At 41.6% G+C, this 71,125-nt stretch overlaps 6 protein-coding genes and 2 pseudogenes across 17 annotated transcripts in view; 3 read left to right on the top strand and 5 right to left on the bottom strand.

The window, feature by feature from the left end:
* Positions 1–3,863: 3,863 nt before the first annotated feature.
* On the top strand, positions 3,864–6,592 carry LOC139820868 (uncharacterized; annotated as a pseudogene).
* A 222-nt stretch (positions 6,593–6,814) lies between these two features.
* Positions 6,815–8,079, bottom strand: LOC139820066 (uncharacterized; annotated as a pseudogene).
* A 10,207-nt stretch (positions 8,080–18,286) lies between these two features.
* On the top strand, positions 18,287–21,361 carry LOC139820419 (GTPase-activating protein and VPS9 domain-containing protein 1-like). 5 transcript variants are annotated; one of them, XR_011733956.1, is made up of 6 exons: positions 18,909–19,119; positions 19,217–19,421; positions 19,502–19,877; positions 20,001–20,485; positions 20,645–20,743; positions 20,954–21,361. XR_011733956.1 is itself a non-coding variant. In XM_071790691.1 (4 exons), exons 2-4 carry the CDS (start codon positions 19,397–19,399, stop codon positions 19,998–20,000), a joined length of 456 nt encoding a protein of 151 aa, XP_071646792.1. In that variant the 5' UTR covers positions 18,933–19,119; positions 19,217–19,396; the 3' UTR covers positions 20,001–20,356. The 5 variants fall into 5 exon arrangements, 3 of the variants coding, with proteins under 3 accessions (XP_071646792.1, XP_071646791.1, XP_071646790.1); XR_011733955.1 differs by lacking the exons at positions 20,645–20,743; positions 20,954–21,361 and having other exon boundaries at positions 18,287–19,119; positions 19,502–19,893; positions 19,962–20,356; XM_071790691.1 differs by lacking the exons at positions 20,645–20,743; positions 20,954–21,361 and having other exon boundaries at positions 18,933–19,119; positions 19,502–19,893; positions 19,962–20,356.
* Positions 21,362–21,446: 85 nt separating this feature from the next.
* LOC139820418 (uncharacterized) lies at positions 21,447–27,832 on the bottom strand. Of its 5 annotated transcripts, none has more exons than XM_071790684.1 (8): positions 27,705–27,832; positions 27,141–27,470; positions 25,190–25,399; positions 24,671–24,884; positions 24,243–24,402; positions 23,355–23,576; positions 22,932–23,228; positions 21,447–22,846 (listed from the first exon to the last, which is right to left on the bottom strand). In XM_071790684.1, exons 1-6 carry the CDS (start codon positions 27,824–27,826, stop codon positions 23,362–23,364), a joined length of 1,251 nt encoding a protein of 416 aa, XP_071646785.1. In that variant the 5' UTR covers positions 27,827–27,832; the 3' UTR covers positions 21,447–22,846; positions 22,932–23,228; positions 23,355–23,361. The 5 variants fall into 5 exon arrangements, with proteins under 5 accessions (XP_071646785.1, XP_071646788.1, XP_071646786.1 ...); XM_071790685.1 differs by lacking the exons at positions 21,447–22,846; positions 22,932–23,228; positions 23,355–23,576; positions 24,243–24,402; positions 24,671–24,884 and adding exons at positions 25,724–25,805; positions 25,882–25,981; positions 26,160–26,223; positions 26,314–26,389; positions 26,476–26,893 and having other exon boundaries at positions 25,261–25,399; XM_071790686.1 differs by lacking the exons at positions 21,447–22,846; positions 22,932–23,228; positions 23,355–23,576; positions 24,243–24,402; positions 24,671–24,884 and adding exons at positions 25,653–25,805; positions 25,882–25,981; positions 26,160–26,223; positions 26,314–26,389; positions 26,476–26,893 and having other exon boundaries at positions 25,279–25,399.
* A 1,456-nt stretch (positions 27,833–29,288) lies between these two features.
* LOC139820417 (uncharacterized) lies at positions 29,289–32,172 on the bottom strand. The gene has a single exon (XM_071790683.1). The coding sequence runs from the start codon at positions 30,556–30,558 to the stop codon at positions 29,296–29,298; it is 1,263 nt and encodes a 420-aa protein (XP_071646784.1). The 5' UTR covers positions 30,559–32,172; the 3' UTR covers positions 29,289–29,295.
* Positions 32,173–49,875: 17,703 nt separating this feature from the next.
* LOC139821093 (actin-related protein 2-like) lies at positions 49,876–52,859 on the bottom strand. Of its 3 annotated transcripts, none has more exons than XR_011734178.1 (5): positions 52,566–52,856; positions 51,488–52,486; positions 51,050–51,409; positions 50,678–50,956; positions 49,876–50,576 (listed from the first exon to the last, which is right to left on the bottom strand). XR_011734178.1 is itself a non-coding variant. In XM_071791861.1 (5 exons), the coding sequence occupies exons 2-4, from the start codon at positions 51,779–51,781 to the stop codon at positions 50,735–50,737; spliced, it is 876 nt and encodes a 291-aa protein (XP_071647962.1). In that variant the 5' UTR covers positions 51,782–52,486; positions 52,566–52,859; the 3' UTR covers positions 49,876–50,631; positions 50,723–50,734. The 3 variants fall into 3 exon arrangements, 2 of the variants coding, with proteins under 2 accessions (XP_071647962.1, XP_071647961.1); XM_071791861.1 differs by having other exon boundaries at positions 49,876–50,631; positions 50,723–50,956; positions 52,566–52,859; XM_071791860.1 differs by having other exon boundaries at positions 49,876–50,956; positions 52,566–52,857.
* A 1,127-nt stretch (positions 52,860–53,986) lies between these two features.
* LOC139820869 (uncharacterized) lies at positions 53,987–62,030 on the top strand. Its single transcript, XM_071791455.1, has 3 exons — positions 53,987–54,205; positions 54,385–55,004; positions 55,339–62,030. The coding sequence occupies exons 1-3, from the start codon at positions 53,987–53,989 to the stop codon at positions 55,856–55,858; spliced, it is 1,359 nt and encodes a 452-aa protein (XP_071647556.1). The 3' UTR covers positions 55,859–62,030.
* An 8,876-nt stretch (positions 62,031–70,906) lies between these two features.
* The window catches only part of LOC139821092 (uncharacterized), a 71,082-nt gene continuing 70,863 nt past the window's right edge, over positions 70,907–71,125 (bottom strand). For both annotated transcript variants that reach the window (XM_071791859.1, XM_071791858.1), the window contains one exon: positions 70,907–71,125. This exon is cut by the window's right edge and continues 7,787 nt beyond it. The gene's annotated coding sequence lies outside the window, so the exon portion shown is untranslated.

Here is a 71,125-nt window from a genome sequence, read left to right on the forward strand (position 1 = left end):
TTGTTGTTGATCGCCCCACATGGACCATGAATATTGTTTTTGGTAACGACTTCGAATAAGCCTGGATCATTTTGGACATCTGGTATTTCTGCTAAGATGACTTCATCAATTTTGTCTGGTGTAATTTTGTCGATCAACCAAATCAAAATATGTGCATGCGGTAATCCTCTTTTTTGCCATTTAATAGAATACATCCAACAGCGTGTCTCTCCAAAAACATGATGTTTAACAATAAAATCCATCATAGATTTCAATTTTTGTTTGAACACACGTGCGATGATGTCATGGCGATCCGCAGACGATTGTCCAGGCAACAAAAGTTCTTTAATTTCATCCCACGTACGATTGCATGTGAATGTGATGAATAAATCTTAAATCTGGACGGCCGTATGCACAAACATAAGTCATTGCATCTTGTGCGTTGTGACGTTGCGGCTCGCCGCATCGTCGCGGCGCCCCGCCGCCGTCACAAGACGCGGAATTTCGCGCCCAGGGACGGACCAGGGAGGCAACGGCGAGATCTCCAGGGGTCGTATTTAATCGCGTTTCCGCATTCTGATTACTTTCTTTTGTTTTTATGCAATGTAATACGCGCGGCACCTCACCCACACCACGGCAAACCTTCGAGGGAGTAATCGGCGAAGGAAATCAAGGACGATTGATAACCGAGGAGGGGTGGCAAACGCGGAAGCAGCAGAGATCGCGGGCTGGCGAGAGCAACGCGGCAGGCAGGCGGCACGTGCGGCAGCGACGGACGAGGTCGCCGATAGCGGGACCCCAAGCGCTTGGGTAAAAACCCGGCTTCAGCAAATGATCTCCACAAAACACCGACCCACGGGGTGGCTGGCCACCGCCCCAGGGTCAAACTGGAGGCACACCGGCACGAGCGAAGTTCCGTCCGCCGCTAAGGACAAAAATTTGAGGAGTCGCACGCCGCCGAGGGACCGTTGCCCGCCCCCGAAGGATCTCGTATCGACAGCACTGCGCCGGGACACCGCGGGCTTGCAAGCTCGCGCCCGATTGGCTCGCGCGCCCCTCAGGAAGGGGTACCGTATCGATTCCGCAATCGAGCGGGTTTAGCGTTTCACTCTCTGGTCGTCCGTCGGCGAGAAAATACGTTTTGATTAAGATACGCGATAGCCACCCCGAGTCGGGTATTTCGATCGTTATCTGGCGGATCGAGGATCGTTGGTGGAAGGCGACGGCGAGGAGCCCAGGAGGAGGCGTATCACCGGTGAGGTTGCCCGTAAATCGCGAAATGTAAAGCCACGACACCGCCCTCCGGTGCACGCTCTCGCTCGGGATAACGCATGTTAAGATCGAGTGTAATTTCGCGATCGATAACGAGAGCGAAGGGCCTCGGGATGGTATCGTGGCCGCGGAACCGTGGTACAAACGTTAGGGCGAATCCCTGGAGATCGTGATAGGCGCGTTAATGAGTTCGATATCGCGAGTATATTGCGTCGTCCTCGCGACCTTGATGTACGGCAGCATACGGGCCGGTACTTCGTAAATTGTGTTACCGTTTCTTCGCGTCGGAAAATTCTTGTGTTTTCGCGTCGGGTGTTAACGTATCGATTGTGTTCGGATCTCGTTATTACGGGTTGCTAATTGTGTCAAACTCCCATTGGTGTCGATGGAGTAGTTACGTTAGGTTTGCTCTCGCGTTGAGAAACTTTCGTTCACAAGCCCTTGCGTTCGGTATTCCTTGCGTTACGCCCTATGGCGTCCCGCCCTGCTCGCGATGACCTCGAATTTTGCGTTAGAAATAGTATTCCTTGTATTGTCACAAATCTCGACGCCTCCGACGCGCCCATTTAGAAAATTCTCGTGTAGATTAAGATAGCCTGGCGATGGAATTCTCGTACGGGCGTGGTGTTCACGCGCATCGAGCGTGGTACACTACCATTTCGCGACATTTTTCGTTACTTCTCGTATCTCACGTTAGTATTATTACTCTTAAGTGTTTGAGAACTGCGCCTTCCGTGCGCCTACAATAAGCTTTGCTTCGCGTATGTTTAATAGCCGCGTTAAAGATTGTTTCTGTGGAATAAATCCAGGCATCCCGCCACCGGCTATTCTTGATTTGTTATTGGCTTTATTTTGTGTTTGATCGAAGCCGGATGGATAAACGTTATTATTTTCTCGACAACCAGTACTCAATAAATGTTATTTTCTTTGTTATCAGACTGAGTTACAAAATTTACGTGTCACCCCGCCGGATATCGCGCTGCCCTTCATTAACCCCGCCCGTGATTAGGTCAAGCTAACCGATTCCACGCACCTCCACACACTTCGTTTTGCGTCTCGTTTAGGTTTTCGCGATTTCGTGGACGCGAATGTACGCGTCTGGCGCCCAACATTCGGAACATTTCGTGGAGTATCGGAGGTGCGAGGAAACCACTGGAGAGGCCTACTATCCCGCTCTCCTAAGTCCTTTTGATCCGGCACACGTCCCGGAGCGGTCCGGGAGTGCAAAAAGTCGTGACAGCGTATTCATGCATGTGCCGTGGGCTTCCTGTGAATGTACTCGGCAGTATGACCATCTTTCCCAATTCATTTGGATTGCTATCAATAGCAATTGCATCGCGTAAATGAATATATTGTTCTGAGCGCAGCTTGGTTTGATTCAATCGAATGAAGAGAATCGCTCGGTCTCGATTTTTGCATACATATCAACAATGTATTGATGAAACAATTGGCGACATTTCAAAATGTGATTGTCTGCGTTCTCACGAATCATTAATCGATATGAATAGTAATTCATGGCACTAACTTTCTTATTGGTCTCCTCATCTGTTTGTGAATTTATCATTTTAATGTTGAAATGATATCCATCTTCTCCTTGCCAGAATAAAATTGGATATTGCAATGCATCGTATGAGCGATGAGTTTCTGAGACTCGCTGAACATTACCATCTCTACGATGAAGAACTATATCACGCGAGTTAAATTCTTCACCAACTATCACGATCGCCACTTCATTAATTGTTGGTGCGTTGTATTGTCTTTCATGTTGGCCCGGTGGTGTTTTGTCAGCTCTAATGACAACTACGTAATCATCAGCTGGCATTCGCTCAAGTGCCGTCCTGAACATTTGAAGTAATTCGTTGTGTTGATCGAATAAATTTTGTAATGCAACAACAATTTCTGGATTTGTGCCGGAATTGAATCGACAACGTTGATGAACTTGTTCATCACTGGTCCCCATAAAATAAATCTGAAGAAATTTGTAATCTGCATCCGGCATTGGTAGAAGTGATCCAGCACGATGATAAATTTGCCCTTGCACTTTGAACGTTGGCATGTAATTGTCACATATAATTTCTGTTGCACCGAACGATGTCATTTGGAAACATGAATTATACTTACGTATGTTTGCAAAGAAATGTTTCGACTCGTTTGTGTCACCTGATACCAATGTTGATAATGGGTCGGGTGGTAAATGCAATTCTGGCAATTTCACTTTTCCACCTGCGCAGCACATTCCTGGATTTTCATTCTTAAATTTCAATGCACGGCAAAATTCGCATAACTTATCCATTTTTCCAAAAAAAATATTTTGATGGAGACTATAATCATAATCAGCATCGTAATTAAACGCAGCAAGATTCAAATCAGCATGCAGTGTCCCTCTGAATCGAACATTGCGTTCTCGATTGGTTGCCAGTCTTGATTCTCGTTGCTTTCCTGTTTCATTCGAGCGAGCTTCAGCATTTCGTAGTCGAAGAGCTTCCAGTCTTGATTCTCGTTGCTCTCCTGCTTCATTCGAGCGGGCTTCAGCATTTCGTAGTCGAAGAGTTTCGACGTCGACTCAGTCGACTGATATAATAAATAAAAGTGTAACAGAAAACAAGTTTCTGATGGATGGCCCTGTAAGTATTTGGATACTTTTTAGTACTTAATAAATATAACAGGTCTGTTATTTTAACAGAATACAAGTGATTAACATCTACTGAACAAAGTCATAACCTCACTTTAAGTGAAATATAGATAATTAAACAATTGTTTTTGTTCGCAGGCAACGAAGTGTGGCTATTGCGGCTTTATTTTAAAAGGGTCATGCGGAACAATATTAAACCATCACTGTTTCACCACATACGACGAAAATGTCGATGTCATCAATGTTGATGAAAATGCCGTGGTCACTATGAGTATGTTAAAAAATTATGTTTTTTTTTCTGAATAATTATAGCGACAGTTGCATGAAAAGTTATATTTATTTACTTACTTATGTAGTGTAATTCTTTAGAAAGGTCTTACCCGTTATAAATTTTATCCGTTAAAATTCCGGTAAACATTTAGGCCCAGTTTCACAAGTGTCGGTTAACTTTTAATCTTAGATTAACTTACTCTTCGTCTCTTTCTAAGGGGGACGCTAGAAGGAGACAAAGAGTGAGTTAATCTAAGGTTAAAAGTTAACCGACACTTGTGAAACTGGGCCTTATGCCATTACATTGTCGCCAAAACGTTACGCTAACATCTTGGCAACGTAATGGCTAAAATGTTCACCGTGTTTGTCAATTATTATGAATATAAATGATCGAGTAGTCTAATCCAAATTAATGATATTTTTTTTACAACGTTTCAGTGCTTGGTGCACACTTTTATTAACCCGTTCACTTGAAAATGTATAAAGAGTACAGTATAAAGTGTACAGTATACTGTACACTTCAAGTAAACGGGTTAATACATATTTATTAATACTTTGCAAAATAATGTCATAGTGAGTCGAGTGCTATTATTATTAATTACGATTACACATTAACAATTTTTGGTTTTAACAATGTATATTTTATAGATGATGAGATAGTGTTGTACCACTTGTTAGGTACACAGCAAGCACTGAAACGTCCTAAAAAATTAATGTCACTAATCCATCAGAACGGCTAATTGAGTCATTTTGCGCTAATTTGAGTAATTGTTTATTTATTTATCTTAAAGGAAAGAGACATGAAACTGAGGGTGTTGTGCAGCATTCGGAGGAAGGAGCTGTAGAGTCTACACAGCCTACAGTCACACAAGATGAGTTGCTCATTCAATTAGTTTGTGCCCGAAAAAAGTTTGTGGGACCATTCCATTCCAACCAGGGAAAGAACAAGATTAAAAAAAGATAGTCAATGGCAAGAAATTGTAAACGTATTTAATGGTAAGATCATTTTTTAATTACTTATATGAATTATGTTATCTGCGTGTAAAAGTAAATAATAAACGATTCTCTGTACAATTGTAGGATCCCTATCTATGGCGACAATAAAGCAGAGATGGAAACAACTTCGAGATTTGTACATAAAAGCGAGGAAGAAAATGCAAGGATACGTGCGTAGTGGATCGGGGGCGGAATCTGACCATCCATTACAAAGTTCTTTTGCTCATTACGAAGAAATGCGGTTTCTCGACGATACCGTAAAGACAGCACCGTAAGTATTTACATTGCTTATTTTTAACTGAGAGTTTGCAAACATTCAAATTGTGTGCAATTGGATTTTAGTTATTTGTGTAACAAGTGCGGGAAGTTGAGATTCTCAACCCGCACGTGTTACACACTTTATTTTATATTACAAAGTGCGTGGAAAGTGGCCTATTGCGCGCGCGTCATGGGCCACTTTCCACGCACGTGTGATATAATAGTTATTTGTGTAACAAGTGAGGGAGGATGGAACATTGCCTTCGGCTCGTGCGTCCATTCCGCACCCGTGAATTTTCAACTTCACGCACGTGTTACACACCCTATTTTATATTACAAGTGCGTGGAAAGTGGCCCATCACGAGCGCGTCGCGCGAGGAATGGGCCACTTTCCATGCATGTGTGACATAAAATAATTTGTAAAATTGTTTTGGTTTCAGGACTGTCAGCTCCATCCAGCATAATAGTTATTTGTGTAACAAGTGAGGGAGGATGGAACATTGCCTTCGGCTCGTGCGTCCACTCCGCACCCGTGAATTTTCAACTTCACGCACGTGTTACACACCCTATTTTATATTACAAGTGCGTGGAAAGTGGCCCATCACGAGCGCGTCGCGCGAGGAATGGGCCACTTTCCATGCATGTGTGACATAAAATAATTTGTAAAATTGTTTTGGTTTCAGGACTGTCAGCTCCATCCAGCACCTTTTGGAACCGAATTCATCTCATGGTGACGTGGATGATATGCAAGTGGACATGACTGGGGACAACTTGACCAATTGTGATGATTCCATACTACACTATATTACACGTCCTCTATCAGAATTGTCACGAAGATCGTCATGTTCATCGTCAGGGGAGAAAAAGAATAGTAAGTGGCAATTTTCTCTTGGTTTTGTGTTTTTTAGGCTCACCATGCATACGCATATATTATTAATTACAGTTGCGCAAAGACAAGCTGAGATCGAAAATAAATTCCTGAATATGGTTGAGGAAGTGTCGCAAAAGAAACGTGATATAGTAGATAGTTTTTTGGATCAGCTTGGCAACATTCTACGCCGACTACCCTATGTACGACGCAGAAACTTGCAAAGAAAACTCATGGATATTGCCATAGAAGAGGAGGATTCCGAGCTTGCAGGGAGAGAGAGAATGCCTAATAGAAATGTTTCTTTTTTAATATAATAAACTTTTTATTTTGTGTATTTTTTTTATAAAGAATAAAATATATTTTTCTATCAGTTCATTACATTGTTGTACGAAGTGCCCTGTATTATTAAACTGTAGGAATATTGTCAAAACAGACTACGTACGAATGTTGTGTCGTGAAAACTTTTTCGCATTATATACTTTAATGAAATATTTTATTTACAAGTACAGTGCGTTAAATTAAAAGTACATAATGTTTCAAAAGTTGTTAGTTAAAACTTTGTCCCACTGCCACGATAGAGGATTGCTCGAAATAATGAGCAAAGTTGTCTCGAATTTTTACTGCTGCAGACTTTTGCGAAGCATTTCTATAACTTACAGCTGTAAGTCCATTACTTGTAGACAGAAGATTGCGCTCTTCTTCTTGTATATTACAGTACCTTCTTTCTGCAAGTGGTAACTCCAATTCTTTATTAATAATGAAATTATGCAAGATAACCGTTGCTTGTACAGCTTTTACGGCAGTAGATGTACACGTAACAATAGGTTGACGATATATCCTCCATCTTGCAACCAAAATTCCGAAAGTACATTCAACTGTTCTCCTTGCTCGACTCAGGCGATAGTTGAAAATTTTTTTGCTGATATTTAGCCGTCCACTCCGAGGGTATGGTCGCATCATATATGTGCTCAGAGGAAAGGCCTCATCTCCCAACAAAACGTACGAAAAATCCAAGTCCATATTATTCAGACGCGTAGGTAGAGGGATATGGAGAGCATTCGTTTCAAGTAGACGCGGTAATCCGCTGCCTTCAAAAACACCTCCGTCGCTTTGCCTTCCTTCAGCTCCAATATCAACAATAATGAAGCGGTTCTTAGCATCACTTACTGCAAGCAGGTTTATGCTATGCCTTCCTTTGTAGTTGTAGTAGCACGAACCACTACGAGGCGGTGCAATTGGAAACCATCCTTGTGATGAACACATTACCCATTCCAAAGCATATCATGCATTGCATCATCAATGTGTAATATATTGAACCTGAATTATTATAAATAAGTTGATAATATACATTTTACCTGAATTTCGACATGCTTCCCATCGATAGCGCCTATGCAGTGTGGAAATTGGCATGTTGTCTCAAAGTCTCCTGCAATCATACTCCAATTTTCTTCAGTTGGATCAATCAGAACTTTCTCCTTTAGGGAGAGCCAAATTGCTTGACAAGTTTCCGGGATAATTCGTGATAGCGTACATTGGGCAATGCTATAAGCATACGAAGTGATGTCATGCTGTCGCCAGATGCCAACCATCGTACAGTCACCTCTAATCTCGTCCTGGCCGATATTGGTTTTCGAACTACATTTTGTTTTTCGATCAGTGGTTCAACAATATTAAGTAATTCGTTGAAAATTGTTGGTGACATTCTGAGGTAGTTGAAATATTTTTCTCGATTTGTCAATCGCATCTCCACAAGTAGATTGTCGCTGGCACCTTGCAGAAGTCTTCTTCTCTCGGCAAAAATAGGCCGTACTTACATTTTACGGTTGTTTTTGTCTTCTTGCAATTTCTTGTAACGCAAGTACAAAAAAAACATTGAAATAACTTTTTTCATAGTTATCTCTGCATATCTTATCGGTTCATCCCTTGCTTGCATAAGATACTTCATAATAATCATCAACATGATGTTTGGATCCATAATGTTATACTGCCACTTTTATACAATAATAAAGTAATCGAAGTATGTAAAAGCTTTCTTTTTCAATCAGCTCCGAAATTTGATGGAGTATACTGTATCCGCGTTGACAACGGATTTTGACGCGTTCGTTCCGCGAGTTTGTTTCTCCTTATATTACATGGAGCACAATTTGCGCGGAAAAGCGGAACAGTATAGTGACAAATAGACATTTGTATTTATTTCTTTTAATTGTGTTTACTTAATTCATTGCAATTTTTATTAATATGCTTATCTTTTCAGCTTATCTATTGAACACAAGCATTTTAATCAAGAAATACCGTTAAAAATTAATATTTTATAATTCTCCGTTCCGCTTTTCCGCTCAAAATGTGCTGCATGTAATACAAGGCATTCAAAACAGATGGAACGGATCGACGGAAATCTAGTAAATTTTATCTTCCGCGTTTCCGCGTTTCCGCGCTCCATGTAATGGCACCCTCAGAATGTAATTGTGACCCACGTTTGCGCGCGAATAGGGGCGCATCTCGACCACGTCGGCCTGCCACAGGTCGTCGTAACCGCGCACCACGACGCGGCGGCGAGGAAAGTTTTTTCGCGCCGGTGCGTGCAATTCTTCCACGAGTCTACGTTTTTCCACGCTCATTTCGTTTGAGAAGCTGTAAAACAGTTTTGATTGCGATGATTTCAACCTCGTGCCTATCCACGGTATTTTTCACAGTAACGAATTTTTTTTTTTAAATTTTTTTATCGTGTCACTTAAAGTCTTTCCGAGTTCCGCGATTGCTCCCTCGACGAAGCTTCTGTTGGCCGCGTCGGCGCCGACCTCCGGCGCGGCTACTCGCCATATCTTGCGCTCCCCCGCGTCGTAGGAATTCTCGCGTGCGAGAAGCGCGTTGTTTCGCAACGTCGCAATTCCGCCTCTCAATTCTTCAATCGCGTTGTTCTTCTTGATCTCTTCGATTAAAACTCTCTTGAGCCGCCCGATCACGCCATCTACATAAGTCTTGTTCGCCGCGTCGGTGCCGATCTTCGGCGCGGCTACGTGTCGTATCTTGTGCTGATCCGCTTCATAAGAGTTTAAACAAATGAGGAGCGCTGCGTCCCTCACCGACGCTATTTCACTTCTTAACTCTCTCGTCACATCGAACTTAGCATGCCCGATCCCAAGATCGACGTAACTCTTGTTCGTCGCGTCGGTGCTGTCTTCCAGTGCGGCTAACAGCCGTATCCTGCGCTCCCTCGCGTCGTAAGAGTTCCGATTCGAGAGGAGCGCGTTGTTCCTCATCGCCGCTATCTCGCCTTTCAATTCTTCGGTCGCGCTTTTCTTCGATCGTTTGATCGCGTTTTTGACGTAACTCCTGTTCGTCGCGTCGGTGTCGATCTCTGGCGCGGCTACTCTTCATATCTTGCGCCCCCTCGCGTCGTAAAAATCCTCGCTCATAAAGAGCGCGTTGTTGCGCGCGTAATTGCGCAGGGACTCGATCGAGGAACGTAATCTCACCGTGGACGCACCGTGGACGCACCGTCGACTTTGTCACCGTTGCCACGATTTGTCAGAGACATGCCGAATTTGTTTACGGACATTGCGCTGGCGGGCGCGCGATTCGTACTGCCGTCGCGACCGACGCGACCGATCAATTTATGACGAAACCGGCCTCGCGAAGTTCCTCGATTATATTATCGACAGGATTTCGTTGTCGTGAGCGTCGTTGCCGGCCCGACGAGAGGCGTCCAGCAGTCGAAGTCTATCGACCAGCTCGTTGGGATCGTCCCAGTGAACGTAATCGATAGCGTTGTCGGTCAGTCGCATGGCCGACGGTAGCCCGGCACCCTTCGTAGTTCCAACTCTGTGAGACAGGTTTACGAGCGGCGCTATTATATTTTTGTACTTCGGTCCCTTGTTGCCCTTGACGAGATTGTCGGCTTTGCTGCCGCGTTTGTGAGCGCTGGTGGAGAAAAGTATACTTTTGTACGTTAGTTTGTCCTTCTCCGTGTAGATTTTAACGTCGGGTTTTTCCATGAAGATCAACTCGTACAGGCCGCGCATGACTTTGTACCGTACACCGTCGATGACCATGGAGTCATCCGGGTTCACGTCGAATCGCTTGTTACCCAGCATCGTGCCTTTCTCGCCGAAATGCACTCCGTAAACGATGTCGATCTCTTTGTTTTTGTCGCCGCCCAGAAAAGCGCCCAAGTATTCCCGCCCTAACGGTCCTAGTTGGCTATTCAGAGCGTGGCGACCTTCCGCCGTACTCAAAGATTTCCTGACGGACTTCTCCAACGTGGGAGGTGGAGTCGTCATCTCCGAGACGATCTCGCGTTCTCTGGGTAAAAACTGGACCGAATCGGCGCGGATCGGCGTGGAACTCATCATGGTCGTCGTCGCGGGAGCCGAACTCAGCCGTGCCGGACGCGACTCTCTTTTTTCCGCTGTCGCGGTTGTCCTGATTGGCGTGAATACGTCGTCGTCCTCCCTGTAATCGCGCTCCAAGGTCGGCGCCAGCATCGTCGTCGTCGTCGTCGCCGTTCTCGCTGTCCTTTGCTCTCTTCGTCGCTTTCATCTTTCTCGCGAACGTAAAGCTACCGCCGTCGTCGTCGTCAATCTTGCCCGGTCCTTTACTCGTACGTTCCACAACATCGGCGAGCCGTTTCAGAGGTTTGACGATAGGCTCGTACCTCTTTTCCAGAGCGATCTCGCTCTCCATTTTCCCGGCCCTGAGCAGCGTACTTCCTGCGAATCGAGGCGCGCGTTTTGGCTATCTCTCGCGCGGTCCTCTCTTCCGCGATCGCGCTCATACTCGCGTCGTTCAGCGAAGCGCACTGATCGGCTCTACAGCACGGCGAAGTCGTGGAAGCCCCGTCTGTACCGTTCGCCTCGCAACGCGCTGTCCTTGTCTATCACGGCGAAACCGTAGGTGCGCCGCCAACACTCGCGACAGAAGGCGCGAAACTCGTCGTACGACATGTCGATGTTCACGTGATCGTCGTACACGTGTCGCAGATTGGTGCTGTCCTGCCTGAACAGGATCAGCAGATTTGCGTTATCGCGCACGAGATGTTTCGGTATTTTAGCATACGTCTGACAGAGATAGAAACAATCGATATTCGAATGTCGGCACATAGAAAAATACTCCCTCATTCTGTCCTGTTTGTCGCAGGCCACGTCGTCGAAGACGAAGACCAAATCGGGAAGCGCCTCGTCGGGCGGAACGACGTCGCGATTGTCGGAAAACGCGTGATAGCTGATCTCGTCCATAGGCTCGAACAATCGTTCGAGGTATCGATACTTCGGTTGTTGCAGAGATTTTGAGTACACGTATACGTTCTCAAAACGAAGACCGTGTGGTTGTTCCAACAAGCTCAGCAGAACGTTTGTTTTATCGCAATTGGAAGGACCGCAAATGATGCAACGGACGACGTTCGAAAGGAGAGGACCGTGCCTGCGCAATTCTCCGTTTCCTCTCTCGGTCGCGCCCGACCCCGCCAACGTTTTGCGATCCAGATTCGAGACTCCTATCGTCGCCGTCTGTCGCACGAATCGCATGTTTGCCCTCTCTCTTTCTCTCTTGGGTCTTTTCCGCGAGCGTGATTTCCGCTTGATTCGTTCGCGATGAGTCCCTCGATCGCCGGAAAAAGGGAGGGAAGCGCGGACGTCGTTTCATCGCGCGTGCGCAAACGCCTCGCGCGCGGGTATAAGTAGCGCGAGCGTGTCGCCGTATCCATACAAAAAAATTAATCTAAAAGCAACGAATCGTTTGCGCGCATCGGTGAGATGTTTCCCAACCGCAACCGTGTGTTTCCCATACTGGCGGACAGGCACGACATTCTCATACTAACGAGGAGTTGGAATTCGTTCCGAAGGTCATTCTGTTGCGTCATTTTGAGAAATACGTGCACCTGCTGTGGGACCGTTTGCCGGAACATATAAAAGCGGATCCCGAAGCGCAGAGATGTCGCCCGTGCATGGAACACTACAATCGTCCGTGGCAGCGAACGCACATAGACGGTCCGCCGCCGCTCATCAAGGACTGCTACGAGTGCAATCGAGCGCCCACTCTGAACGGTGAGTCATCGACTTCCCGTTCGAAGTAAGAAGAAACAAATCCTCCTCCCGCAACCGCGACCGAATGCGCGGCACCGGTCTACTCAATCGCGCGATAAACGCTCTTCCCTTCGAGCTGCACATACCCGGTTATCAGTTTTGCGGGTCCGGTACGCGTCTAGCAAAAAGACTAGCGCGCGGCGAAGAAGGCATCAATCCGTTGGACGCGGCGTGTCGAGAGCACGACGTCGCGTATTCGCGAAGCGGCGAGCTCGCCGAGCGACACGTCGCCGATCGACGGCTTGCCGAGAGGGCGCACGAGCGCGTCACCGCGAAGGATATTCCACGGCCGGTGAGAGACTCGCCGCGGCGGCCGTATGGGCTATGAAAACGAAGACGAAACTAGGCATGGGTATGGAACGCAAAAGGAAAACGAGGAAAGGAACGGGATTGAGAAGAAACGCGAAGACGAGAAGGAAGAGCGAGAGGAAGAAGCGGAGGATACTTCCGACAGCGAAACGCGGCGGCTTCTTGCCCTTTCTACCGATGTTGGGCGTTCTCGGTTCCTTGATCGGTAGCGCGGCCGGCGTGGCCAAAGCGGTGAGCGCCAACAAAGCGGCGCAAAAACAACTCGACGAATTGCAGCGACACAGTCGAGCGATGGAGGGACGCGGGTTGTACCTCGCGCCGTATAAGAAGCGCGGAAATGGCGCGAGGAGTCGTTAAAAAAAAATTTTTTTGCGGAGAAGGCACGTTAGCGCATCTACCTCCGTACGGCGTCACAACTAACGAGCAGCTCGATCGATCGGCGCGTCGCCTACGCATACCGTTCTTCCGTGGGGTGTTTATGCGCGATGCTCTGTCAACGAGGGTGCGACGCGCGAAGTGAATCTCGACGACGCGGTGGGCCCGGGCACGCATTGGGTCGCTTACGCGAAAAAAGAAAACTCGGCAATCTACTTCGACGCGTTTGGAAATCTCCGTCCGCCGAGGGATCTCGCGCGGTATCTCGACGACGGTGGCGGCGAGAGCGCGATCGTGACGTACACTCGTCGCGCGTTCCAGACATTCGATCAGAGAATCTGCGGACAGCTGTGCCTGCAATTTCTTCGCGAGATCGATTGGGAGAGCGGCGGACGATCGACGTTCTCCCGCGATGTCGCTGACGCTCACGTTGACCGGGACCAGCAGTGTTCTCACGGCGTGTCACTTTCCAGCTTTGGATCTAAGCGACGGCGAATACGAGCTGGGTTTGGCGACTTTTGAGACGTACAATTCGATACCAAACGTTACGTCCGCGAATAATTGCTTCTACTTCGGCGAGGACGACCGGAGAATCGTCGTTCCGGAAGGTTCGAACAAGCTGCGAGCTGTGAGCAGATATCTGCGCGCCGCTCTTCTCTATCGCGAACGTCGCGCCCGTGAGAGAGACAAAATTAAAGAGACAGAAGGAAAACCGCAGACCGATGACGTTGGACGGGTAAAAAAAAAACCGAACAGAGAATGAAGCCGACGACGAAATTTATCACATATACGAGGACGAAGACGACGATGATGGTGACGGTTATGACATATACGAGGACGACGACGGTGGTGATAGAGAGCTCGCTCTTCGCGCCAACGAGAATACCATGAGGAGCGAGATAAAGTGCGCCTACCGAGTGAATTTTACAAAACCGAACAACATCGGTTCTCTTTTGGGTTTCTCGAGCGTTCGTATCCTAAAACCAAACAAATGGTACGTTTCCGACGGACCCGTTGACGTCATGAGCGTGAACATAATTCGCATCGAGTGCAGCATCACCGCGGGAGCGTACAGCAACGGACGCTCGGTGCACGCGATACACGAATTCGCGCCGAAAGTTCCACCGGGATATAAACTGTCGGAGACTCCAACGCAGATCATTTACCTTCCGAACCGTCACGCGAAACGTTACAGATATCATGGTGCGAGTTGTGGATCAGAAAGATCGCTTGATCGACTTTCGCGGCAAGGAGATAACGATTAGACTGCACGTACGTCGTCACGGTTAGTGTGTGTGTGCGCGCGTATCCCTGAAAAGAGAGCGAGAGGAGGGATGCTCGTTCTGAACGGATCTAGCGCGAATTGTACGAACAAACGAGCTAGCCCGTTCTACGACGAGATCAGAAGCATAGGGAAGAGAAGAGGCGGAGGAGGAGGGAGAGCCGTTCTCAGCAACGCCAACGTCAGGTTCCTACGATCGCTGGGTCTCGCCGTGAGAAACGCGTCACCGCCGCGTCGTTTCTACTTCGAGAGGAAAAACCATGGCCGACATCCTGAGATCCTGAGTATCGGCGGTGAGCCGATCTTCGACGAGCGCATTGTCGGAATCGATACTCACACGTATAACCTGTACGTCAACACGACGTTCGGGCACAACGACGAGATACGAATATCCATACAGCAGCAGGATCTGTATACGCTGCCGTGCGACAGTTTTCTATACGTCGAGGGACGACTCTACGACGACGGCGCGACGAATGAGGAACAATACGCGAAATTAGTCAACAACTGCGTCGCGTTTATGTTCGACGAAATTCGATATGAACTCGACTGGCCCTTGCTTTCTCGGCGCTCGTCAGCAGATCCCAACTCATCGGCGCGCGAAACACGTGATGCGCGAGTACGCGAGTCTCGCTTCGTAGCACGGCCACCTCCTTCGCGACGAATCTGTCGCCCACCGTGAATCCCTGCAGGTCGACGAAGATCGTCGTCGTCGTTGTCGCTGTTGCCATTGTGTTAGCGCCTTGGAAAAAATTAGACGTCCGTTTAAGTTGCTCGTTCTTAACAGAGTCTGAGGAACAATGGAAGGAACCCGCGAATTTATATATTCCTCGTTTCCGGGATAAAGGATCTCCACAATCGCATTTTCTGTTTCCCGGATGAGGTATCCTCACAACCGCATTTTCCGTTAGATAATTTTGCGCACCACGTTAGTCAGCGCTGGGATCAACAGGTTCTCCCTGGATTACACGCTGACGCACGAGATCGGTCACTCTCTCGGATTGTTGCAAAATAGGCGCAAAACATCGGTGATGTTTGCGATACAGCCCGACCAGCAGTATCCGGTCAAGGGATATTGATTTTAGAAAATCGCATGTACATCTCGTACAAGCGTTACGTTTGGTCGATCGATCTGGACGGTAGGACGTACAACAGGCCTTTAGCCCTTTCGCATCACATGAGCTTTCTTCACGACAATTACACGCGCGTGACCGCCGCCTATTAATCCCCGTCCGGCAATCTCGTGGTGTTTGTAGATAATTTGGTATACTTGGTTCAATATCCGAAATTTAGTCTGCGGCCAGGTTGGCCGAAGACCTTGCAAGAACTCGGATTTCCCGAAAAAACGTTGATCAACGGAGCAGTGAACACCCACAGAGGACGTTCCTTTGTGGTGTTCAACGGTAACTCGGTGGGCGAAATAGACGAATGCGACAAGGGCAAGAGAGTCGCCAAATTTACGCCTCTCGAGGCGACCGGCGTGACGTCGATCTTCCGCTACGTCGACGGCAATTTGCACTTTACCACTCGGACGCAGTTCTACAGATTCAACGAATTTACGAGGACCGTCTCGTCGGCCGGTAAATTCGATCTGCGGATACTAAATATCGTCTGCCCTAAAACCGAACTGTTGCAACAGTTGCGCGATCTCCTCGATCAAATCGTACGCCTCAATAATAACTCATTAACGTCACCGGCGAGCGATTATTCGGACGATGACGACAACGGCGTTCGGCTCTCCGATCGCCGCATCCGCAGAGAGAAGTAGAGGACCGCGCAAATTTCCCACATCACGCCACGCGCGACATAAGTAAGATCTTTCCTACTTATACCGATGTGTCCCCCCAAAGCATCAGTATCGCATCGTCGGCCGAATACGACGCGTCGGAAAAAAAAATCAGAAACGAACGGTTACCGAAGCGCGCGTGCGAAATGTTCTCGATCGACCCACGCCGAGGGGTATTTCCCCTCCGGAGACGACGGATTCGGAGGCGAACGACAACGGCAATAAAATACGAAAAATCAGTTTGATGGACGATCGTCATTATCGTCGTCATCGTCAGGAGTCGCGTCACAGCTCTCATCCTCCCACCGACGCGCCCGTCGAAGACGATCGTCATTATCGTCGTCATCGTCAGGAGTCGCGTTCCAGCTCTCACCCTCCCACCGACATGCCTGTCGAATTGCCCGCGGTGCGCGTCCTGACGACGCGTTATCTGCTGACGACGACTGGCTACAAGTACATAGCCATAGGTATCACGATTAAGTCACCGTGGTACAGTATACATACCACGCCTTCGTACGTGGATATCGCTCTGGGAGACAAACAAGGCAGGGAGATCTCCCTGACGCTCGACATGTGGAAAGGACTGGTTGAGCGCAAACGCGACATATTGTCGTGCATGGAACACAGTTTCTCCGATGGAACTCGCCCCCCCTCGCCAATGTCGATCGAAGGGATGACGCTGCGATTCGGAGTGATCAACAACATGCCGATCCTACGTATGAAGCTACCCAACTTGGCTCGCGTGGCGATGGTGCTCAAAACCCTGCTCACGCTGTACAATCTCCAATTTTGCGTCGATCGCGTCGTCTCGGCGCTGAGCGCGGCGACCGAGGAGGTCGACGCGAAGTTTTCGCGCTATCGGGAGATAGCCGCCAACGCGATCAAAGTGGGAACTTCGGCTCAGACTGCGATACTGAAGAGCGAATTCTTCGATCCTAACAACATCGTCGACTGCGAGATCACCGCGCTCTGTTTCCGATCCTAATAATGTCGCGACGCGCGTCTACAAATATATATATTATTCATACGCGCGAAACAATGTAAGCGCACGTCGACGCGCGTGTATTTTTTTCTAAATAAAAAAACTACGTATCTCATCTGTGCGCTCTCTCTTTCTTTTTCCCCTTTTTTCCCAGATCCGTATCAAGAGACACGGTAGTGTCTCGCGTCAAGTACGCGCGAAGCGAGACGCACCGTGACTCTTTTACGCGAACGCACGAGTTGCGAGTACCCGAGATTTTGAGATCTCAATAATGAGTGAACGGATTAATTTCTAAGTAGGATTGATCGATAGCTTGGGGTTTGATTTATAAATAAGAGTCTTTATTTTTCCGTTACGTGCCCTACGAGCGAAGATATTGCGATGCAAAGTCCAAATGTGGAACATTTTTATTTAAGAAACGTCCACGTCGGTAAAAAATGGCGGCTGGTGTGTCACTTTCCCATTTTTGACACGAGAGTGCACTCGTGCACTGTCGCAGTGCGTGACATTTTTTTACAACCTAGAAAAGGATAAGTGTAAAGGCTCGTCTACAATGGCCGTAGCAGTAAGGTTGTAAGCTTGTAAGCAGTTGTAAGGCATATTCGTATGTATTTGACCGGAAATGAATGTCCGGGAAAGAATCTACCATATGAAATTGTTTGTATTTCGTATGAAGACTTTTGAAGTGCAATTGAAAAGGTTTGTGAGTCATTTGTTTAATTGTAATTAATTAATTATTTTTACACCATGCATTTAGCCGAAATAGATAAATTAATAAAAGTTTTTATACGGAATCGTTTGTATTTTGTATGAAGAGTTATGAAGTGTGATTAAAAAGGTTTGTGAGTCACCCAGATAATTTTAATTAAATATTTATAAACTCGGTAATTAGCCGAAATATAGATTTTTAGTTATTCATGTTAAAAGAAGAAGGCGCTAGTGTTCCCGAAGGTCCGTCTGCAATCAGAATTAATATGAACGTTTTAAAAATTATTTTATACTGAAATAAATAAATATACAGGCTAATAAGCCTGTAGCTATAAGCGATAGTTGCTAATTAAGTTTGTCACTCATATTTCCATCTTGCAGAGGACCTCCGTAACGAGATCAAATAAGATGTACACCAGCTGTGCAGGGTGAAGAGGTTATCTCAAACGCCCTTAATTGGGCCACAGTCCAATTAAGAGCGACTCACATGTCATTACCGCTAAAAAGTACTTCTTGCCATTTGAGTCAGCATGTCAGAGCTAGTCACTACGGATTGTGGTGACACAGCACTGGACTGCCTGCAGAAGTTAATCGCATATAGCCATCTCACTGGCAATGTGCCTGATTCAACGGAGCCTAACAAGCTGCTGATTGTGCGCATTGTCGAGACAATTTGCGGTTGCTTCACCGGTCCACAGACCGATGAGAGTGTGCAGCTGCAGATTATTAAAGCTCTGCTGACTGTAATGACAAGCCAGCATGTGGAGGTATACGAGGGTACGGTACTGTTAACAATTCGTACTGTTTACAACGTTTACTTGTCGTCGCGCAACCTGGTGAATCAAACAACAGCCTGTGCGACTCTCACGCAGATGATCAACGTGATCTTCGCGCGAATGGAGACTCAGGCGGAGGAAGAGAACGTGAGGCCTGATGGGGAACATCAGCAGGAGGGTTCTATCATAGCAAACGGCAAAACTGAAGCTGAGCTAAGCCTTAGTTAGCTAAGTCTAATGCTAGGTCTACAATGCGAGTCGTAAAGTCGTGAGTCGTAAGAATTGACCAATCGCAATCGAATTTGAGGAGAATAATCGACTGTGATTGGTCAATTCTTACGACTCACGACTTTACGACTCGCATTGTAGACCTAACATAACTCATCTTCATGAAACTTTACGTTGCGTGCGTCTATTTAATGACGATGGATGTAGAAAGCTCTTCAAATCACTTCGAGAGGATTATCAAAAGCGATCTCCTTATATCGCATATTTAATCAGATGTCGTCAGGGATTGCTGTCGACATTAGCTCACTTAGATAGGTACTGTTTATATATAAATATCATCTTTGTATGTAATGTATAAGTAAATGTAAGATGTTTAAATGTAAGATGTCAACCGTTTAATAATATTTTTCAGATTATGCGTGCGAGTTAAGTGCGATCGGGATGCTATCAATAATCATCTTGTATCCGTTTGTGTGAGGGTATTTTTGGAAAAAAAAGAAAGCTTTTCTCCTGCGAAGAGTTTAAAAAGCTTACGCTAGCTGACGAGAAACAGGATCTCGTAGATAATTTTCTAGGGAAGGTCCACGTGGAAATGGACAACGATCCGATTTGGCAATGTACATGAATATAATTATTTATCTCGCAATTGATCTTAGCGGAGTGCTCAGAGACGTCTGAACTTACTTCTTACTTTCAGCGGCAAGCGCCAACCAGTTAGATTTGGCGAGAGTCGTGGTGGAAAGAACCGTCATGGCACGGGTATACCACAATGCGCTCTATCTAAATGAAGATGGAGATGTATATAGGGACCAGCTTTTTCACGGTCATATCAATAAGTTGGCAAAAGTCGTAACTTCAAATCACAGGGACCTACGCATTTCAAAAGTTTATTATTACGAATGCCCCTGGTCATGGGCGCAGGCTGAATTGGCTGTGATATCGGCGTATAAGACTCCTAGGGATAAGTTGCAGTGTGTATTTTGTTGCGCGACTACCATCATGAATCTCTTCTCCATGGCGTCGGAAAGAGGCATACCTGCTGCCGACGATCTGACTCCCGTGCTGGTCTTCAGGTATGTCATAATCAAGGTATGCGATTGAAAAGAAAATTGTGATTTTAGCAAGAAGAGTGATTGTTAACGTGTGCTTAATTTCAGACTAATCCGCCGTCGTTGTATCGACTGTTCAATATGTAGACAGCTTTTACGGGAATCGATTGGAGGGAGAAGAACAATATTGGTGGACGCAGTTCTGCGCCGCGATCGAGTTAAAACAATGGATGAATGGATTAACAGTTTCTCAAGAGTATCACGATAAATAAGATTAGATTCGATGCTGGTGATAATGTAGAAATGTATCATAATCATAATTTGATGATTTCATAAAGAAGAAGACCAATATCTTGTGTAAAGCTAGCTGAACAGTTTTATGCTTCCAGTATCAATTAAAATTCTTAAATAGCCTCTTAAATAGTCTAACTGTTAGTTCTTTCGCACGTTATTATGTAACATTAGCAAAGACTGAATCAGATTATACGTAAAGTGTGGCTTTATCTTTATTTGTAACTCGAGTCATGACATGATATGACATTCGATATGACAGGTGTTTGTCACGTATGTGTGTATGTACATACATACGATATGTTGGAAAAACAGAATTTGCTGTGCAAAACGATCGTCGTGTAAGTATTTCTATGAGAAATTAGAAATATATATTTTAGGACACGCGCGAGATTGTAATCAACTTATAATAATTACCCATGTTTTCGCGTATATAATATAATAAAATACTACTATTACTACTACTACTAATAATAATAATAATAATAACGCGTGTGCAGGTCATGATGCTATGAAGAAGACGCATTGCGAGAAGGAACGAGAGTAAGAGAAGAGAAGAAGATGCAAGCATCCAGCGGGCAGCGATCATCGAGCATCGAGTAATTATATTATTGATTATTATTTATTAGGGCTCAGTCACAATGAGAGGAATAAGGGAATGTCGCATCTCACTTCAGTACACGTACATTAAAGTGAGATGCAATATGCCTTATTTCTAATTCCTTTATCTTATTCCTTATTCCTCTCATTGTGACTGAGCCTTTACACTTGAATTAACCGAATTAATCGGTTTATTTCTATTTATTTAGATTTGTTTGTATAAAAAAGGGAGGATTTTAAAAAGAAAAGATACTTGTTTAGTTTTCGGGGAACGTGTTATAATATGTATACCTATATAGATAATGGTGATGATATGCTCGTGAAATATATAGGTTATGCAATTTATATATTGTATAGATTGCATCTATGCATACAAGCGCCAATATCTTATAAAAAGTTTGACTTACACCACTGTGGCTTTTACCCTTCCACATATATATATATAACAAAATACCCGCAATGTGAGCTCACGACGCGTGCACGTCGTGCAAATAATTTGCACGGCGCCGCGGCGTGCACTCATGGTGCTAGACAGATGCGTCCTCAAATGATGCTCATATGACTCGCACGCGTGAGTGCCGCATGCATGCGGGTCATATGAGCATCAATTGCTCTCACCTTGTACCCTACTTTTTAATATAAATCTAATATATGTACTATTACAGTTATAAGAACGTTAAATTAAAGAAGACCAAATATATATTTATTTATAAACATTTTTATTTTAAAATTTGCACACACGTGAGTGCCGCATGCGTGCGGCTCATATGAGCATCAATTGCTCTCACATATATTATACATACATATATACGCTCTCAAGATATACGCTCTCATACATTTTATAAAGTTGAAACTCAATGAAATCATATCTCGATACGACAGCAATTGAAACCGACAAGTTTAAAGGATTCCGCACCAAACCACGGAAAAATGGATCCCGGTCAACTTGGCTAAAAAAATTTAGTATGATGTAGTTTATGACGTCCTGATGAAAAGTGACTATGAGCACTAAGTCCAAAAATGGACAGTTTTCGAGTTACAGAGCGTCAAACATCGGAAAAATGGGTTCATCGGCTCATGGTAGTCCTTAATGTGTGCGGTCATGTTGGTGTGTGCCTGTGTGTGTGTGTGTGTGTGTGAGTAGGTGTAAATAATATCACGCGCGCGCGCGCAAACACACACATATATACACGCACACTCAGTCAGTCACACACACACACACACACACACACACACACACACACACACACACACACACACACACACACACACACACTCACTCACTCACTCACTCACATTCACTCACTCACTCACTCACATTCACTCACTCACTCACTCACTCATTTACACACACACACACACACACACACACACACTCACTCACTCACTCACTCACTCACATACACACACACACACACACACACACACACACACACACACACACACACACTCACTTACTCACTCACTCACACACCACACACTCACTCACACACACACACACTTACTCACTCACACACCACACAACACTCACTCACTCACTCACCCCCCCCCCCCCACACACACACACACACACACACAGGCACAAACCAGTACGACCGTACACAGGACTATCTTGAGCCGATGAACCCATTTTCCTGATGTCTGACGCTTTGTAATTCGAAAATTCCATGTTTGGACTTTGTGCCCATGATCACTTCACCAGGACGTCATAAACTATACATAACAAAACTACTAAATTTTCAACCAATTTGATCAGGATACTATACTTTGACCATAGATTTACTTAAATAAATATAATTTCTTGTAAAGATAGCATACATGTACAAAGAGAACGCGCAATGTTTTTTTTTTCATATAAATTAATTTTACATAAATTAAACTTCTAACTTTTCTTAAATAATTCATACCAATAAAGATCTGATTTTAACGTCAATATTTGTAAGATGGTATTTTGAATTTCTTCTCAGTTACATTTTCTATAATACCCGTGATGTATTCTTGTTCTTCTAAATCCTCCTCTTTTTCGTTCTTTGCGTCATGACAAACATCTTTCTCCTCGCCTTCCGCGGTGCAAACCTCAGCTTCTCCCTTTGCCAGTTTGTCTACATAAACAATTTATCAATTTAAAAATTTCTTCGAAATTATTTCTAAAACAAACATTTTCTTTCATTCTTCTTTCTTCATTACCTTTCTTTTTATTTTTTCGTTGTTCCTCGCACCGAACGGCATTCTTCATATGAGCGGGTGTTGAAAGGTGTTCGTCGTACTCTATGCGAGACGGGAATTCTTTTAGACAAGGGAAGCAGCGGCGATGCAAAAAGGTTTTCAATTGTTGATGCTTTTCGCTCTTTCTATGCGTAGACAAGTTCCGTAAAAGTTGAGATCGCACATCGGTGGACTCATGCCTCTCGGAGGTGTATTGCGATTGTGTGTATTGTGATTGTGTGTAGTTCTTCCTTGTGCTCCTCCATTAAATCCGCCAACCTGAAAAACAAAAAAAAGTTAGAGAATTAGAAATGAATTTGTTATTTCTATCGAAAATCAAGAAACTTATGTATATAAAAAATTAGTTTACTCTTTTACATCTCGTAGAGTTAATTCGAGCTTTACCTTTCGTTTAATTATCCGATTCGTATTCGGTCATCTCCTCGGATGTACACTCTTCATCATCGGTTTCATCGTCTTCGGGATCCTGCTCTTCTGTTACTATTGCATTCTTTTTAATTCTGTTACGAATTCTCTGCTTTGCCGCACGCAAAACCTCTTGCATGTCTATTTTAAATTCCATTTTGCTCTCTGGCCCTTTGAAGAACGGACAATTTTGAGCTGCAACTGAAAGATAAAAATGAACATTTGTAAAGTTACACTACAAGGCTAATTCACCAATAAATTTTCGTAGTCGTTTTTCTTAGTTCCTTTTTTACAAAAATGTTTGTTTACAAAAACAATGTCTTAATGTCTTTTTACAAAAACAAACCTTGTTTGTTTACAAAAATCAACGAAAAAAAGAAGTGAGAAAACCGTGTGAAAATTCATACTGTAGATTTTAATGAGTTAACCAATGGACAACATTTTGGTACAACTCCAGTTATTTGCCATTTGGTATAAACAAATAAAAATTGAGTAGAAATTTTTCATTGGAATATGTACGAGAATTTTTGCAACGATTGGTTGTATATTATATAAAAAACTAGCATGCCCCGCCGGGCTTCGCCCCGGAGAACATGTGTATTAAGACACGCAAATAGTCTCTCTCTTTCTCCCCCTTCCTCCTTCTCCCTCCCCTCTCCCTCCCCCTCCCTCCCTCCCTCTCCCTGGATATCTTTCTAGATTAATTTTTTTTTTTACGTGGTAACGAAAAACTATACAGCCTAAATCACTCCCTGGGAAATTCTACCCCTACTTCATATACAATACTTTCAAAATCTGTCCAGCCGTTCTTGAGTTATAAATGGTGTAACTAACCCGACTTTGTTTTATATATAAAAGATGTCTTACGATATAGGATATTGGCAATTTTTGTATCGCCAAAATTTCTTGACTCAGCACCACCAGACCACGTAAACTTATTGACCAACTCGTCAGTCATAATCTCCTTTAGAGAGGAATGTAAAAAGTCACGCAATTTTGAGCCTCCTAAACTTTTTAAATGATGATACTAAAATAATAAAATAATGTATGTTTCAATATTGTATCCATCAGGTAAAAATCAAGTAACTAATAAATATCTATTTCATTATACATATAATATAGAGATAATAAGAGAATATACACACACACACACACAATAAATCGAGTTATAATATATGTTTTATATCGAAAAAGGACATTGTAAACCTACTTATAAAATACATTTCAATTACATATTGAGAAATTATAGTAGGTATTATACATGCAATGGATTCATTAATAATTAAGCTACTCACCATTTTCTTACGCGCACTTCTTTGGGAGTCGCTTTCCATTTCATCGAATTGGTCTAGCGTATTGAGCGGAAAGCCCTCGAGCGGTTCGTTAAAGCTTCTGGTTACATTTACTTCGCCTACTTTCTGCAGTAACCCTTCCTGCAGTATCTGTTGACCTTGCTGCATCAATTGCTTATGCCCTTCGAGTAGTTCATTCATTTTTTTTTCTAGTACCCTACAAATTTTATACAATAATTAAAAGTATTACTATAAGTATATTATACAAATATTAAAATTACAATCTGCGTAAAGCTCAAGGTCCTGATTCCGAAAAAGGTTTGGCTATCAAAAAATTACTCGTTAATCATAGATCTAAAAAAAACAACTGCTTTACAGTGTAGCATAAAAAAAGAACATATTAACCACATCACAAAACAGTAATGCAAAAAATTTATAGTTATAATACATTATTTTTACAATTAATTATTTACATGAAAGGCTGAATTTAACACATTTCAAATATTTCCATATGTTACTCACGTTAATCTCTCAAGGATTTCATTTGAGTTACGTGAATCTACCGTATCAGTAATCGAGGCGGCACTGTTAACTTTCGAAGAGGTAAGATTTGTCTCTTTCGGAGAATTAAGTGATATATCTATATTATCCATGCTGTGCTTGTATTTACGACCGTGAATTGGAGAGTCTAATCCGGAAGAGAACTCATCCGAAACAGGCAATGTTTCTTTCCTGAACAAAAAAATATAAAAAAACATGAATAAAATTGTTACTAAAATAAAAAGTATGTTTGTTAAGTATTTATTGCTTCTATTTTATATTTATATTATATTGCCGCTTATCAAGTAAAAATTTCAAATTTACTTTACGTTTACTGTTAAAGTTTACAGTTAAATTAAATTTATTATTAATGAGAGAGAGAGAGAGAGAGAGAGAGAGAGAGAGAGAGAGAGAGAGAGAGAGAGAGAGAGCTAGTGAAAATAACCTAGTCAAAATGATGTCAAAGTGACATTAAATTGGCGAGGATTATACACGTCATTATGATAATGTTTTTACCACGAGTCGCAAAATAAAGCCTTGAGAATCAAATTTTGTCAGTAAGTGCCTAATGTCTCGGGAAACTCCGGATCCCAAAAACCTTTAAAAAGATTATATTTATTATATATATATACATATATAACATAAAAAAGTGATAATAAAATAAAATATTATACCTTCTGGTGTATTTGGTCGCTCATATTTGCGCCGATGTCGCGAGCATTGATTCTTCCGTTTTTGTAACTCTTCTTTGGACAATGACAACATGTTATAATACTAAAAATCACAATTATGAATTACTTTTTTATGAGACAAATATTTATATTTATATTTCTTTTTTTATTTATATATTTATATTTAATTATTTATATTTTTTTATTCATATCTTATATAACTATACTGTTAATATTGCATTAATTACTTCTCTACATTCCCAGTAATCCTGGCCGTTTACCTTTGCTCTGTCAGCTTTACATCGCATGTTAAGCTGCTCTGAAATGTCCTTTCTTTTTGACAATCTGTAAATAATATTTTTATTAGATATATAAAAGCAACTTACATTACCACAATTGTTAAGTAATATTTACACATTAAACTTATCCAGTTACCTCTTTTTCTTAGGTGGCTTGTTTTCGGTGTCATCCAAATTGAAATCATCCATTTTATTTCTATTCGCAGTTTGTTCTGCAGGCAGATAAAAAGTTTCGTCTTCGATATCGGTTTATTGGTAAAAGATAACTTGTGTTAACTTTATCTTTCAATATACTAACATTTTCCATTTGCATAGAAGTATGTTTAGGCGAAGGACATAATCCAAAATCTATACGTTTTACAGGAATTTTCCTCTTGAGTTTTAAATACTGTTTGACTTTAGACGCAAGGGTAGGACTTTGCGTAGGACTAGGATAGATCACATCTTCGGAACTTTCACTAGTGTTGTTCACTAGTGTTGTAGCACTATTTTTAGTTGCATTTGCATTATTCTTGACTGGATAAAATGCAAGTCGAGGTCTCTTCCTTAGATATGGTCTAGAGTCGAGCATTGATGGACTATTATTTTCGTCGGTATTTTTGTCCAAAGATTCATTAGCATCTGGTGCAAATTCCGTATCGGAACCTAATTCCAATAATTCTTCATCCTTTGTTTTCGTACAAGGTGTATCAACTTCCATTTGGGATGAAAAATGGCTACGAAATCACATAGATATATAATATTTAATCGATAAATTAAAAAAAGTTTACACATAAATAATACCGAATTTTACTTGTATTCTATAACAGAGAAAGTCTAAAACAGAAAAGATGATAAACGACGGTTTTGACGTCATATTGACATCATTTTGACTAGGCTGTTTTCAGTGCGAGAGAGAGAGAGAGAGAGAGAGAGAGAGAGAGAATGGAAACATTTAATTATATACTATTATTATCTACTTACGAATTTTTATACGTGATAACTTCTGAATCATTCAATTTTTTAAATGTATTTGAAATATTCTCTTTCTCCGATTCATTGACACATTTTTCTTCGCCCCCGGAATTCTCCAAATTTTTTGTCATTAGTCGCAGTCGGTTCAATTCCTGCTTCATGTGTTTCACAGATTGGCCACTCTTCAATTTATTTGGACGTTTAGACTCTTTGTCCGAAGATGTCATTGTTAGAGGTTTTGATATTGTACCAGTGCTCGAAGTTTTCGAAACTTTCTTATTTTCTTCAGTAATCGGGGCAGCACTGTTAACTTTCGAAGAGGTAGACAATGTTTCTTTCCTAAACAAAAAATGTAAAAAAAAACATGAATAAAATTGTTACTACAATAAATAAATATGTTTATAAAGTATTTATTGCTTTTATTTCATATTTATATTACATTGCCGCTTATCAAGTAAAAATTTCAAATTTACTTTTTGTTTATTTAATGTTGAAGTTTACAGTTAAATTGAATTTATTATTAATGAATGAATACATTTAATAATAATTAATATACTATTATTATCTACTTACGTTTCTTCACACATGACGACTTCTGGATCATTATTATCTGACGCACTAACATATATTTTATCGTCTTCGGTATTCTCGAATTTTTTGACTATCAGTCGTAGTCGGTCAATTTCCTGCGTCATGCGTTTCGTGGATTAACTACTCTTAAATTTTTTTTTGGGACGTTTAGACTCATCGTCCAAAGATGTCAGCAACTTTCTTGGAGGTTTTAGTAATCTACCAGTACTCGAAATTTTGAAAACTTTTTTCTTTTTTTCCACTTTTTTCTCCATGTTGCTACGATTTTAATGAACAACAAAATGTATATAGTAATTTGAAACTGCATTTTATTTTTAACAAATGTTAATCTCGTGTTTTTTGTTGAAAGTAATAATAAAATATGAATAATACATAGAATTTCTATGCGGATTGTGTAGTTTATTATTTTTGGAAAAGTAGTCGGTATAATTGTACTTAAAACTTGATCCGTTCACTCGTTATTGAGATCTCAAAATCTCGGGTACTCGCAACTCGTGCGTTCGCGTAAATGAGTCACGGTGCGTCTCGCTCTGCGCGTACTTGGCGCGAGACACTGCCGTGTGTCTTGATTGTCTTCAGAATGTCTTGTATAAAATTTTGTATAGAATTTCTTGTAATATTAAGGTACTATTAGGGATGTAAGTAGAGATACGCATATCCACTCATTTGCAAGAACGCACTCTTCTTGGCCTTCTACACCACTCCATTTCGGCATTCTGTACATTTTGCTTTTGACATCGTTTAAGTTGACTGCCTCGACTGCGTGTGACAGATTTAAGCAATGGTATACTCCTACAAAATTGGAAGTCAGTCCGACATCATATAAAGCAACCTGTGTACGAAATTTTTGTACAATGAAGAAAATATTTCTTTCCATTTGTACAATGTTTGTTATTAAGCAGACCTTAGAATTTTGAAGGAAAATGCAATTATCACGCATGGATGTTGAAAATGTGATTTTTCCAACTTGCAGCTTCCGAAATTGCTGACAAAGGCGGACAGGGATGTGTTCTACTAGAGGACCCTCTGCATGAGGTTTAGAGCAACGAATTTGGATACGGTTATCAACGTGTGCAAAACTAAAATCATTTAGTTCGCACATTCTCTTATAGAATTGTTGGAGAGCGAGGTGCGGTTTTCGAATATATTTTCGAAATTCCGGCATATTGTTCTCATAGCAAAATGCACTGAACGTTTCCAAAGAACCTAATTGCCTAACATCGTCGACTATGTGCAAAAGGCCATGTACATTATATGAAAGAAATTGTTCTCCGTATAGTTGCTCACACATATTGACGTAGGTCTCCAAAGCTTCTTGACAGAATGCGTATATTTCTTCAGCCACGTTTTCAAAACTGAGAAGGCGTATCACGCAATGTAACAAAATAAAATGGTGATAATATTCTTCACTAAAAACATTTCGCAGAACAGCCGGAGCAGTGTATAGTAGCAGTTGTCTAAATTCAGTACCTTTGAAGTGATGGAACATAGACAATTTATTTGGGCGGCGATTGAATTCCGTGGGACAATATGATGTAAGTGCCATCATTCTCGAATCAAGAATATTCAGTTGTCATACGTTCAATTTTTGAGGTCCATACTTCCCGTGAATATGAGCAGAAAAAACTTTCTTAACATTTCCTACATACACAAGGTGTAAGCTTTCGAAAGGTACTTGCTTCACTAATCCCAACACCGGAGATAATGGACTTCGGCCTTTGTGGTGATCTTCGTCTATCATATCACGGTACTCTTCATCCGTTCTTGGTGGATGTCGAATCCCTGGAAAAATCATCGCTCCCCGAAAACCAGGTTCTTCGCAACGATGACCTTGAACTTTGCATTTTGAACAGGCGTTTGATGACGTATGCCCATAATGATTTAAAGCAAATGCCCTTGCAGGTGCATCGGCAATAAAACATCGGACATTTAACGGAAGCTGTCGATTGCGTATAAAAATTCCACCTTCTTCACGTATATCCACAATTTCTTGAACAAATTGAGCGAAAAAATCAAATGCATTTGATGGTTTTTGTTTTCCTTTGAACATACCCGCTATTACAGGCTTTTTATCAATTAAATTCCAAATCCGATATTGAATAAGCCAAAATTGATCTGTGCCACTTCTGTGCATTTCAGCACCGTCGGTACTAAAATCTATTTCGATAGTTTCAGGCAACATATCTTCAGGAAGATTTTGCAGTTTCTTTTTAAGTGTGCATTTTAATCCCATATGTAGGTACTCTCCCCCAGGTATTTGTTGAACTTGTGTAGTAGCGACAGTAGTTGGAGTTTTTAATAACGTTCTCGTATCCTTGGGTAGACAAAGCAGGTTGAAAGGAAACTCACGTAATGTTTTAAGCAGTACATTTCCCTGTTTATGTTTTAAATTTGTTGCTAAAAATGTATTTTTTAATATCCTCTTCTTCATATCTGCAAGGTTTTCTAGTACATTGTCGTTCTCATCTTCTGAAGAGCTCGATGTATTATTGTGTTCTTCTATATTATCGTATCCCACTTCTTCTCCATTGTTTTCATCGTGGTCCTCTTCTTCTTCTTCTTCTTCAGTACTTTTACCGTCTGCTGCTTCTTCCTCACTATCCTCTACTTCTTCACCTCTGTCAGAAGTTTGTTCATCGTCACCATCAGTAGATTGTTCCTGATTGTTCCTGGTTGTTCCTGGTTCATTCTCTGACACATCTTCTGATGTGGGATTAGAACCATCAAAATCCTGAGCTATTGATACAAAGCCTCTTCGGTGGCCTGAGATTACAGACAACCGCCTTCTCTTGTGTCTCTCACTGAGGTTAACGAATCTCTTGAATTTCATAGACATCCTCGTCGATGTAAAATTTGTCTATTACTGATAAGTATGGCCTTGAAAATAATTTTTAGGATATGTATCTTATTTAAACATTTTGTACCAATAAAGCAAACGCAAACACAGACGTGAGAGCAGAGATAAGGAAAAATTATTTTTATTCAATAATCGAAGCCATGAATTACGTGCAGGACCACCACCTTAACGTATTTAAGATATAAGTATAAAAGCCCTATATTTAGAGAAGAGTAAAACTGCCTGAATAGAATAAAGCTGCAACTTTTTATTTGAAAACGAATTAAAATAAAACACACTGCTCTAAAAAATTAGGGGATCACTTTTTCTCAGTAAATTTTTGTCCATTTTTAAACTGTGATTACTCAACAAATAATTAACGTAGAAATAGTATTAAAAAGGTTTTACAGGGCAAACTTTCTACTATAATGTGTCTCAGTTCAATTTTTACTCAGTTTAATACTCAAAGCCGTAGTCAGCTTTAAATAAGGACGTATTTGAGATATCCAAAACTGGAAATTTGCAGTCTTCCACCGCCTGAGAAAAAAATTAGCGAATATAATCATTGATACCATCTCAAAGTACGGACTTTGCACTTTTAAACACACACACACACACGCACACGCACACACACATGATGTGCAAAATCCGACCGAGCAACTTCCTCGTTGTGCACATCCGATTACGCAAATGCCGGCGGTATCATGCTAAAATCATTAAAAAAACAGGGGTTAATTTAAATTGCGATATCTCCCTAAATAATTGGCGGACAATTTTTTTTTTTTTTTTTTTTTATTTGAAAGTGCAAAGTACGTACTTTGAGATGATATCAATAATTATGTTCGCCAATTTTTTTCTTAGGCGGTGGAAGACTGCAAATTTCAAGATTTTGGATATCTTAAATACATCCTTATTCAAAGCTGACTACGTAGTACAGTAAGATTAGGTCTTAAAATGGCAAAACGGATTGACAAGCTAATTTTTTTAGGGTGAGTAGAAGATCATAAGAGATGCCCAAATTCACAAAGTTCCAACCTTTCCTGTGTGTCAGCGGCTGTCTTGAAAATAGGGGTAAGTTTGGATATCTCAGCTCCTATTGTTCAAATTGACACTTTTTTGTTGGAACTTCTTTTCCTTAACAACTATTAAAAAATTTTCTAAACAGAAGTTGTAGCAAATATTTTTACCTACAAAACAAAAAAAAATGGAAAAAATCCGACCAATAGGAGCTGAGATATCCAAACTTACCTGTAATTTCAAGATGGCCGCCGACGCACAGGAAAATTTTGTTGAAACTTTGTGAATTTGGGCATCTCCTATAACCCTCTACTCACCTTCAAAAAATTGGCTTGTCAATCTGTTTTGCCATTTTCAGACCTAATTTTACTGTACTACTTGATGTATTTGTTTTTTTTCTTTCGTTAAAAATTTCCTGAGATATTTCAAATTTTGTCATGATATTTTTTATATAAAACATGAAATATTTCGTAAAGTATTCACTTTTCGATGACTTTATCTTGATACTTTTGTATGTAGATTCATGAAAGAAACCAAATAATAATATTGATTTTTTACATTTGTAATTTTGTAAAATAGAATGCATCTACAAAATGCAATCAAAAATTTTAAAATAATTTTTTTTTACAACAAGCGATTTCTTTCATTATTCTATATACAAAAGTATCAAGATAACGAGTGATATATACCTAACGAACGAACCAAGTCACGCTATATCTGATACTGAAGGTACTCTAATTTGAAGTCGTAATTGCGCGCAAAGCGTGGAAAATATATAATCAAATAGGATTTATTACATACTCATTTAGAAAATGAGATTATGAGTAAGACACATAGGCTATGAAAGATTTAAATTAAGAAAGTATAAAACAAATACATTTTAAAGTATTATAATTACACATTAGCATGTTTTTTTATTAAATAATTAATAAATTAATTAAAAGATTGTTACATAAAAAATAAGATATTCCCTGTTCTCTTATTTATTCTTATATATGACGTGCATATTGAAAAAAATTTGAGTATTTTTTTTTTTTCAACAGTTTCTATGATATTTAATCCTGGAAAGAAGCTAAATAAAAATACTTAAAATAGGATTTTACTTATAATTTTATTTTACTTTTTTCTTTTTTTTCTTGCAGTACTTATCAAAGCAATAATTCAAATTTAATCAATTTTAACATATTTAATATTAAAATTACCCAAATAATATTATTAATTTGTCATAATGTCACATTTTCATGATCTCTATTTTATTTTCTGAAAATCTGTGTATAGAATGCTAAAAAAAGTATAAGAAGTGATATCTTTATCAAACTTGGAAATGACATATTTGTTAGATCATCATTTATTACTTTTTGTCGAGTTTAGTCTGTTGTGAGCGCACAACGCACTTGGCAACCGAATTGCCAAGTGTCAGGGAAATTCGACCCTAGCGACTAAAATCGTCAAGACCAAAGGTCCATCGAGGACCGATATCGCTGACGCGAAGGTCAGCGCGGAGCGCTGACCACACAGGTTAATGCTACCGCGGGCGATCCCGAGGTAGCAACGGGAAACCAATATAAGACCGCCGAATCGAGCGATTAGGCAGTCGGTCTGAGAACTCCCACGCGACGTCGCGTTGAAACATCTACGAACTCTAACGAATCGCGAGACGGGAACACTAAATAAAGAACACCTCGTCCAAGCCAAGCTCTAGTATATTTATAAAGTGTTAAAGTGGTGTTTAACAAAGTGTGATCATTAACCGAGCCCGCCAGACGCCCTCATCCCGATCCTTCCGAGCTCGCGAGCGGAGCACGACCCCTTCAGCCGTCTGAACGGCTAACATTGGTGGCAGCGGTGGGATCTGCTCCATCTACTCGCGCAAGAGGACCGGACTTCTGAGCTCATTCACACGCCTGAAACAAAATGAGCACATTAGTGAACGGCGGCAACATATCCCGGAGAGGAAAAGCCAGCTAAGACACGAGCGAAAAAGACGGTAGCAGCCGCGAGTGCAGAAGTGACACCGGAGACGGCCACGACTTACCGCACGGCATCACCGGCCCGAGCGACGACGCAGGGACACAGCGACAACAGGGACGCAGCCAAGCAGCAAAGCGGCCCGACGACCAGGCGATGCAGACGGACAGCAACATGCGATTCGTGGCGATATTGTAAGTGCGAAAATTATTATATCCCCGAGCGCTAAGTAGATGTCGGACGACCCGAACCGACAAACGCCCGTCCGACAAGCGTCGTTCGTCCATAGCGAGTCCGCGCACCGCGCTTCGCGTAATCTAGCTAACCCGGTGAGTGCGACGCGATCCGAAAGCGAAGGGTTAAACCGGCCCGCTGAAAGCGAAGGGTTAGACCGGCCCGCTGAACAAGACGGATTAGACCGAGTTCGACAAAATTTAGATTCGCGTTTTGCCGAGGAAGAGACGCCCGTACTATCTCCGAACGTTGTCATAGAACGCGAGTTTCCGTTCGACGAAGTAGACGTAAGCGTAACAGGCGAACGCGAACACCGCGATAATAATACAGAGCGACCGACAGACTCACTGACAGACGTCTCCGACGTCACGCCGAGCCACGTGTCACAACGAGGAGAATTTTCCCTCACCTCATACGACACCGACGTATTTGACCCTAACGAGAAGGACTATACGCCTAAAGCTCTCAAAATGAGTCAGACGAGAAACGCGACTCCAAGCCGAGAGAACCGCGAGAAAAATCCGGACCCATCTAGAGTGTCCGAACAAGCCGTCACCGAAACGGCGCAAAATGGACCGCCCGCCAGGCGATCTCAGGCCCCAGAGCCGACGCGATCCGAGTTGAGAGCCCCGGACGCCGTAATTACTGATTTAATTAATCTAATACGCGACATGCAAGAACGCATGGACCGCATCGAGGCTACGGAATTCGACCGATCAGCCGAACTCCTTCGCGCTTTTCGCGAATTGCAGAATCGCGTAGGCCGGATGGAATCCGCCACATACGATTCCGACACGCGAGACCGTCGCGTACACAGCCAGGGCCCGCTGGATATCACATACGGACGAACGCGTAGCGACGTCCGGAACCAACCGGGTCTAGTTACCGGGTACCTCAGCCTTAAAGAAGCGCGAGCAATGATACCCGAGATCAATGGAGATTCGCGAGAACGCGTCCGAGAGTTCGTAAACGCTAGCACGTATGCTATGAAAAATATACAGCCGACCAACGAGTCAATGTTACTCGAAGCTATTCTTTGTACGAAATTTAAAGGGAAGGCTATGACAGATTTCGACACGCGCGATATCCGCGATTTTGATCAATTAAAGCGCGAACTCGAGACAGAATATTTAGGAAAACGCTGCACGACGCACTTGCAGCTAGAATTTAATTCGCTAGCGCAAAAGCCCGGCGAAAGCGCACAAGAATTCGGTAGGCGCGTCGAGAAATTAGCGCGCGAATTGTATGAAGCAATGGAAGAGGGTAAAGGCCACACGCAGGAACAGCAGAAGGCCATCCTTGAAAACATAAAAACTCAAGCGCTGCATAACTTTCAGATCGGATTGCACGACGATATAAAGCTGTTAGTAAGAGCGCAGCGATACGCAAGTTTGCAAGAAGCAATAACCGGCGCCAGCGCGGAGGAAAAGGTTAGAGGCCCCTCCCCGCGGAGCGCGCAAGCAACGGCAAAAAATAAATACCCCGCCGCGAATACGCGAGGCGCGGGAAATACCGTAGGACAATGTCACAAGTGCGGAAAGAACGGTCATTACGCGCGAGATTGCCGTACGGGCCGACAAGCAAACAGATACGCGTTGCCGAAACCCGAGAAGCCTAGCGGCATTAACACGATAGAGTGTTCATATTGTAAAAAGGCAGGGCATAAGCGCGACGAATGCTGGTCGTTAAACGGGCGACCAAAACCCGAGCGACCGCGCCGAACGAAAACGGAAGCAGTTAAGAAAACGCCCGTGAGTACTGTCAGAAAGACAAGGACACAAGAATCTAGCGAGGAAACATCCTCTCGCAGCAGCAGCAAGGAGGATGAGAAGCCTAAAAGGAATAAGGCGCGCGCCGCCGAGACATATCGTGTTGCACAGATAAGCAAGAAGCACGAGGAAGGCCCGCTAGACTTAGAGACGCTGCCCGTACAGGAGGCAGAGAAAGGAGAAATGGACCTGTTATTAGATTCAGGCGCAACACTCACGTTAATAAAAGTGGGAAATTTGAAAGCGAAAGCGATGGTGAAGGAAGCACGGTTAGCGCTAGTCGGCGTAACCGGACACCAGATTCACACGATAGGGAAGATAAAAGCCACTGTGGATCTCGGAGATAAAAAAATTCGCCACACGATGTACGTGGTGAAAGACAATTTTCCCATTGAGTACGAAGGCATTTTAGGAAACGACTTCCTCTCAAAACACAAAGCAGATATTTCAAATTCGAAAAAGCGATTAAAAATCGGCTCAGCTTCCTTTAAGCTCCGACCTTTTCGCAAGGTAAAACTTCCGCCACATAGCGAAACAATTGTGGAAGCCGTCACCGATCATAATCGTGTCGGCATTGTGCGGAGCGGCGAACCCGCCCCAGGGGTCTTTATCGGGCATTGCCTAGTGCAGCCCGTCGAATTTAAATGTCCGATTAGCGTATTGAATGTGACGGACAAGCCCGTGGAGATACTCACTCCACATGTAACTTTAGAAGACCTGCCGCCGCCCGACACCGCGGACGTTCTCTCGTTACGCTCGAGCGACGAGCGCGAGACCATCGCCGAACGACAAAAGAAAGTACGCGAGCAAGTACAGCTCGATCACTTGAACGCCGAAGAGCGAGCAGCCGTAGAACAAATTTGCGATGATTACTTTGATGTGTTCTATATAGACGGCGACCATTTAAGCGCGACTACCGCAATAGAGCACGAGATAAATATCCGGCCAGGTAGCGCGCCCGTGAATGTGAAACCATATCGGTTACCCGAGAAGCATAAGGCCGAAGTGAAAAAGCAAATAGAAAAGATGCTCGAAGACGGCATAATCAGCCCGAGCACGAGTCACTGGAACGCACCGATAATAGTCGTTCTTAAAAAACCGGACGCATCCGGAAAAGTGCAATTTCGCGTGGTTATTGATTTTCGGAAAATGAATGATCTCACCATGGGAGATTCTTTCCCCATGCCGAACATAACCGACATACTAGACCAATTAGGTAACGCGAAATATTTTACCGTTTTAGATTTGGCCTCGGGGTATCACCAAATCCCCATGCATAAAGACCACAAAGGCAAAACAGCCTTCTCCACTCCGGATGGGCACTTTGAATTTAATCGCATGCCTTTTGGTCTGAAAAACGCACCGGCAGCATTTCAGCGGCTAATGTACGCGGTGCTGGCCGGCCTGCTAGGGCTGAGATGTTTCGTGTATATCGACGACATCGTCATATACGGGGCGACGCTAACGGAACATATCAGAAGAATAATAGCCGTGCTACTCAGGCTCCGAAAATACAATCTAAAGTTAAAACCGAGTAAATGCGCGTTCCTACGAAAGGAAGTCGTGTACCTGGGTCACGTGATTTCGGAAAAAGGAATCTCACCGGACCCGTCGAAACTAATAGCTGTCAAGGAGTTTCCGACTCCTAAAAAACTGAAAGACATTCAGTCGTTCATAGGCCTAGCCGGGTACTACCGAAAATTCATCGAAAATTTTTCGAAACTAGCCAAGCCACTGACCAAGCTCACTAGGAAAAGAGAAAATTTATTTGGTCAATAGAGCAGCAAAACGCGTTTGAATTATTAAAGGAAAAATTAACAACCGCGCCGGTGTTAAATTATCCCGACTTCAATAAAGAATTTATAGTGACGACAGACGCGTCAGATTTCGCAATAGGAGCTATCCTCTCACAGGGAGTAGTCGGCCAAGACCGACCGATAGCGTACGCCAGCCGCGTATTATGCAAAGCGGAACAGACTTATAATACGACGGAGAAAGAACTGCTAGCCATCGTGTGGGCAGTCAAGCATTTTCGCCCCTATCTTTATGGCGTTAGATTTAAATAATAATCGATCACAAACCATTGATCTGGTTATTCAATGTTACCGACCCCGGTTCAAGATTAATTAGATGGAGGCTTAAATTAGAGGAGTATGATTACGAAATCATACACAAGGCAGGGAAGAGCAACCTAAACGCCGACGCATTGAGCCGTAACCCGATAACAGAGGCGTCAGCTGTGCATACGATACAGCAAGAAGAAGAAGATGCGCCCCGAGAATACTCGGAGGAGGAAAAGAAACAGATACTATACGAGTATCACGACTCGCCTATCGGAGGGCACCAAGGAGTCACACGCACTTTAGACCGAATCCGATTGCAACACGATTGGAAAGGTATAACAAAGGATGTCGAGACTTACATCGGCAGATGCGAATACTGCCAAAAAAATAAATTAAGCAGAAAAACGAAGATGCCAATGGTCATCACGGACACGCCGGAACGACCATTTGAAAAATGCGCTCTCGACATCGTCGGTCCGTTAACAGTTACAAATCAAGGAAATAAATATATTCTGACGTTTCAGGATAATTTAACGAAATTTAGTAAGGCGATACCGATCGAAAATCAGGAAGCCAAAACCATCGCCAAAGAATTCGTAACAAAAATCGTGTTAGAACACGGAATTCCGGAGAAAATTCTCACGGATCAGGGCACGAACTTTACAAGCGAAATGTTCAAAAATACGTGCAAATTATTGAAAATCGAGAAGATTCAAACCAACGGCGTATCACCCTGAGAGTAATGGGGCACTAGAGAGATCGCATCGTACTCTCGCCGAATACTTGAGACATTATATAAATCAAGATCAAACTGACTGGGACGAATGGCTTCCTTATGCGATGTTTACATACAATACGACACCACACTCTACTACAGGCTTCACGCCTTTCGAATTGGTCTACGGGCACCGACCTGACCTACCGACGGCCCTAACAAAACCGCCGAAATTAACATACTCATACGAGGATTACGCAAAAGAACTACGAGAGCGAATCCGCGCAGCGAATCAAATCGCGAGAGAAAATACGAAGGACGAAAAAGCGAAATCGAAACTACAATTTGATAAAAAAAGCAAGAAGGCAACCTTCAAAGTAGGCGATAAAGTTCTACTTTATGACGAAACGATACGACGAGGCCGCTCAAAGAAGCTCGACTCGCAATGGGTGGGACCATATATTATTTTAGAAAAACACGACAATGTAAATTACACGATTAAAATTAAACGAAAGACGCTACGCGTTCACGCGAACCGATTGAAAGCGTTAGTAGAGGAATAAAAAAGCACTCACATTAAAGCAAAAGCAAAAAAAAAAAAAGGCAAAAAAAGGGGGGAAAAAGAAAGAGAAGAAAACTAACAGTACTCACCTAAAGGTCACTACGTCGCACGACGGAGACTTCTCCCCCCCCCCTGTGGCCACATCCACGGTAATCCTCAGGGGGAGGATATCAGCCCGAACTGCCTCCTCGTACGAGGGAAGGCGGCGAGTCAGGCGATTCAGGCTCTGCAACCTGGGCGCGGGGAGCTCGAGCCACCCGCAACCAGTAGGTGCGCAAACACGCATCACACGTGGATGGCGCGAAAAATCGGTTACATCTAAAGCAACGCATTTTTCCTTTTTTTTGGCACTCAAAGCACACTAACCGTAAAGAACCGCTTGGAGGCTAGCAGTAGACTAACGCAAAAATGCGCTACTCAAAAGAAATGACACTTGCTGACAGATAAAGTCAGCATAAATAAAAGATAAATAGAATACCCCCAGGAACATATTCATATTACAGGCTAGCTATCACCCTACACCTTGCAAGGGAAATGACGTCAGAGCCGTTACCATACGAGATGACAGCGTTCACTGCCGAACCCGGCATATATTACGAGAAAATCGGACAACTCCAGCAAACGAAAGCAACATGGAAAATGGCAATACGCATAGACGTAACAGCATTAAACATAAGATATCAACAACTTCAGGAAAACCTAGCACGCATCGAAGAAATCTGCAACCCATGCCATCAGAAGCACCAAAAACACATGCCAAATCACGCTCCAAACTATTAGGCGAGAAAATAGTAAAATGACACGCAACCTAGAGCAACTACAAACCATTTACCGATCACCCCTAAGTAAACGAGGCCTGATCGACGCTGTAGGCCAAATAAGTAAAACGTTATTTGGCACCATGGACGCTGAAGACGCAAAAATCATAAATGAGCAAATACAGTTGCTAAATAATCAACAACAAACATTGCAACACGCGGCAAAAAATCAATTGAAAATCATTAATGCTACAATAGGTCATATTGAGAAACTAGAACAAACACTGTCATATAACGAAAATTTAATGGCTAACGTTACAAGAAAACTAGAAGAACAGCTTATGTACAGAGAGGGACTAGACGAACAACTATTAGTATTAAACGCTATTTTGAATGACCTCACGACAGACATAAACGACATTACAGACTATCTGACTCACGCAAATCACAATATTTTATTAACGCGCGTGCTCCCGATCGAAAAAATAATCATAGAACTAAGAGAAGCGACCTCACACATAGACAGGAGATTGAATTTTCCATTCAAAATACAAGCCGAAAACTGGAATTCTATCCAAAAATATCTAAATGTAAACGCGTATTATGATAACTCGAACATATATACTATTCTCGTATTCCCATTGATAGCGTACCCAACATACGAAATTATAAAAATCACTCCTGTACCGATACACAATGACCATAATGTTTTCACACTCCTAGAACCCTCTCATACCCTACTAGGAATAAATCGAGAAAATCACAATTATATAATTTTAAAAGAAAGCGATTTAAATGAATGTACGCGAGATAATACCAAATTCACTTGCGCTCAAAATCTCCCTGTCTATTTTATAACTGCGAATGCGCCGACTGAAATACAACTCTTCGTAAAAACGTCGAGATATATAGAAAACCGAAAACAGCGTCACATAATCTCAAATGTAACACTCTGGATTGCAGTATCAGAACCCCAGACATGGTTATTTTCCACTCCAAAAACAACCGACATAATAATTCAATGCAAAGAATTGCCAGAAAATAAAGTAAAACTAGAGAAAACCGGAAAAATCACATTACGCAACAGTTGTAAATTAACTACACCAGATATATATTTAGAGACCAAAAACCGAGTGTATAATAAAAATGTAAAAATGTATTTACCTGAATTTAATGTAACAGACACAATAGAAAAAAGCATAACAATAAGCAATAGAATAGAATCCGATAAGGAAATAAATTTGGAACCAATAATCAAAGATCCGACAGAATTAATAAAATTAAGCTTGAATCTGGAAGAAATCAAAAAGGAAATGGAAAATAACCAACCGAACATTTTCACGAATAAAAATATTATATATCCCGTAGGCTCCACAGTCACAATTGTAATAGTAATAAGTATCATAGCTGTAATCATCTATGTAATAAAGAAAAGAAGGGACCACTAAAAAATTTATAATACAAAAACAATCATGTAAAATAGCATAAGACACCTAGATTGTAACCCCTCAAGGGAAAAGAAAAACACACATAAATAAACGAAAAACTACGTTTTTCTTTTTCCGCGGGGGGAGGGATGTTGTGAGCGCACAACGCACTTGGCAACCGAATTGCCAAGTGTCAGGGAAATTCGACCCTAGCGACTAAAATCGTCAAGACCAAAGGTCCATCGAGGACCGATATCGCTGACGCGAAGGTCAGCGCGGAGCGCTGACCACACAGGTTAATGCTACCGCGGGCGATCCCGAGGTAGCAACGGGAAACCAATATAAGACCGCCGAATCGAGCGATTAGGCAGTCGGTCTGAGAACTCCACGACGTCGCGTTGAAACATCTACGAACTCTAACGAATCGCGAGACGGGAACACTAAATAAAGAACACCTCGTCCAAGCCAAGCTCTAGTATATTTAATAAAGTGTTAAAGTGGTGTTTAACAAAGTGTGATCATTAACCGAGCCCGCCAGACGCCCTCATCCCGATCCTTCCGAGCTCGCGAGCGGAGCACGACCCCTTCAGCCGTCTGAACGGCTAACAAGTCTATCTGTTAGTATCTATTATTTTTCTTTTTATACTCACAAATTCTTCTTAAAAATTTTAGACTATAATTGCTATCGCGTAATTAATATTTTGTTGCATAATAGGACATTAAAATGTGTCAATAAATAATATATTAATATAAGCCCTATTCTATAAGCTTCATATGTGTGCATCCTTGCATGCGCAATAAATCAATATCATGCACATATAATCCAGGATTAAATATCACTATTAATCTATTCTAGCCATCCATTTCAAGGCAGTGGATATCTATGAGATATGACATTTTTACGTGTAATATTCTTATATTCTTAACCTGATACACACGTCAACATATATCTAACCATATATTAAGCCTTGTGTACACGATACTAGAAATCGGTCCGAGTTTTGGTTTAAGCCAATCAACTTACAGAAAAGCAGCTGTTTCATTGGTTTAAACCGAAACTCGGACCGATTTCTAGTATCGTGTACACAAGGCTTTATATATACATGTAATTCGATACAATTTTCAAAGATCCATTACTTCAAATTAAAATAAAATATGATTCATGACTCACCGATACGATGTGCAGCAGCGGAGTTGTAGACTACGTTGTCAAATATTCAAATTATAGCAATGTCAAGAATAATTAATTATTTCAAATGATGGTTATGCGGTCAAACAATTATTATTATAGCAAAGGCTCGAGGATAAGCCAATCAATCAATAATAGTAATAATAGTTATTTATCTCTTTTTTATTTTCTTTAATTTTAGTATCTTAAATACAAGATACAAAATATATAAATTTTTTAATAATGTATATGAAAAAGTTAACTAAAACTATATAAATTTAAGGTAGTTATATGAAGAAAAGTGGTTTTTTTTATCGATTTGACTGAAACTTACCAATATTGTATATTGTTGTACGCTTAAATGTGTTTAAGAAAAATGACGATTTCTTAAACAACTCGTATTATTCTTATGTCGGTAGCAAACAGTCTTAACAACGAGCGTAGACTAATCATATCACGTTCCATAATCGTGTAGTTCTTGCGTCGGTATGCGTCATGTTACATGATGGGAGTTAATAGCTCTTGTCAGGTGTAATGTAACAATGTTAATAGCGGCTGGCGATTAGCGACAACGCAACGTAGTTACTTAGCCACTGGTACCGCGTCTACGTACCATTAACCTGAACAAATGTATATAGATTAATTCTATAGAATGTATTATATAGAATGTTTTCACATACATATATGTACAAGTGTGCGCGTCAGCCACCGGAAATAAGTTGGCAATGCAAGTTCATATTTTTAATTTACTATAGCTCAAACGATTGCTCCCTAATTGCTCCCTCAGAATCGACGATTGCTCCCCTTTTAAGATTATTATTTTTTGAGATATTTAATAAAAACGAAAAATTTCTAATTTTTATTGAAAAACATATTTATAATAACTCTATGCAACTTTATAGGGCATAGAACGATTGCTCTTTCATTGCTCCTTATTGTTCCATCATAATTTTAATGATTTATTGCATTTTTATTGAAAAAATAACAAATTAATAATCATTTCACTATCGGCCGCCTATTGTAACTATGGCTCGGCAGCGCATGCGCATGCTACCATAACTATGCGCATGCGCGATGGTATCTGTTAGAGCTTTTACGGATACCATAGCGCATGCGCGTATGGCTTCTGCTTTCTGCTCATGGCTCCTGCAATTTTATGTGCTTCCATCTTAACTATTTCTCGCTTCGCTCTATTGGGATTTTTAATCGCTCCATTTGTATAATTAATTTTGTATGATATTTTAGCAGAGAACTGTTTATTTTCTTGGAAAAATACATTTCTCACAGTCTTCTGCAAGTATATCCAACATAAAACGATTGCTCCTTAATTGCCCATCTGTCAGCATTGTGCATGAGCCCTTATTGACGTTAGGCTTAGTTTCCACGCGTCGCGTCATCTGTCGTTAAAGCCTCTTGCACAATGCCAGGCAACAGGCAATAGGAACAGGGAATAGAAATCAGAAATCATGTATAAATGCAGAATAAACAGTGACACAATCAATAGACACAGAGTTTTCAGTCACGTTGGAAATTCTGTGCCTATTGCCTGTTGCCAACCAATCATAGCATTCGAACTTTTTAGGTTGTAATTAACGATTTTTTTAGTTATTTCCTGTTCCTATTGCCTGTTGTCTGGCATTGTGCAAGGGGCTTAACCAATCTAAACATCCCATTACAAATAATGTAATAAAATAAGATGTTTTGATTGGTCGCGACGGATAACGCGATGCGTGACGCCTTAGGCCGAGTTTCCACTGAGCGCGTCACGCGTCGCGTCGTCACAAGTTAACCAATCAAAACATCCCATTTCATTACATTCTTGTGACGGATCGAAATGGGATGTTTTGATTGGTTCAACTCGGACGACGCGACGCGTGACGCGCTTAGTGGAAACTCAGCCTTAGGCCTTAAGCCGCGTCAGCCTTAGGCCGAGTTTCCACTGAGCGCGTCACGCATCGCGTTATCCGTCGCGACCAATCAAAACATCTTATTTTATTACATTATTTGCAATGGGATGTTTAGATTGGTTAAGCCCCTTGCACAATGCCAGACAACAGGCAATAGGAACAGGAAATAACTAAAAAAATCGTTAATTACAACCTAAAAAGTTCGAATGCTATGATTGGTTGGCAACAGGCAATAGGCACAGAATTTCCAACGTGACTGAAACTCTGTGTCTATTGATTGTGTCACTGTTTATTCTGCATTTATACATGATTTCTGATTTCTATTCCCTGTTCCTATTGCCTGTTGCCTGGCATTGTGCAAGAGGCTTTAACGACAGATGACGCGACGCGTGGAAACTAAGCCTAACGTCAATAAGGGCTCATGCACAATGCTGACAGATGGGCAATTAAGGAGCAATCGTTTTATGTTGGATATACTTGCAGAAGACTGTGAGAAATGTATTTTTCCAAGAAAATAAACAGTTCTCTGCTAAAATATCATACAAAATTAATTATACAAATGGAGCGATTAAAAATCCCAATAGAGCGAAGCGAGAAATAGTTAAGATGGAAGCACATAAAATTGCAGGAGCCATGAGCAGAAAGCAGAAGCCATACGCGCATGCGCTATGGTATCCGTAAAAGCTCTAACAGATACCATCGCGCATGCGCATAGTTATGGTAGCATGCGCATGCGCTGCCGAGCCATAGTTACAATAGGCGGCCGATAGTGAAATGATTAATTTGTTATTTTTTCAATAAAAATGCAATAAATCATTAAAATTATGATGGAACAATAAGGAGCAATGAAAGAGCAATCGTTCTATGCCCTATAAAGTTGCATAGAGTTATTATAAATATGTTTTTCAATAAAAATTAGAAATTTTTCGTTTTTATTAAATATCTCAAAAAATAATAATCTTAAAAGGGGAGCAATCGTCGATTCTGAGGGAGCAATTAGGGAGCAATCGTTTGAACTATAGTAAATTAAAAAATATGAACTTGCATTGCCAACTTATTTCCGGTGCGTCAGCCTACCGATCGAGCAAGACCGAGCAAAACGAGTATAAGAATGCCTCTTTGTATATGTAACCGATCGTCGTAAAGAGATGACGACGCGAGCGAACGTATGGTCAATCGTTAGATTTTTGATATATGTAGGCAATTACGATATTTTTACTTGCATCTCGTATCATCCTACTAACCTCGCGCAACCGATGCCAGCTATCACATCACACGACACATACAGACACATACATATGTACAGACGCGAAACTCGCAGCGCGATCTCGATCGCCGCATCATCGACCGCACGCACGCATCGGCCAATCACGCACGCGGAAAAGCGGCATATCGACTCGACCGCGGGCCAACTTCTCGCGTCTACGTGGATTTTTTAAGAGACCACAAAAACGTGCACATACCGACAGGATTCGGATACGGGGTATGACCAAAACGCGGACATGACCACTCTCATCTTTCTCTCTGGATACACAAACCATTGTGACAAACTCGCAATTGATATTTAAAAGGAGACTTGACCACAGATAGCGAAAGCTGCACTAGTGCAGCTTAAATATAAAAAAATATAAATATTAATATAAATAAATATTTAAATATTTAAATATTAAAAATATTAAATATTTAAATATTTAAATATTTAAATATTTAAATATTTAAATATTTAATATTTAATATTTAATATAAATATTTATATAAATAATCCTACTAACCTCGCGCAACTGGCGTTGATCGATTAGCTCGATCCCCCTCCTTACGACGGCGACGAGGAACGAATGGCGAGGCGCGGACAGGCGTGAGACCGCGCGAGCGGAAGCGTCCCGTTGAGATATAGGCTGCAGTCCATTTAATGCTATAAATGCTTGGAATTCTTTTCTCTTTTCTTTCAGTGAAGAAAGAAGAAGACAAAGAACGCTTCGAAGCATTTGTAACATATCAAATGAATCGCAGCCATAATCGACCGGCCGGTCGCGCGCGGACACGCGAGATTTTTAAAATTCACACCGCCAGACGGATAGGCAAGGCTCGATGAGGATAAGCCAAGAAGGCGTGGATGGCCCGTGAAGGCAGAAATGGGTACACGGAAACTATTATTTAAGCACTCGGATACAGAGCACGCGGAGCACGCGAAATGTTACCGCGAAGACATTCGGATCACGAAGGACGACAAATGACAATCCAGCCGCTGCTGTCGAGCGAGTCACGTTGGCGGGCGAACAATGAAAGCACGCGGGGTCGCTTAGGCGTGATTATCACACCGTGCATGCACGAACGCATCATGCTCGCTTCACGAAGTGATTTTGGCATACGTACCCGAATTTATACGTATTTGTAACGTTTTTGCCATTTTATCTGATATTTAAATATTATTTTTATATGTAGTGCGATCTTTTACGATCAATATTATAATTCATCATCAATTATATATTAATCGTAAAAGATCGCACTATGTCATCATGTGTGTGTTCAATATGCCATCACGTGTGTGTAATCACTATCCCATCACGTGTGCGTAATCACTGTACCATCACACGTGTAATCACACGTGATGGCATAGTGCGACCTTCTATACGCGCACGTATGCCAAAATCACTTCGTGAAGCGAGCATGATGCGTTCGTGCATGCACGGTGTGCTAATCACGCCGTGAAGGTAATATGACCCCGCACGAATTGTTATCTGGGCGGAATAACATGACATTTGTTTTTTTTTTTTTTTGTCTGGGGGAATGTCATATCCTGTGACATTGTACAATAGATCTATTGTACAATGTCACAGGACATCGAAAAAAAAAGAAACGTTTAGATATTCTATAATTTATGTACAATACAGAACTTATAGAGAATTGATAACCATTTAGCAGGATAAACTGTGTTGGCGTACTCTTTCTACATGCGCACCTTCCTCAAGAGCCGAGACTCGAACCAGATCCGTGAAAAATATCGCCAATTTCGTAGAGCTTTTGTACAGTTTTACTTTAGGAATATCGCGAGAGAAAGAAAGACTTCGGAGATTTTTATCTGAATCGATCGACATAAAGAGAGAGCTTAGTAAAGAAACTATTAGCTTTCGAGAATTTGAACGCATAATACTTTGTTATAATACTATGAGCGAATTAGTTTACGTCACTCTGTCAAGTTTTAATATTAAATTACTAATAATATATCGATATCGGTAGTTTAATAATAATACATTTAAAAGCGCTCAATTTAAAAGTAGGGCAATTCTAATAAACGACTGTAAAAAAAATTCAAGGTGGAACGCAATGGACAATCCGGTTGCTCTGACATGCTAACTTAAATGGCAAAAAGTACTTCTCAGCGGTAATGACATTTGAGTCTCTTTTAATTGGGTTGTGGCAGGGCGTTTGAGATAACCTGCTCTTCACCCTGCACAGCTGGGGTATATCTTTACAAACTTAATTAGCAACTATCGCTTATAGCTACATCAGGCTTATTAGCCTGTATATTTATTTATTTCAGTATAAAATAATTTTTAAAACGTTTATATTAATTCTGATTGCAGACGGACCTTCGGGAACACTAGCGCCTTCTTCTTTTAACATGAACTAAAAATCTATATTTCGGCTAATTACCGAGTTTATAAATATTTAATTAAAATTATCTGGGTGACTCACAAACCTTTTTAATCACACTTCATAACTCTTCATACAAAATACAAACGATTCCGTATAAAAACTTTTATTAATTTATCTATTTCGGCTAAATGCATGGTGTAAAAATAATTAATTAATTACAATTAAACGGATGACTCACAAACCTTTTCAATTGCACTTCAAAAGTCTTCATACGAAATACAAACGATTTCATATGGTAGATTCTTTCCCGGACATTCATTTCCGGTCAAATACATACGAATGTAAGGCATGATCGTAAGGATATATTTCCGGTGAAGTAGGTCGTAAGTGAGGTTGTAAGTAAGAGAGTTTATTTCAGACTCGTCTACAATGGCCGTAGCAGTAGAGCTGTAAGACCATAAAAGGCAGCTGTAAGAATCTATTGAAAATAAAGTAGGTTGTAAGCATCTAAGTAAGGTCGTATGGCGAAATGAAAATTTTTCATTTCTTGCGTTCTACGTTCTACGTCGGACCAATCAACAAAGCAGTATACTAGTGTCTTCTTGGTCAAACACAAATGTACGTTGACCAGTGCTGCCGCTTTCACAGTTTTTCTCCCAAATTTCAAGAAAAAAGATTATTCTATACATGACATCGCGCTCTATTTTATCGTTATACATCAATCTTAAAATGCAGATTTAGATTTCTCCTAAAAATTATCGGAATTTCGAGAAATCCAGGATATACCACGAGTTAAAAGGCACGAGAATTGTTGACAATTCGCGGTTTCAAACCGTGTCATTTTGCCATTCATGCGTAAACCACGTATCTGTCATAATTTCACTATTGCATACATTGTATTTACTAATTGTATAGCACGTTATCGTTGTGCATATATTGCCGAGCGTATAATTTTTTGATATTATGTATGAAGGATTTTGACGTTAATTGGCACTCATTTCGCACTGGTGTCGTTGCATTGAGGCGATATGCGCGTCGACCATAGCGAAACTCGTTCGCGCACCTGTGCGCACATGAACCCATTGCGTATCTGGAATCCCGTTTGGGCGTAACGCGTTAAGGTCACCCGTGACTATATTAACATCTCGGGGTACGTCCGTTATATTGATTGCGAGAACACAAGATATACCTGGCCTGAAACCACGCGCGCGCACATGATGGCTCACGGCGCGGCCGGAGAGGTAGCAAGCGCGGATTCCGCTGTAGCGTGCAAGCGGAAGCCTTCATCATGATTATCATCATATCTCCGCTAGACATCAAAGACTTATCTTTCCGCCTGTCTCAGTTTCTCTCTCTTTCTCTCTCTCTCTCGCTCTTAACGTCCCATTCGCTCTCGTTGCAATTTCTCTCAGGCAATTAAATTTATTGGCGGGAAATATTCAACGCGGCCAGCGATATGTGTGCTCAGCGCCACGTCAAATACAATTTATATATTGTATAGATTACATTTATACACACAAGTCAATATTTAAAAAAATTTGAATACTCAAAAATGGATTTAGAAGAATTAAGTTATGTAACTCTTTTTATGTTAATGTGGCATTAAAATATAATGTTTCAAGTTGCAAATTATCAGAGGAAAACCCGGCGTTGGTGGGTGAGACTTTAAAAAACTTGACTTACGCGTTATGGTTTTTACCCCTCCATATGTAACTATTAAGAATTAATAGAAGCGTTTTATTTTAAGTATTAAAAGTCACTCTAAATTATAGAAAAAGTTTTATTTTAAGTATTATAGTTACTCTAAATTATGGAAAACGTTTTATTTTAATACATATTCTTTTACTTTATATTTCTTCTACTTAATAATTGTGAAAGATTTTCATTGATAGACGTATAAGCCAGGATATTACAATTTTTCTTTTCTAAACTTTAATACTAGTTTTTTATGTACTTTAGTACAATTATGATCAACTTTTACCAAAGTTTAAACTATATGTTGAAGCAATTTATGTAGTAAATGTATGTAAAATATATATTTTTAATAATAAATTAACAAATCTGTTTCAAATAAAAATATTTTATTTTTGCCTATTTTCTATATATGTATAGAAATTTATACATCGAAGAAATTGTTTTTACAATTTCAATTGTATTTACATCTTTTTAAGAGAATGGTATGACAAATACAAGGAAATAGGAATGAAGTTTTTTCATCAGGTATCACGTAAGTAACAATAAAACTTAATCGATATGTTGACCATTTACCTGAGAGCTATAAATACACATTAAATGCAACATTGTTTTCATACCTAATTGACGAAAGTATTTCAATCGAAAACTATCCGAAATATGACGAATTTATTAAATTAATATTTAATGTTCACATTCAATATTTTACTGGAACCATGATACTCGACTGTACCTTCTTCGAAATCCTTTATCTTTTGTCGTACTTATTTGAAATTATATCACGTTTAATCAAAGAGTACATTAGTTTACTAGAGTATCAAACAGCTAGTAAGTCTTTTAAAGTACTTCTTTTAAAGTACCATTTTACAATTACATAACAAATTATAAAATTGCGGCGCAAGTCTAACTCTCAAGAACGTTTTTTTTTAGGTATAAAAAACATTCGATTGCTCATTAAAAATTTTGTAGCCTACATTACTATGACTTTCCTTATGATTCGTAAGAGCCTAATTTCTTTTTAATACACTAAGACCCTTCTCTTCGTATTCCTCCCGCGTTATCCACACGGAATCACGGTCTTTCGTTATTTCCGCTAATACAGCACCATCCATGAAAACCATGTCCTTACGCCGAGGTGAGTCTTTAATTTTTATTTTAAATTTTTATTAAAAAAATTTAGTACGTAGTACAGGAATCTGCAGTATACATGTATATTAGTACTATTAATTATGATACACTTACACTCAATTCAGTGATATCATTCTTTAATACTCTTTGAAGATAAACCTGCTACATTTCTCATTCAAGCCTCGATGGAAGCCCCGGATACATTGTACTACCGTCGCTCAGAACGATGTGGTTGTATAGCTCGCTTCTGATATTGATATCAGCCGCTTGAATTATGCTAAATACCAGCTCGGCTATTCCTTGCGCCTCGACATTAATCAAATGAGGCTGAAAGAGCGCTTCCGGTGCCGCAAATCTCTCCCCGCCCACTTCGATCACACGCCCGTCAGGAAGCTAAAATATTCACAACGATTTGTATATCTTAGTAAAAATTACTTGAATATTAATAAAATTACAGTATACGCATAATAATAATATTTTACTTACGGTATAGGATTCTACTAATACAGTGGTTTCAAGAGCCAACTTCTCTTCCGTTTCTATGTTGTAACTGATGTAACATAGTTTCTCCTTCAACATTCGTACCGTCTCAAAATCGGCCGAGTGATTGAACGCGTAGCCGCGCAGCAACAGCAATTTAATTAGATACATCGTAATATCGCGTCCGGCTATATCCAACCGTCTGGTCAAATGTGACAGAGCGTACTCCTCGAACACGGGGCAAATGTGCGTGACACCATCGCCGGAATCCACAACGACGCCGCTGATCAATTCCTGAGCGTATAATGTCAGTACTGCCTGAATCGCGATGTACATCCCAGCGAAACCGTACTTCTCGAACATCACCTGAAATAACATCGTGCTCATTAAGGTTTTTAATTCGTATGAGTTAAGTTAAACTTTTACCGGATTGTGCAATGTTACCTCTATCATGCTTCCGGCTGCTCGACGAACGCCTGATTCTCTTCCTCGTCGTGGAAGCGCACCGATTCTGGTTTCACGACCTCGACATCGACGTGTGGAGACACGGTGGCCGTACGGTTCCTCAATCAGGAAATAATGTTTGCTCTCGGCCGCTATGAATTGCGCGTTAACGTCGACGGGATCCTGCCGGCGGTCCAGGACGATCCTCTTGATCGTCTTCGGTTGGGTGACGACGTTCTCGGTTTCCTCGACGGCTTCGTCGTCGGTGCTGCTCAAGCAGATCCTCAGCGCCATATTGCAGCAAGCGCTCGCTGCTTACGTGCGCTTAGCTAAGCAGAGGTTCGGCAAAACCCAGCCATTAAGCAAGTGGGTTGATGTAGGATTCCTTAAATGCTCTTTCAAATTGCCAGGGTGCTTAAGCACTGCCAGTAGGTGACAGAAAGTTCTTTTAGATAATTGCGTAAGCCCAAAGAAAGAGCTCCAGCTCTATTAGGTCCTACTCTTGATAATTCTTTAAAGTATTCTTCAGCTCCTATATTATGCCAACGATCTTCAAAACTTCTTCCTTCATCGTTATCTACATAAAGATGTTCAGGCTGAGAATATCGGCCATTATTATTAGTACTCATGGCAAAATTATGTAAACAAATAAGTGCTTTACAAATTTGTTCTGCATTCTGTACTGAGCAACTCAGCTTTCTATGTAGGATCCTCCAACGAGAGGCAAGTATGCCAAAAGTGTTCTCTATACACAAACGTGCTCGACTTAACCGGTAGTTAAATATTTGTTCCTCATCTGTCATCCTCTTCACTCTCCCCTTTGGGAATGGACGCATTAAATATGGCTTTAAAGGGAACGCCTCGTCAGCCACTATAACATATAAGGAAATGGAATATCTCTTTGTGGCAAAGGCGTAGGTTCTGGTAAATCTGCTGCATTGCTTTCTAAGTCAGCAGCCAAGTTTGTCTGACTCCATATGCCACCATCACTTATTGAACCTACAAAGGAATCATTCTTGTTATTAACCAGGATATTATATCTTATGTATATAAATTTATGGATACAAGATATATTTACCATATTGACCAATATCAACCCATGTAAATTTGTAATTGGCGTCACACAGTACCATAAAAACTATGCTAAAATAGCCTTTGTAATTATAAAATTAAGACCGTGAGCATGGCGGTGCTTGTATTTCCATATGGCGACCGTCAAGTGCTCCTACACAATTTGAAAACTGTCACTTAAGGAAAAACTCCTCGCTTATCTTTTTCCATTTCTCAGCATTCAATACAGACAAAACAATAGGTTGAAGAACCAGCCATATAGCATGATACACTTCTGGTACAATTTTGTATACTGTTGATCTTCCTACACGATACTCCAAATGCTTCGTTACCACACTATCACCTTGGGCAAGATACCTACAAAAGGAAAAAACTTAAAAAATGTGAATTAAGACCAGATAGCACTATCATCAATTGTAGTTATTTACGTCAAGGTTATGGCTAATCTTGTATCTGGTGACAAAGGTTTTCGCATGCTGCGTTTTCTAAGATAGGGTGTTACTAGCTCCAATAAAGTTCTGTATTGTTCCGGGCAAAGCCGTGTGTACGTGAAAAATTCTTCATGATCATTTGATTTTATTTCGCGAAATAGGTTATTCAGGAAACCCTGTTGTCGTTTCCTTCTATTAACAGGTCTCACCCACCAACGGCAGTTCCATTTCCTGGGATTCATGGAAGCAGAGGACTGTTGCTTTATCCTCCACCGAGGCAGAGAATATGGCGCTAACGGAGGGAGCCAAGGAATCGATTCATTGGACAGCTATTCTCAACGAACTAGGATTCGAGGAGTTAACCGACATCGAGGTGTTAAGCGATAACTTCGGCGCATTGAGACTTGCAGACAATCCAGTTTTTCATGCGCGTAGCAAACATATCGCTATTCGCCACCACTTTATCCGAGAGACCCTGAAGGACAAACGCCTACGCGTTGAACACGTTTCTACAGACGATAACGTGGCTGACATGTTTACGAAGAGCATACCAAGACCAAAATTCGAGAAGTGCATCGCTTTATCCGGGATGGAGCAGATTGCTACTCTTCAATAAGGATCATCCGTTCTCGCATCGAGGGGAAGTGTTGGATAGAACGATCTCCGCTGTTACCCTAACAGCGTGCGCTGTGAGCTCGATTAACCGGATGTTACCGACTGTGTCGTTCCGGTCACGACGCTCGCGCTCTTACTTACTTTTCTCACTCTCTCGCGTCACTCGATCGTAACAAACGTACATGTCTCTTGCCTTCGCTCACGACGTACGGTGATTGTGTATCTGAAATATATTCTCATTCTGACTTCATATCGTTGTCGTGTTCGTGCATTCTCTTTTTGCGTCGCTGCCCTAATTCCCCGTCACCTCCAACAACTCTTTCTTGAGTTGTAATTTTTTTTGTCTTGAATATTTCTTTTGTTTATATTCCATTTTATCAGTATGTTGCGTTTGGCAAAGAGGCGCAGTCGCAAGCCATATCATTTACTATCTGCAGTCCATTGTCGTCGTTTGGAAAAATTAGAAAGAGCTGCACGTAATGAATACGAATGTTTACAACAGCAGAATTTAGATGTTGCTAATGCTAGAGCCGATTCAGACTTTGTTGACGAAGGTCAAATTCTTGCAGAATGCAGTCAGACTGAGGAAGATGAAATTTCTGTATGTTCTGATGCATCAGCTAATGATGTGCAATTTGCTTATAATGAGGTCGATGAAGTATTAAGTTCTTCAAACGATACTGAATCCATTTCAGATTATGATGATGCGGTGGATATTGAACCTCGAGATACTATTGATAATTTTCAAGAACGCCTTGCTGAAGTCTTCGTACGCAGTGATATGTCTCATTCGCAAATGCTGTTTTACAGGTTGTTCGAACACATTCTTGTTTATCTACATTGCCAAAGGATAGTAGAACGCTTTTAAAGACTCCACGTACCGCACATCCCACACTTAACATTGCAGGGGGTGAATATTTCCATTTAGGATTTGAGACAGGAATTCTTTCCATTCTTCAACAAACCTTTCCGGAACTGATTCCACTTGACACTTTGATGGTAGATTTTAGCACAGATGGTGCAACATTAGATGGACAGGGCAAAATTCAAATGTGGCCAATACAAATTAGGATTGCAAATATTCGTCGAAGTAAACCAGAAATTGTAGGCGTCTGGCAAGGATCATCAAAACCAAGTAATGCGCAGGAATTATTCCAATATTTTGTGGATGAAGTTCAGGATGTATTAAATCGTGGAGTTATTTTTGATAATCCATTGAAAGTAATTGAATTGAGATGTTTTATAACTGATTCTCCTGCGCAAGCTTTTGTATTGGGTCATAAAGGCCATGGCAGTATATGGTTTAAAATGTTGGATTCGGGGAAATTAGCTTCGTCGTGGAGTAGTAACTTATCGTGGTATTCAACACAGGCCCCGTATAGACGAAGAGTACAGACAGCGCATTGATGGAGAACATCATACAGATTATGATTCTGCTCTGCTTACTTTAGGGATAGGGTTGGTAACTCAAACGCTCTTCGACTTGATGCACACTGTTTTTTTTTGTGTTGTTCCAAAAACAAATAGTGTTTTTGTTGATGGAAAATATAATCCAAATTTAAAACTTTTAGCCAGATTACTTAAAATTATTACTACACGTCTACAGCAAGTTAAGAATTACTGCCCTAAGAAATTTTCACGAAAACCGCAATTAATGAAAAAATATGAAGGGTTTAAAGCTACGGAAAATCCTCAACTTCTTTTGTATACTGCCCCAGTTTATTATTGACTTATAAATCCTGCTGCATATAAACATTTTCTTCTATTACATTCTGCCATTCGAATTCTGGTTAGTTCTTCCTTATCAGAAGACCGTCTTGATTTTGCACACACAGCAATAAACATTTTTATAAATAGAGCAGAAAATATATATGGTCCAGAATTTCTTTCTTACATTACTCATTATCTTTTACATCTCGTAGATGACGCGAGACGCTTTGGCTCATTGAATGAATTGTCCATGTTTCCATATAAAAATAATATGACATATTTCCGCAAAGCTTGCCGAAAGCCTCATCAACATTTGCAGCAAATCGTAAATAGGCGACTTAAAAAGTTACAAGTTACACAAAACATCGTACATGTAACTGAGGAAGTGGTACGTTCCAGTAGACCCTGGGTTAGTCCTGTAGTTTTTGATACTCCCCTAGATAGTCGTCAATTTCAGATCTTAGACACAGGAAAATTTCGTATATCGGTGAAGAATCAGGATAATACGGTAATATTACATAATTCAAAGGTTTGTCTTGTTTAGAGCATCATTCTCTCGCGTGAGCATTATCAGTTGGCGGTTAAAGAGTTTTGCAGAGTTGAAGATTTTTTCGATGTTGGTTTGCCATCGTCATCAGTAGGTGTCTTTTGATGATCATTATTATCTAATAAAGTCAATGTAATAGATCTGAATGAAGTGGAGAGTAAATGTTTTTGTATGCTTTATTGGCACACTGAAGGGCATATAGATCCTATTGTTGACGTCTGGATAGTTGCAGTCATTCTACATACTAGGATTAAGATGCCTTCATTAGGTGAGTTCTCTCAAATTATTATTTAGATGAGTCAACGAGGAAGAGGAAGAGGAGCGAAAAAGACGTACAAACATCAAATTGCAATCGCTGAATGCGGATATTGCAAAATATCGCACATCCCGTTCTCAGGAAGGCGGAAAGAACGCACAAGAACACAGGGCACAAAACGTCGCAACTACACAAAGACAAACAGCACCATTACAGCAACATTCACAATCCCCAGCATCATCATCCCTGCATGCTCCATCATCATGATCATTCTCACCTGTACAATCACATGAACACATGCCCCCTTTATCAGCACCATTACAGCATGGACTCATCTCATCACACTCACCTTCACCAGTTACAAAATCATTTACACGAAATATTCATCCACTATCAAAACCACCACCACAACATAAACAAACATCATCACGCTTTCCTTCACCAGCTACAAAATCATTCACACGAAATATTCATCCATCATCAAAACTACCATCCCAACATAAACGAACATCACGCTGTCCTTCACCAGCTAGAAAATTAACACAAAATAGTCATCCATCATCAAAACTACCATCACAACATAAACAAATATCATCACGCTCTTCTTCACCAGCCACAAAATCATTCACACAAAACAGTCATACACTATCAAAACCACCACAGTCATCACCACAACATAAACAAACATTATCACGACCATCACCAGCCAGACAAGGATATAAAGAAGAGTGGACAAAAGACGGGGAAACATCTTCTGATATAATACGATCTGTACAGTAAATTTCAAAAAAAATTACAACAATAGTCATCTACTATGTGCATGAATAAAGACTGAACGGGGGGGGGGGGTGTCAGTCCCCCGGAGGCGAGATGTGCGAAATGTTGCTTGAAGGACCAGAGGGAGGTAATTATAATCCCCTCACGACTAATGTAACGCGAAGGCAAGATGCTGTTGTGAGCGCACAACGAATTAGAGATTAAGTATTGCACTTGGCAACTCCGAGTTGCCTCCTATCGGAAATATGACCCTAGCGACGAAGACCGCTGACGCGAAGACCTGCACAAGTTTCGGCGGGAATGACCATTTATGGGTATTCCGGACATTACCTGCCCGTTAGACCTTTGATCCCGGTATCAAAAACGCTGACAACTAAGTCAGCAATACCGAGCGAATAAAGAGCCCGCCTTTCCGACAAGCGGTGGGCAGTCGTCAGCTAGCAACAATACGGAAACGTGCGTCTATTGAACAAAAGCTTTTTCAGTTACGCGAATACCGAAGTAGAAAAAAAGGGAACTGTAGTAAAATTGAATAAGGGAAATATATTTTAGTTATTTTACACATTGTGACTCATTTGTTCTCCGACCCGAAATCCTAGAACCTTGTGCCGGAATTGCGGCACAACAATGCGCATGCAGCAAATAAAGCGAAAAGCGAAAAGCGACTCACCGGGATGCGCCGGTCGCCTGGACTCCACCGGGCCTCGTCCTGTCCGTAGGCCTCGTGGCCGCTCAGATGGCCTCGTCTGGTTCAGCATGCAGCGAAGGCGGAAGTTAAGGCAAGGCAGGCACGTGCAAGCAGGTGAAAGCAAGCAAGCAAGCAATAGTCGAGAGCAGGCGAGAGGTCGTGGTCATGCGGCCGGGCGATCCTCCAGATCCCCTTTTGTGTGCCGTAAGACGGCTTGACGAAGTGTGTGTGTGTGTGTGTGTGTGTGTGTGTGTGGGTGGGTGGGGGTGTGGGTGTGGGTGTGGGTGTGGGTGTGGGTGTGGGTGTGGGTGTGTATGTGTGTGTGTGTGTGTGTGTGTGGGTGTGTGTGTGCCGTAAGACGGCTTGACGGTGAGTTGTGTGCCGTAAGTCGGCTTGACTGTGAGTGCCCGCGGTCCTGGAAAATGTCCGCGGGCGAGTAGTTGCTCCCTTTTCGGGGGGAGTGGATACCGTCGGCGAATGGGCGATAACAGCACCGACAGGTGAGTCGCATGATTTTACTGCTCGCGATTTGCCGACGTTTCGCGCAAAGTTATAAAAGAAAGAAACTAGTCTACGTACTACTAAATATATGTATATACATTATGTACACGGCACGGCACTGTCGCAACCACCGAAACCGACATATACTTACGATAATTATGCGCAGGAATTAAAAGAAAAATTAAGAGCGACACAACGAGTTGCAAAGGAACATTTGCGAAACGAAAAAACTAAGGCCAAGGAGACTACAATAAGAAAATGAAAGAAATCAATTTCCGAATAGGAGACAAAGTTCTGTTGACGACGAGACAATGCGCAGAGGAAGATCGAAAAAATTAGAATTTCCGTGGATAGGACCGTACGAAATAATCGAAAAACATTCAGATGTCAATTATACGATCAAAAAGGGACGAAAAACTACGCGAGTACACGTAAACCGACTAAAGCCCTTTATAGAACAATAAAAGCAAAAGAACGAAAATAGGCAATAAAAAGTAGGCGATAGTAATAAACAATAAGAAAAGTAGAATAACGAAAAATAAAATAATCAGCACTTACCAATAATCAAACACGTTGGACTAACTTCACCACCCTCCGGTCAGTGGTGACATCCATAGAAACCTGCAGGGGCAGGATAGGCACCTACGTGCCAGGGCGGCCTGTCTCCTCATAGGCGGGGGCGGGGGTGGGGCGACAAAGGCCCCGCACCAAAACTAGAACGCATTTTACCAGGCGCGGCACGCACGTTAACGGCGCCCGCACGCGCTGCTCTTAGCCAATACGTGCGCCAGCACGCATCGCACGTTGACGGAGGAAAATAGCGGTCACACCGTATGCACCTCATTTTACAAATTAGTGCAAACAAATAATGTGCTCAGATCTAAGCTTCAAGAACGACTAAACGCGCAAAGGAATAATTCAAAAAGACGGTATAACGAAGCCAAGATAAAAATTCGGAGAAAAGTAACTTGAGTCCTTATCTTACAGGACGCTGATCGTCGCGTCGTTCAGCACTTCGCAAAAAAAGCAAAACCCGGCACAGCACCATCGTACAACAATTCAGCAACGAGCCGGGACTATACTTTGAAAGAACCGGACAATTACAACAGGTAGAAGCTACATGGAAATTAGCGATTAAAATCGACGTAGCAGCCCTAGGAAACCGATATCACCAACTTCAAGAATTTTTGCAGCAAACCGAGGAATTATGCGAAAGGATACTCGCAATGGACACGCAGCAGATGTGTAAAAATATTCTCCATTCGATAGAGAAAGATAACGTAAAATTAACGCAATTATTAATGCGATTACAAACTATATATAAAACAAACGATAACAAACGTGGTTTAATAGATGCGATCGGCACGATCAACAAAACGCTGTTCGGTACTATGGATGCCGACGACGCACAACACATACATGAGCAGCTTGAACTGATACAAAATCAGCAACAGACTCTACGGCACACCGCGAAAAATCAATTAAAGGTGATAAATGCCACAATAGGTCACATGGAGGCCTTAGAAAAATCGTTATATCATAACGAACAACTACTGACGAACGTCACGAAACAAATACAGCAGAAAATAGCCAAGTTCGCCAGAAGAGAAGAAATAGACGAACAGTTATTAATAATAACTACAATTACAGAAGATCTAATAGAAGACGTGAAAGATACAATAAATTACCTCACATATTTGCGAGAAGGAATCATACTCACTCGTTTATTACCGATAGAAAATATAGTAACAGAATTAAAAGAGGCAACGTCACAATTGACTCGAGGATCTCATTTCTCATTTAAAGTTAGAAAATTGGAACAATATACAGAGTTACGTAGAAATTAACGCGTATTACGAGAGCCCGAATATTTACACAATAATTAAATTTCCCGTGGTAGCATACCCCGTGTATGAAATAATAAAAACGACACTATTACCTGTCTATAACCACGCGAATATTTTTACATTTTTAAGAATTACTCACAACATCTTAGCAATAGATAAAGAAAATCATAATTATATAACGTTAGAGGAGCGTGATTTAAGTGATTGTAAACGAAACGGAATAAAATATATATGTAACCGAAACTACCCGGTATACTTTATAAAAGCCGATGCACCATGCGAGATGCAAGTTTATGTAAAAGCGCCAAGATATGTAAATATCTGTGAAAAACGTCAAATATTGTCAAACGTAACTTTATGGATAACCTTAATCGAACCACAAACGTGGCTGTTCTTAACGCCAAAAAATAAAAGCTAACTGTACAATGTAATGATCAGGCGGAACAAAAAATCGAAATAGAGCGAACAGGAAAAATAAGTATAAATAAAAATTGTAAAATAACTACGCCCGACATTATTATAAAAACAAAAAGACAAACGAATATGAAACAAATACAAATGCATTTAGCAGATTTTAATTTAACACTAACAAGCGAAAATAAAAATACTAAGAACCAAGCGAAAAAAGAAATTAGAATGGAGCCTGTAACTATAGAAATCCTAACAAACTAATGGAATTAAGTTTAGACATAAACGAAATAAATAAAGAATTGGATAAACCCCAAGATAGCATAATAAAAAATCCTTATGTCATATATCTCGTAGGATCGACCCTAACGATTGTAATTATTTTAAGCGTAATAGGAATATGTATCCACGTAACAAAAAGAAACAAGAAACAAGCGAGCGCCCGACCGCACATACAGAACGATCCAACGATGATGTATTAGAAAATTGTAACAAAAACCACAGACCGTAGTTTCCTTCTTTCAGAGGGGGAGGAATGTTGAGGCCTCAAATTAATATTACAAAATAGGATTAAGAAACATTATTATTTAAAAAAATGTATCAAACAGAGTATTATAAGAAACGGTATTATTATAAACGCCCACGAGACAAAAAAAATTAAAACAATGAGTTGCGCGATCGGCCTACATCCGGTCGGGCAACTCAGTGAAATCGAAGGACGAACGAGCGAACAAAATGGAACGAGAGAAGAAGACGAGCAGGGCAATCAGAGTCTGGAACCAGGGGGAGTAACGGGTATTTCACGCGAATAACCATTGTAACGCAGAGTAGTTATTAAAGTTATCTTTTATTGAAAAGGGACGTTTAAATCAATCCATTCTGCCTCCTCCGTGGACTAAAAGAATCCTAGTGTCCCTCCGCCAAAAGGGGCACAACAAGTCCACAGTGTGACATATTGTCGTAATAGACTCTTATAATGTTTGATATCATTGACTCGGGAACTGCAAAAAGTAAGTTGTCTGAATATTTTCGAAATACTAATCCATTAACAAGAGCGAATTTTTCATCATCTTGTGTTTCAAGCTTTTCAATGATTAATTTATATTTAGGATCTTGCAGTTGTCTGAACTGAAGTTTTTTAGTTAAGAAAAAAAGAATCAATAGAAGAGATAACGCGACTGAGCGCATCTACATGTATCATTTTTTTTCCTTCACGGTGTTTAGTATCGAAATCGTAATTTTGTAATTTTAATGTCCATCTAACGATACGTGGATTGAGCTGTGTTTTTCTCATTGCGAATACTAAAGCATTACAATCGGTAACTACTGTAAATTATATACCTGATAGATAAATATGGAATCTATCGATGGATCACACGATAACAAGCATTTCTAGTTCAAATCTATGGTAATTTTGATTCTGCTTTGTTTGTTGATTGACTAAAGAAAGCTGCCCATTGGCCCGTGTCTTGTTTCTGTAAACAAATACGTGTGTAATTCCGTAAGCAAACTTAGATTGTAAATCCTTAAAACTGGATAAGTAACAAGCCGACTCTTAAGAGTATTAAAAGCTGTTATACAATTATTATCAAAGTTGAAATCTGAATTTTTCCGCAATAAGTTTTGTAAAGGTTTAGTTATCATAGCGTAATTATTAATAAATTTCCGGAAGTAATTTGTCAACCCTAAAAATCTTCGAAATTCTACTAACTTACATGGTTGAAGAAAATTTTGTACTGCCTCTACGTGGCGAGGACTTAAGATAATAATTTGATCAGATTTAGTGGAATTTGGATGAACTTTAAGTAAATAGAAACTGTCTTTTAGGTCTATAAGCGTAACAACCGTTTTACCATGTAATTGTGATAAATGGTCTTCGATTAAAGAAAAAAGGTGTTCGAGAGCACGCGGTAGCGCGAGATAGCGCGAGGTAATAGACAACCACAAGAAAAGAAACAGCAAGTACAGGAAAATAAAGTTTATAATATCAAATATGTACAAGTATTTACATAAGTCTTTTTTAGGCAAAATGCCGTGAACGGTAGCGCGCACTGAAGTGAGCACGGCAAAAGCGGCGAAAAGCAAGCAAGTGCGGATTGAAAGGTGAAAAGCGGTATAAGGCGGTATACTAGCGGTCGTATAGGTTGTGACGTGGCAGTTTCGCTGCACCGTTGCAGCGCCCCGCCGCGCCGCCGTCACAAGGCGCAGGTTTCGCGACCTTTTATGTCCGAGGACGGTTCAATGAATCGCTGCGAGATCTCCAGGGGGCCTATTCTAATCGCGTTGCGTTATGCTAATCCCTTTTTTTTATTTTTGTATCATTTGCGCGGCGCCTCACCGATCCGAAAACCGGAGTTCCTGAGACGATGCTGAGAATCAAGGAAAAACGGAGTCGACGACAAGGACAGAGGCGAGAAATCAGACGACGGCAAGCCAATTTCGATGATGCTCGCGCGCCGCCGAGCGCAGGGGAGCGCGAGAGGATACGCGCGCGGCGCGTGACATAGCGACGGGCGGATCCGTACAGGCAGGGCCCCGGGACGCCGGGGCACAAATTAGCTCACCTGCCCTCCTTACGCTACTGACCGGATTCCGGGATGGATGGCCACCATCCCCGGACCGAAGAGGAGAAACACGGAGACAATCACGTCCCGTCCGCTGCCGGGAAGAATCCCGGAAAATCACCGCGCGAACGAAGGGCCGTCGAGCGCCCTGCGAAAAGCCGTGGCTAACGGCCCTGTGCGAGGAGACACCGCGAGCCTGCGAGCTCATCCCCTATTGGTCCGCGCGATAGCGTCGCGGGGTCGCGTACGCCCGGGGTGGGGTACGTTATCGATTCCGCCATCGAGCGAAATTTCGGGAGTATTCTTGAGCCGTTCTCGATCGCCGACGCACGTAACTTCGCCTTCTGCCGTGTATAATTAAGTCGCATTTGGAAGCGTGTACGGTAAATATCCCGTTTAGGGGACCCACCTCCGATGGCCTTGACCTTCACATATGTTGTCAAGGTCACCCTCCTGAGTGACCTTTAGAAGGTTTTAGTCGGGGGTCGCTTTTAATTAAAAAGTTATAAATAAAAAAAGTTTCGAAAATATAGCAGTTATTTTAAGTACTGAGAGGCATAAACGACTAATATTACGTTTTTCTTTAAAGCAGAGAATACTTTATTTCGCGAGAAAGTCGCTGCTTTACCAAAACATTTAAAGCAGTAAATTGTTGATAAATTGAAGTCTTTTTGTTAAAGCAGAGAATACTTACATGGGTTAGATGAGGCGCTTTAAACAGTTAAATACTTTTAAAGCGCGTCATCTAACCCATGTGGCATCTCGCATATTAACTTTCCACGCATGAAAAGTTCACGCATACACTTTCCACGCGAACCGAGGTTCATCCACACCCCCCTCCTGCTTTCGGGGGAGGTGCAGTAGCCCCGAAATAGTTCACGCATACACTTTTCACGCGAACCGAGGTTCACCCACACCCCCCCCCCTGCTTTCGGGAGAGGTGCGGTAGCCCCGAAATGGTTTACGCATGGGTTAGTTGACACGCTTTAAACAATTAAATACTGTTAAAGCGCGTCATCTAACCTATGTAGATTAGTGACGCGCTTTAAACAGTTAAATACTTGTAAAGCGCGTCATCTAACCTACGTATTTTCCAAACTTTTTTTGTTAATAACTTTTTAACGAATAACGAGCGACGGCTAAAACCTTCTGAAGGTCACTCGGGGTCATGACCTTGACAACATATATCAAGGTCATTGAAATCGGTGAAGTCGCCAAACTTTTTTTGTTAATAACTTTTTAATAAAAAGCGACCCCCGACTAAAACCTTCTGAAGGTCACTCAGAAGGGTGACCTTGACAACATATGTGAAGGTCAAGGCCATCGGAGGTGGGTCCCCTAAACGGGATGTTTACCGCGTGTACGATTCCTGGCGGTATCCTTTCAACCCTTGGGACGACGGCGAGGATCCTCGGGAGAGAATCGACTTACGGTGAGGTTGCCTCGCGTAACATAATCATGTAAAGCCACGACACCGCTCCCCGAGTCGCGCTCTCGCTCGGGATGACTCGCGGTAATTAACGTGTTCGCCGACAAGGCGTACTTAGCGATCGATAACGAAAGCGAGGGGCACCGGAATGGTCTCGTGGCCGTGGGATCGCGACCAAAATCTACGACTCCTGGAGATCGCGGTAAAAGTGCCGATGACGACGTTCGATATCGCGAATACGCCATTTCTCACGCCCTTCGCGTTCACGTCCGCGTGTCTCGTTGTGCGTAGTAATCCACCCGGTCGAATATTAATTGCGGGATGGTATTAATTGCGTCAGACGGTTGTTCGCGCGTAATTACGTCACTCACGATTTGCGTCCGGACACTTAGAGTATCTACGCGGTATCGGTTGTGCCGAGACATTATTCCCGTGATTGCGTCCTGATGTTACCGGCCTTGCCGTATTGTTCGCACCTGAGTCTTGCTTTCGAGCCCTTACGTAGGATGATAACTGCGTGAGAATATCGTCCGCGTCGACAGATTATTTGCGTGAGAATATTGTTTGCGCCGATTGACTCCTGGCGTTGGGACGTTATTCGCGTGATAAGTGACGGTAAAATACGGATCACCCCGACTGATTAGTTACGTCCAGATGTTATTCGCGTTATATTAAGAAGATTATTCGCCTTAGATTAAGAATATTATTCCCACTAGATTAAGATTATTATTCGCGGTAGACTAAGATTATTCCTTGCGTTAGATTAAGATTGTTAGCGACAAAATCTCTGCACGGCCTTAGGCCCTTGCGTTCACGCGCTCCGAGCGGGACGCGCTATCATGTCGTGCCAGCTCACGGAATATTATTTCTCGTTACTCCGATTATGTTTTGCCGATGTCGCCGGCTCTATTAATTTGAAACCTTCGGGAAGTTAGTTTTTTTTTCATATTATTTGTTCGTGAATTTAGTTTCTGTTAGTATTATCCTGCGTAATACCGGCGCCTTCCGCGCGCTTATTAAATCTGCGTAATTTTCCGTGTTTTCCTGGCGTCCGCGTATGCTTTCCGTGTTATTCAAAGATTGACGCCCATGTTATCAACGATCTACTCGCGTTATTAATGGAAGCCAAATTGGCCTTTATTATTTTCTCTAAACCGATTATACAATAAATGTTACTCTTTATTTGTTAGCCGATTGAAGTTATGATTTATGTGTCACCCCGCCGGATATCGCGCAGCCCTTAATTAATCCCGCCCTGCTTTTAGGTCGAGCTAGCAATTCCCTTGTACACCGACTTCGTTCGTTTTGCGTCTCTCTTTTGGTTCTTAGCGATTTCGCGGACGCGAATTCACGCGTCTGGCGCCCAACCTTAAGCTCGTTTCGCGGAGTGTCGGAGGTGCGGGAGAATCACCGGAGAAGCCTATCACCTTTCTCTCCTTTTCCCCTTTTGATCCGGCACACGCCCCGGACCGCTCCGGGAGTGAAAAAGTCGTGACAAGGTATACTAGGCGGGTGATCTGCGAGCGAAATCGATTCCGCGGCGCAGCGGCGGTCTTTTATCACCTCCGAGGCGAAGCTCCCTCCAGGCAGATTACCAATAATTTCGGGAGGGTGATTGGCCATCGGTGGCCTACGTCATCGTGCTGACGTCACCGTTTTCACTTGACGACCCGAAGTGATCGTTACTTGTTTTCGCTCGCTATATTTATAACATGGATCTTTCCTTTGTGTGAGAACGGTTGCTTGACTTTGTTTGTGCGATCGGTCAGCCGTGGCTGTGTTATTGCTAACAATTAGCGAACTTCCTGGAATGTAACAAAAGATCCATGCTATAACGTGACGATGGTTACTCTTTTGAAGCGAAATTATTTAGGCGACTATTTTATTCAAAGCGTGCTTGCGCGGACATGCAACCGAAAGCGGTTTTCGTGATGCGAATTATCACGATCTCAAACAAAGGGCAATTCTCTTTATGAACTCGTTCGTTCAGAGGTCGTAAATCAATGCAAAGTCTTATCGAACCGTCTTTTTTTTTAACAGGAACGATGCGTGCACAATAAGGAGATTCACTTTCTTTAATAATTTTTCTTTCAAGAAGATCATCTATAATTTCGCGAATTTGAATGCGTTCATGTTATGCAAATCGTCTGGGTGAATACGATACGAAATAGATTCATCCTTTTAGTCTAACTTCACCAGAATAATCATCCTCAACGAGAGGGATATGCGCTTTACTAATTTCCTCCATAAGAGATATTAACTGTTTCTTAATGTTATCACCAAAATCTATTTCAATATTGCTGAATTCGGAATCTGGTTTATCCAGAGATTCTTCCGCAACTTCTATGGAAACTATTTCTGAAAAGGAGACGTAACATTTTATCTGCTTTTTGAGACGATGGTTTTATTAAAACTGCGATCTCGTGTTTCTCGAGAAAATTACAACCGATTATCATGTCTACCGACGCTAATTTATCATTTAACACGTGTAACTTAATAGAATTAGAAGTATCTGGTAAGGCTTCCAGTGAAATTGTAGAATTCACAACGCCTTCAATATTAATCGGTTTATCGTTAACCGCTTTATATTCCAAGTTAACCGCATTGGAAATTAAACAATCAGAAAGGAATTTGTTGTACGTTAACTTATTAACGAGAGAAATTAGACTGTCCGTGTCCAAAAGCGCATAAAGTTCGCACGGCAAATTATTAAGCTTGGTTACCTTAATAACGTTACTGTTCGTGACAATTTTCTTATTTTCACCTCGGTCAACAAATGCGATACAATCAGTCGAATTAGGGCTGGTCTCTGCAGGTGCAGATTCTACAACCGATGAAACGGGAGCGGCTGTAACTGGTGGCGAGGTTTTCGGGGATTGCTCCTTCCTCTTAAATTTGTTGCATTCTTTTCTGGTGTGACCTTTGAAACGGCAATAGGAACAGAAGATTTCCTTGGAACTTTCCTTGGTCTTCACGTGAAGATCCTTTTTCTCTGGAGAGTTAGTGTCTTCCGACTTATGTTTTCGCTTTTCAAATTTAGGCTTGAAAGTCGGTGACTTCTTGTGAGTATTACGGCACGTTGTCGTAATGCGATGCATCTGCTCAAGAAAATCGTCGAGCGAATCCGTTCGAATGGCTGCTGCTGTATGTTTAGCGGATGTGTCCATAATACCTGCTATAAGGCAATGAATGACGTTGTCATCAGTTAAGTCCAAACACTGTAGAATAGCTATTTTTTCCATGGCGTATTGTGCACTTGTGCAGTTGGACACCAAAATGCGCTATCTGTGCAGATGGACACGAAGATGCGCGACTTGTGCAGTTGGACACGAAAATGCGCAACTTGTGCAGTTGGACACCGAAATGTGCGACCTGAGCAGTTGGACACCAAAATGCGCAACCTGTGCAGTTGTCGATCATTGGTACATGTGTACTAGGTGGCGCTGCATGGTCGGTGTAAGTGAGCCTAGGAGTGTTGGCAGGGAAGCTTTGCCCCCCCCTCCGCACTCCCCCATACACATCGTGGTGTGGGTTGGGTTGAAGCGTGGGCAGGGGGGCTTTGCCCCCCCATGTTCACGCCTTCGGCGTGTTCGGGTAGAAAATGTACCTCTTTTTAAGCGTGAGCGGGGGGAATACGCCACCCCTGCATCCCCCCATACACATTGTGGTGTAGGTTAGGTTAGGTTGAAGCGTGGGCAAGGGGGGTTCGCCCCCCCGCACTCCCTTCATGGACACGCCTTCGGCGTGCCCGGGTGGGAAATGTACCTCTTTTTAAGCGTGGGCGGGGGGGAGGGTGCGAAGCGTGGGCAAGGGGGGCTGCACCCCCTCCATGCACGCGCATTTCAGTGTCCAACTGCACAAGTCGTGCATTTTCGTGTCCATCTGCACAGGCCACGCATTTTGGTGTCCAACTGCACAAGTCGCGCATTTTCATGTCCATCTGCACAGGTCGCGCATTTTGGTGTTTAACTGCACAGGCCGTATTTTTTACGATGTCCAGATGATCCGTGTTTAAATGCACCGTGTCCAAATGAACGGTGTCCAAATGCACTGTGTCCAAATGAACGGTGTCCAACTGCACCGAGTCCAACTGAACGGTGTCCAAATGCACCGTGTCCAAATGAACGGTGTCCAAATGAACCGTGTCCAAATGAACGGTGTCCAAATGTACCGTGTCCAAGTGCACCTCTCCCTCTTCTATTTGGTAGGTGGCTGATGTCTCTGAACGAGCTCTTCTTTCCGCCATGTCTATGAGCTGATCCATGCACCGATCGTGTTCGTCGAACACACTTTGAACCCCTTGACGGCGTAGCTCTTCTTATGCCGTAATCGTGATGTTAAAATGTTCCCCGCACAGCACTCGGGAACGGCGAGAATTCCGCACAGCGTTAGCAACGGCGAGAATTCCGCACAGCACACGGCAACGGCGGTAGAATGCTCGAACCGATTATGCGTTGTAGCGTAATGTCTGCGGTACCGCGCACGCACGTTAACAAACCGGTAACCGGGTGACGATCGTAGGATAATTCTCACGGATTCAGGAACTAGGAACCCGCTCGTGATCCCACGATAAGGAAACCGAAACGCGAACCTGCGTAGAAAATTCTCGAGACGGGTTCACTTCCACTGTAAAGTAGCCCGTCGCGTACTCGAGACGAATCCGAACCGCATTCGAGTCGTATCCTACTTCTGAGCTGTAAGGTAACGCCCAGTCCGTAGCTCAGGTTATACCGACGGCAGGGACAAGGGTGGCAATTCAGGATGGATATTGAGGGTGAAGAAAGGGTAAAACTCGATGAAACGCGTAACGGATCATTATTCTTAATATACACGCGAAGTACGTCCGCGTGGCTCGGTCGCCAGACAACGACTCTCTCGAGTCCCGGTTTGAACAGGGTGTGTCTACCGCGCGCGCCTCTTACAACCAATCACGGCGCGCTTACTACAGCCAATCATCGCGCGCTATTACAATCAATCACCGTTCGTGGGGTCGCTAGGCGCGAAGTGTATATGCACGAGCGCCTCGGTGGCGTTGCGCATGCACGCATAGGTGAACGCGGGAAATTCAAACACGGCCTATGTCCTTAGTCGACGTTTACAATACAACAGATTGTAAAATAAAATGTAAATACAACTGTATATATTATTCCATCAACAGACTTCAGGAAGTTGCTATAACTAAAATTCTTTTAGTTGAATCTATTTCGCAAACGGTGTCTAATTATCTAAATAATGAGTTCAGTGTACTTATTATCAGTTTAATTTGACCCTCCAAGTAGTAAAATTACTAGAATTCTGGTAGTTTAAAGAACACATTATACATTGTACAAATAACTATTGTGTTCTGTTAACCTTTTACTGTTGACTAGATTTTACAGTACAAATAACTACGTCACATTGTTGAACTAATTCGACTTTTAATCAATTTTACTCGATACCAGTTTGTGCAACTAAATTCTCGCAACCCTAACACTTAATTCTCGTTACTCAATTTTTTTTCAGTGTAGTGAAACTGGGTATCATTTTGCATATATAAACTGCAGTATTTTTGTTTAAGCAAATATTGTTGTCGGGTGACAGCTGTATATGCCCAAATTTTTAATTTTTTTTGCTTTAATTTATTTGAAATCGTGTGTCGGGCACTAAATTTTTGTGCGTATTTTAATTCTGTAAAAGAGTTTTGCAATTCCGTAAAGCCAATTCAAAAATTTCTTCTAATAAAGAAATGTCGGTAATTGCTGCCACTATAGGATCTCCTTAAGAAAAAAAATTTACCTTGAAATCGATGGCACCTCTACCTAGACAAGACATATATCTATAATAATATATCCTCCGCAAAATAGAGTAAGTTCTATTTCGAACATTTTTTCAAACAACAAATAGTTCGGGAGATAATTGTGTAGAAAAATTAAAATAAAACACCCTGAGTTGCGTTTATCATTTATAATCGTCAAGTTATAATAAAAATTACATTTATATATTATTTTCATTACGCTTTTAAATGAATAATGTCATTTTGCGGCACCTTAGCTTACAGTAAATTTGCTCGAATTTATTTATTCATTAAAAACCAAACAACAGTAGTTTTTAAGCTTTGATTCGCGTAGAGTATTAATGTAAATATCATTACAAATGTAATAATACAGTTTTATATCAGAACTGCTCATTTTGACTCGCTTATCGGTAACTTTTCGAATTATGATTTATTGCCCTTAAAAATACGTCTAAGGACATACAAAAGATACTTATTTTTACGAATTATTTTATGAAAACTATTAATGTTATTATTAGTTTTTTAATAAAAATTATTAATGCTATTTCAACAGGGTTTTCACTAGGTTTTTATACATACTTTGGTAAATGTTAGGGGAGAGCGGGGCTAGTTGGTACGCTTTTTTAATGATTTTTTTTACATGTAACTAATAAACGAAATACAAGCTACAAAAGAATTTTTTAACTGAATAGTACAATTAATTTTGTTGCATTAATGAAAACTATAAGGCGACTACATTTGTAACAACTAGCCCCATATATGGGGTAAATTGTTACAGTACTGGATTAAGTTGTAAAAGATCTAGTTTTCAAAGTATAATTTAATAAGTTAAAGTTCAAATTAAATAACAACGTTTAAACAATAGTCTGGTATTACATAGTAGAGCATAATGATTACGACGGTGTTTAATAATTTTGACTAAAACTATAAATAACAGTAATACAAATACAGGGTTTTTTATATTATTCATTATATATTTGAGTGTGTATATATATAAGGTAAACATTAACAAAAGGGAACC

This window comes from Temnothorax longispinosus, chromosome 10 (assembly GCF_030848805.1).
Source record: "Temnothorax longispinosus isolate EJ_2023e chromosome 10, Tlon_JGU_v1, whole genome shotgun sequence".
Lineage (NCBI taxonomy): Eukaryota > Metazoa > Arthropoda > Insecta > Hymenoptera > Formicidae > Temnothorax > Temnothorax longispinosus.

Bases quoted from the DNA above. Each gene is read 5' to 3' on its own strand.
- LOC139820419 (XM_071790689.1), top strand. From the start codon at position 19,397: ATGGACAACGATCCGATTTGGCAAT. The intron at 19,422-19,501 runs GTACATGAATAT...TCTTACTTTCAG, and splicing joins CAACGATCCGATTTGGCAAT to CGGCAAGCGCCAACCAGTTA. The intron at 19,878-19,961 runs GTATGTCATAAT...GCTTAATTTCAG, and splicing joins ACTCCCGTGCTGGTCTTCAG to ACTAATCCGCCGTCGTTGTA.
- LOC139820418 (XM_071790684.1), bottom strand. From the start codon at position 27,826: ATGACGCAGGAAATTGACCGACTACGACTGATAGTCAAAAAATTCGAG. The intron at 27,471-27,704 runs GTAAGTAGATAA...TTTTTTGTTTAG, and splicing joins GTCGTCATGTGTGAAGAAAC to GAAAGAAACATTGTCTACCT. The intron at 23,577-24,242 runs GTAAGACATCTT...TTTATCTTTCAG, and splicing joins AATTGCCAATATCCTATATC to TTGCAGCTCAAAATTGTCCG.
- LOC139820417 (XM_071790683.1), bottom strand. From the start codon at position 30,558: ATGTCTATGAAATTCAAGAGATTCGTTAACCTCAGTGAGAGACACAAG.
- LOC139821093 (XM_071791861.1), bottom strand. From the start codon at position 51,781: ATGGCGCTGAGGATCTGCTTGAGCAGCACCGACGACGAAGCCGTCGAG. The intron at 51,410-51,487 runs GTAACATTGCAC...ATGTTATTTCAG, and splicing joins CAGCCGGAAGCATGATAGAG to GTGATGTTCGAGAAGTACGG. The intron at 50,957-51,049 runs GTAAGTAAAATA...TGAATATTTTAG, and splicing joins TATTAGTAGAATCCTATACC to CTTCCTGACGGGCGTGTGAT.
- LOC139820869 (XM_071791455.1), top strand. From the start codon at position 53,987: ATGTTGCGTTTGGCAAAGAGGCGCAGTCGCAAGCCATATCATTTACTA. The intron at 54,206-54,384 runs GTATGTTCTGAT...CGTACGCAGTGA, and splicing joins CTGAGGAAGATGAAATTTCT to TATGTCTCATTCGCAAATGC. The intron at 55,005-55,338 runs GCATTGATGGAG...TTATTGACTTAT, and splicing joins AGACGAAGAGTACAGACAGC to AAATCCTGCTGCATATAAAC.